At 36.9% G+C, this 72,089-nt stretch overlaps 2 protein-coding genes and 1 pseudogene across 4 annotated transcripts; 2 read left to right on the forward strand and 1 right to left on the reverse strand.

The window, feature by feature from the left end:
• Positions 1 to 297: 297 nt before the first annotated feature.
• On the reverse strand, positions 298 to 36,046 carry LYPLA1 (lysophospholipase 1). Of its 3 annotated transcripts, XM_077166759.1 has the most exons (10): positions 35,835 to 36,046; positions 35,171 to 35,202; positions 19,737 to 19,802; positions 11,490 to 11,537; positions 9,776 to 9,846; positions 6,246 to 6,319; positions 4,719 to 4,820; positions 3,591 to 3,767; positions 2,912 to 2,975; positions 298 to 2,028 (listed from the first exon to the last, which is right to left on the reverse strand). In XM_077166759.1, exons 1-9 carry the CDS (start codon positions 35,901 to 35,903, stop codon positions 2,958 to 2,960), a joined length of 657 nt encoding a protein of 218 aa, XP_077022874.1. In that variant the 5' UTR covers positions 35,904 to 36,046; the 3' UTR covers positions 298 to 2,028; positions 2,912 to 2,957. The 3 variants fall into 3 exon arrangements, with proteins under 3 accessions (XP_077022874.1, XP_077022873.1, XP_077022875.1); XM_077166758.1 differs by lacking the exon at positions 2,912 to 2,975; XM_077166760.1 differs by lacking the exons at positions 2,912 to 2,975; positions 35,835 to 36,046 and adding an exon at positions 35,483 to 35,643.
• A 21,766-nt stretch (positions 36,047 to 57,812) lies between these two features.
• On the forward strand, positions 57,813 to 68,489 carry MRPL15 (mitochondrial ribosomal protein L15). The gene is made up of 5 exons (XM_077166762.1): positions 57,813 to 57,960; positions 58,811 to 58,965; positions 59,585 to 59,750; positions 62,816 to 62,939; positions 66,511 to 68,489. The coding sequence occupies exons 1-5, from the start codon at positions 57,853 to 57,855 to the stop codon at positions 66,846 to 66,848; spliced, it is 891 nt and encodes a 296-aa protein (XP_077022877.1). The 5' UTR covers positions 57,813 to 57,852; the 3' UTR covers positions 66,849 to 68,489.
• LOC143685697 (phosphatidylinositol N-acetylglucosaminyltransferase subunit P pseudogene) lies at positions 61,073 to 62,808 on the forward strand (annotated as a pseudogene).
• Positions 68,490 to 72,089: the final 3,600 nt, after the last annotated feature.

The raw sequence follows: 72,089 nt of genomic DNA on the forward strand, positions 1-72,089 counted from the left end.
CCTGAGTATTTTCAGTGGGTAATATTCAGTGAATCCCTTTCCAAACAAAGAGAATTCTCATTCTTTTTTTAAAGCTGCATAACATTCCACTATGTGGACATATGATAATTTACTTAGCAAGTCCACTTTTATTTGACACTGGATTATTTCAAATATTTTGTGGTCAAAAACAGTGTTCTTCACTTAGACTTTTCATTTCTAGAACTTTAGATTGTTATTTTCCTACTTTTCATTGCAGGCATCCATGCCAAGGTAAACTCCAATGTTAAAATAATAAAACATTTGAAAAAGGCCACAGAAAGTCAGAATTAAACTTTATTTCACATTGATAGAAACCATGAAAAAGATTTACATTCCCACACTACAGTATAACTTTTCAATGGAATAAGATATCTTACCATAAATAAGATATTGATTTATATAACTGAATATAACTGTTTATATTCTCCAAAGTAGAAGACAATACATTTGTAAATGATTGTTTAAAAATTTTAAATCCAGACATAAACATATGGCTTAATTATTGACATTCTATACTGTACACTGCCAAATTATTTCCATTATCAATTAGCACCCATTTATACAGATGCAATTCCTTCATTGTTTTGATTAGTTGGAATATACCCCCAAAATTAACAATTCAAAAATACCAAGCATACACTTCAATTAAATATTAAACTGTGTAATTATACCACATGTATCAAGTTCTAACCTTTATTACCCAGATATTTGTTTTCAAATAATTTTTACCGATTGTAATCTGAAAATACTGACCATATAAAATCAAAAGATTGCTATTTTTATGATTGCACAAAAACTAATTTAAAAACCCATTTGACTAAAGTCAAAGTTTCAAAGTTCACTGGCAGATAAAAATAAAGCAAAATTTTCTGTAAGATTCTAATTTTCCTTGGTAGTTGGTTTCAAACACGTACAAAATAAGAAAACAAACACTATGCTACAAGAATCATCTTAGACCAAATCATCTTAGAAATTACAATTTTTAAGATCAAGTCTTAAATATTTCAGAACATACTAAAGTATGATCTAATCATTCTTCCAGTTGATTACAGAAAGTAAAAATCACAGAAATATTCCTGTTCCTTGAACTAAAGATTCTAATAATATAAGTATAAATTTGGACTAAGATACAGTTGAACAAATAAGCAGTGCAGAAAGTGACGCCTGCTTTCATTAAGTATAAATACATCATAAATACTATGTTTCTGTGGTTTGAATGTCAAATTACAGTATTTATTAACACCAAATGTCTATGGCAGGGAAGCAATATTTGGTCTCCTCTGAAGAATAATAAAAGAAGAACACGTTTTTTCTAGAGAGAAGAAAAGAATGTTAAATGGAAATGATAGGGAAAAAAGTCTGGTCCCCCAAATAAAAAGGGCCATTAATTGAGGAGAACAATAATATTACTTTCATTCACACTTCAAAGTATTATCCCTATTATTAGGAATAATATGCCATCTCATTATTTTGCATTATAATTATTACATATAATGAATACATATACAAAAATATGGCCATTGTACAGTGACTAGGTAATTCTGAAATAAATCCATAGGCTAAGTCACAGTGCACTTATATCATTTATATCTTAACTGCTCATTTATACCTAAATGAATTTTCATTAAGCATACTAATAATTTCCAAATGACATAATAAATATTCTGATTGCAGTATTTTATTATTTTTCTGAATTACATTTGGGAAAAAGCCAGCTACTTCACCTATTTTATTATTAGTATTACTCTGGGATCACATTATACAAATACATGTATAGAAACTTGAAGAATGTACACTTCCCATGAGGAGACATTATTTAGTCTGTATCATTGGTATGTATTTGCAAAACATTCTAACACTGCAAACAGAAGGTTTCAGGATTGGGCACATTTAAAAGTTTTTACTCTACTACAAGGATGCTGGTGTCCTTCTACCCAAGGCCTTTTAGTGATGTCAATCAACTGATGGTAGGACTTTATCAATGAATTGCTTGATATCCATCATTTCCTGTTTGGAATAAAGTGATTTAATAAGCAGTTATAGAAATCAGAAATTAAATCCCCACTAAAATGTTTCAACCACAACACCACTAACTATATCCGTGGTGAGCATAAGTAAGTTGAAATCACATTACTATTACAATCAAATAAAAAGTAACAGAGAAATGAGGCTCTAATAGAAATTTCAGGTCATCTCTTATGATTTTTATTGTACAATCAGAGTTCCCATCAATTATCTAGTTGCATGAAAATGGTATGCATTTTCTTATACTTTAGCAAAACAACATTATCAGTACCTGTACCCAGAAATCTTAATAAGTATACAATTATTAGTAACCTTTTACTAAAAGGTTTATATATGTTACACTTCTACTTCCTCTTTTCCCTATCCACTTCATGCAATGCATTGCAATTTGGCTCTATTCCTACAAAAATCTGAGGTATGAATGACCTATTCCACACTAATCATTTTCTGAATCATCTGAACCATTTCCTCCCATTCTGAACTTCCCTCCTCTCACACTCTCATCCAACAATTAACTCCTTTACTTCTTAGCCTAAACAATATCCAGGCACTGCCCCCCCCCACCTCCCAAAGTTCTCTCTCTCAGCTTCTGTTTTCATGATATTCTCCTATAACTCTTCACTGAGCAACAGCACTGGTAATAAATCCAAATCTCTTTCTAGGTCTGGGCAGGTATTGCCAGCATCTTATTTTGAAATCATGGGGGTACAATTTCAATAGTTGATTAAATTCAACATTATCTCCTTCCTGTAATATCTACTTTATAAACGATAGCCTCTTAGTGATTTTAGAAATCTAAGTCCTTTTTGACATTTCCTTTCCTACTCTATATAATCGTCAATAAATCTTACTGATTCTGTCTCACCTGTCTTCAGAATACAAATCAGATCACATCTCTCCTTAATCAAACTTCAATGGCTTACTGCTGCCTAGAGAAAAAATCTATCTTTAGCATAATAAAAATGATCTCTAAAATCAAGTATCTGCTCCCTATCTCTTCTATTCTATTCTTCTGCTTTTCATAGCAGACTTCAGCCAAACTGGCCTCGTTTTTCCTGCACTACAGACCTTTTGTTTGCAGACTTGCTATCCAACTCCTACCCATCTTCAACACAGTTCTTCCAACATAGTCTCAGTGTCTCCTATGGCAAAATTAGTCTCATTCCTCTTGGTTTTACAGGGCACTTTTTTTTTAAACTTCTTATATAATAAATAGCATGCTCTGCTTTCCGTACAGTTACCTGTATATGTTCTCTTTCCCAATTAAATTTTTAATTTTAATTAGTTTATTTAAAAAGGAGTGTTTGTTATTCATCTTTGAATTATGTACAGTGCTTGCATGTAATAGGCAATCAGTAAATAGTTGAACTAAACTGAAAAACAAAAACAACCAGCTCTAACCAAATGACCTGCTAACCTACAATTCAATGTACATTCATTAATTATGTCCTTTAAATGTGAAAATTGTCAAATGTTATTTATTTTTAAAATCACTAGAAGAAGTTGCAAATATGGCTCTAAAATCAACACTTCCAAATGTTTACCTGGTGACATGAACTGTGCATCAATCCCTCATAGGTTCTGAAGGTTACGCTGGCTGGATTTACCAACGTTTTTAGCTTTTCAGCAGTAGAAGAACCAAACATTAGGGGAACTAAAGGGTCGCAATCTCCATGGCATTGGAGGATAGACATATCTTTATTAGCACCACTGATAGGACCCTGGGAAAAAAAGAAAGCATAATCCATCAAGTAGTCATATTTAAATATACAAAGCATTATTCTAGACATTTGAAACTGTAGACAGATATACATATACATTATATTACTTATGTTACAGTTTTATTTGGCCAAAGAAATTAAATTTCTTCTATCCCTATACTCCCCAAATCTCTATTTAAATGCCCACAGAATATATGATTACCCTATCTTGTATTATAATATGTCTTCCCAAAGGATCAGTTCCTTGAAGCAGGTATCTTCAATTATCTATATATTTTCTGTGTCTTGTATATAGGAGGTAATCAATAACTTACTAGTATGTATTAGTTGCATCAAGTTCTTCTTAGCTCTTACTTGACTTAAATAAATATGAAGGTTAATAAAAAGTACCTACTATGTACAAGACACCGAGTTTAATACATAATGGCAAGAAAGAACTCTAGACTTAAAAATAAATTTGAAAGAAAATAAAGTCCCTGTACTATATATATCACTTCACAATATCGAACATTTAGAAATTATATTCTATGGCAAACATCTGTTATCAGACATAAAAGTATACTGAACATTCAACATATTATTTTCATGTGTTAAAAATAGCCCCAGTTTTTATATGTATCCTAAAATTTATCAATATCCTTGAGTGATAAGATTCATAAGAATAGAAATGATTTATTATTCCAGTCTGTATAACCCCAGTAAAGACTTTATAGCTTATAAAGCCAAATAATACATCATAAAAGTCAAGGAAAATTCTTTTTAAAAAGTGATGTCCACCTCAACAACATATTTGTTTATTCATTTATTTTTGCATGGGCAGGTGGCACCGGGAATTGAACCCAGCTCTCTGGCATGGCAGGCGAGAATTCTGCCTGCGAAGCCACTGTGGCCCACCCTATTTGCTTATCTTTTAGCTCAACAATCTACCACTGAAAACATAATTCAAGATACCTGTGGAAACGAAGCCCGAAGTGGAAGCCAGCAACTGAGTGCAACAACCCCTGCCAGTTTCTGTTGCGTAGTAAGAGCAGTATATAAAGACAAAGCTCCTCCCTGGAAAGGCAAGCAGGTAGAATCAAAGAAACACACACTGCATGTTATCACTTTAAAAGATTTTTTACTATTAATAATGTCCATAATACAGCACATTGGGTGGTTGGTGTCAAATTAAACCAGTCAAGATAATATAAACCTCTCCCTGTCCTAAAGGACACTGAGTCTCTACAGTGAAGAGCAGAGCAAGGACATACTGACTGCCCAAAGAGGCAAGATATGTTGATAGCAAAGCAACTGCACACTCGGCCAATATTCTCAGTTATTGTAATCATTTTCTCCTCAGAAAAGTCTAATGCATAAAATCAAATCTAGCCTTAAATTAGTTGTCCAAGTGTAGATGGAGAGATGGACGATGCAAATGGACAGAAAAAGATGAAAGATGGAGAGGGGCCCTAGAAGCTTTCCTATTCTTAGTTCCAGCTCCTTCCTGGAACTTCCTGGGCCTCAGCTTCCCAGATCCCCTAGATGCCCCTTCCTTGCTTAAGCTGTTATGAGTTGGTGTTTGTTAAATGTAACCAGTGAATCTCAACTATATAGATTTCTACCCTGTACTTTTTATTTTGCATCAAGCATTAATTTTGGTACATGTATTTATGTCACAATGCCTATTACAATATACATCATCTGTGAATTTCAACAAGTACCAGATCAATAACATTTCTTTTTACTGTACTGTAATGTCTTTGTTGGATGGTAGCCTCTAAGTTATTCTGTACTTCTGACATTTCCCTCATTTAGAGAGAATAAATACTAAGTTGCTGATTTAGAAGACTTGCAAATTTAGAAGCTAGAGCAATGTGGGAAAGGGTAACAGGGCAAGCAAGTGATGTGCTGAAGTAAAGATGTAAGTTATGTGAGATCAGTATGAGGCCACGGTATCTACAGGGCTTAGCAGATGGGAGAAAAGGGAAGAAAAAAGAGGCCAAAAACAAACAGCACATATGAATACCTAAAACTTATTTTACAATGCTTAAAATTGGAAGAGATTCTTATAGTCTCCCCTACTGTACCTCTACAAGCAGTCATCTCCTAGGACAAGGACTTAAGTTTGTTATGACTTGAGTTCTGTTTAAAGAGGCACATAGTATTACATCAGAATCCTAATTACTTGCATGCTATGATTATTCTGAGAAAATACCTTCTATCTTCCCATTAATTTGCTTTCATTTTTAAAGACAATCTATATGCTGAATGCTATGGCAGAACAGATAGAAAACTAGAAACATAAAAGAAGGTAAGAAATAGAAATCAATTTTTTCAGTTCATCCAAACTTAATTCAGCATTAAAGGTAAATAAATATACCAGTCAAGAGTCTAGAATCTTCCCCTATGAAGGACTTTACCCCAGCAAAAGGAGTGAAACTACAGACTTCTAGATAAATATACTGATGGTGCTGACATCCCACTTAAACTTTACCTTACCTGGGAAAATCCTCCCAAAATAATTCTGTTAGAAGGAATTCCATTCTTCACCTCTTGGTCTATCAAAGTTTTCACTAAAAACAACATGAAAGCTGATCAGCAATGCTTTCAAATTTAAGTTCATTGATAAAATTTTAAATAATGGGAAAAATTCACAGAAAAGCACAAAAGTATTAAGGTTGGAAGTACGGGAAAAACTTGAAGTGCTGCATTAAAATACAAAATTAAAATGTATTTTCATTATAAAGTGTCTCAGATTTTACAGTGCTGACTAAACTACACTGATTATTTTTTGTATATAATCTGCCACAATTCTTTTTCTCATCAAGACATAAATATTAACTATGGTTGATTCTGCTCATATACATTTTATATTTCTCTCTCTCTTCAATGAACCATAGGCATCTGTACCTAAAGGGTATCACTGTTTTTTTTGTTTGTTTTTTTTACATGGGCAGGCACCGGAAATCGAATCCGGGTCCTCTGGCATGGCAGGCGAGCATTCTTGCCTGTTGAGCCACCATGGCCTGCCCTAAAGGGTATCATTTTTAAATTGTAAGGAGTTACATAAATTATACCAATTGTGATTTATTTATAATCTTTAAACAGTACATTTTACAAAGCAAAAATATCAAAGTATGAATTTTTCTTATAGCCATTAAATTACAGGGAAAATAACTGAGTGAGTACTTCTGTTTTTGCAAATTGCTTTGATTCAGATACATAAATATAATACAGGATAATTCTTTTATAATCAGGCTTTTATTTTTGGAATAATTGTACCTTTCACAATTAAAAAATTTTTTTTAACTATTTATTTTGAAATACTTTCAAACTTCTTACAAGATAGTTAAAAACAAAAAACAACAAAAGAAAACCCATGCAGAAAACTCCAACATACCCCTACCCCCAGATAGCATTCCATCTACCTACCTACCTATCCATCTGTCTATCTAATAATCCATTTTCTGAATATTTGAGTGTAGGCTGTAAACATCATCCTCCTTGAACACTTAATACTGTCATGTACATTTCCTAAGAACAAGGATATTCACTTATGTAACCGTCCTAAGTGCAGTTATCAAGTTCAAGAAATTTAACACTGACATAAAGCTTACACTCTATATTCCAATTTTTCCAGATGGCCCAATGTCTAGCTGAACATTTTCTCCTCCCTTTCTAGATCCCATCCAAGATCATGTATTGCAATTAATTACCATTGTCTCCTCAGTTGCTCTTTTTTTTTTTTGTAAGTTAATAAAACATAAACTTTCCCTTCTTTACTCCCGACCATACCATTCAGTGGGGTCACATTCACTCTGCTGCCATACCCTCTCCACCGTGCATTACTAAAACTTCCCCATGAACCCAAATGGAAACTCACAACCATTATATATCAACTCCCCACCCCTCACACCCCTGTCCCTGGTAACTTATACTCTATACTTACCGCCTTCAATTTCCAGCATTATTTGCAGGTTTTTTTTTTCTTTTTTTAACAAAACTCACCAACTTCACATTTCCTTTTCTTTTATTAGAACACTTAACAAAAAAATACACACCCCAATTAAAAATTACTTTCTTTTTATCAAGTTTAATTCTTGGCTATAATTACTAGTGTCTAGGACAAAGGATTAGAGAACAGTGAAAGAAGCTAAGAAACGAAAGCACTTGTGGCGAACAGCGTGAGGGCTTTAGGGAGACCGGTGGCCCCAGCAGGAGACGAGAAGATGCAGGCACAGCAGCAATGGCCCACTGTGAGGAGGGTGGGGTGTGGACAGGCTGGTGAGTGGTAGTTCCCACCCAGACCATAAGCTGCGTCAACCGTTTCCTTCAGTCTCATGAAAACACCACAGACAGCAGTCAGTAGCGAGGGTGAGCTGTGTCCAGAGAGTGAGGACGCCACTGTGCTCGCTGAGGAAGCGAACCTGAAGGTTCTGGCTTTCTCCTCAGCAGCATCTCCTCACAGATGTCAGAGAGAGGCCTCTCTTTCCTAGCGCCACGTCTGGCCCCAATTATTTCCAATAGGTCATCGGTTCAGAGAAGAAAGAAATGAAAATATTTCACAGGCCAACTCAAGGGTTAGCACAGAACTCCTCGCTCAGCAGGACCCTCCTCTTCTCCACAGGGCCTGGCCCCTGCTTATCTTCCACAGGGTCCAACCACACTCACCCTACACCCAAGTATGCATTATTGTAAAACAGGATTCTTACACAAAACCCTAGCTTCAGGATTTGATCTATTTTTTGTTATAATAAAAAATATATATGTTAACATGAAAACTGCCATTTTAACTATTGTGAATTTGGCACAATTAACCACATTCACAAGGTTGTGCTACCATCACCACTACTTTAGTCTATTTCCTGATGATCCAAAATAAAATCAGGGTCCTTTGTTTGACCTTCCTAATGCACAATGTCTATTAAAAGCATCTCCCCTGTTTCAAAGTTCTTAAAAGTTTGCTCTTCTAAAAAAGAAGATTAAAAGGATCCTATTGGGTTTTTTTTTTTAAAACATCATTTTGGAAACGTCCAAACAAATATAAAAGCAGAAAGAGCAGAGTAAAGAATCCTCATGTGGGTGGACCACAGAGGCTCAGCAGGCAGAGTTCTTGCCTGCCATGCTGGAGGCCCAGGTTTGTTTCCCAGTGCCTGCTCATGTGAAAAAAAAGAATCCTCATGTACATATGACCTAGGTTGATGGCCAGGCTTGTTTCATCCATGCCTGCACATGGGCAGCACCTCCTAAGATTATTGTGAAGTAAATCCCAGCTATTGGATCATCTATTTGCAAATATTTCACTTCATATAAGTAAAAGGACTCTCCTACGCATTTTTAAAATCTGTATTACTCCACTCAATAATAGTATTCTTTATGCTTTCACCCATAAAACAAAGTAATTACATTTATGAAGGAGAAGAGAGTAAACAAAGACCAGGCTTTGGAGTTTGTGTAAAGAAAGCTAGTATTTCCTTCCCAGGGTTGTTAAATGAGGTAATTTATAAGAAACACCTAGCTTGGTAACTAGGTAAGTGCTCAAGCAGTGGCATCTCTCACCTCTAAAATTTACCATTAATATCATTTTCATTAGTTGCTATCATTATATCATTATTTTCATCATTATTTCAAATCTCCTTGAGGAAGAAACTGGCAATCATTATTAAACATTCTGCTCTTTTTCCACTTGTCTTACGTAAATTAAAGCAAAATATATATCAGGCAGAGCTGAAGACTAATAAATCCCATTCCTTCCCATGCACTCCACAGTCATCAACCATGAAGTGAGTCCATGTGGACACTATGGCAAACAAGTTAAGAAAGTAATCAGAAAGGGGTGGGCCACGGTGGCTCAGCAGGTAAGAATGCTTGCCTGCCATGCCCGAGGAACCAGGTTCGATTCCCGGTGCCTGCCCATGTTAAAAAAAAAAAAAAAAAAAAAAAAAAAGAAAGTAATCAGAAAGGAAGGAAGCCCATGAGGGATTAACACTCAGCTGGAGCTGGGCTGTCCCCGGTGTCTATGAACTTACCATTTTCTGCTGCCTGCTTGATTCCAGGTTCATCCTCCTGTGAATCAGGCGAAAGCCCAATAATATTAAACCTGGAAAAGAAGGCAGCATCTTAAAAGAATCATATGATTTTAAGAAAACCTATTCTCCATAAGTATGTTTTACTAAACTCAGAGATGCCTGGATAAAAAGGGCTAACCAGTGGTATTAGGCAGAACATGAAAATCAAATTAAAATGTTCTGCAGGGCCAGACAATTAACCTAAATGTGTTAATCTGACTTTCTGTGTGATGTTCCTTTCACCCCAACTATCGAATCTAACATGAAAAAATTCACAATGTCACATAATTTTAGGGTGAGAACAGCCTAAGAAATTACCTAGCCCAATCTTTTACCTAAGTATGAATCCCACCCTACATCCCTGAGATGCTGGTACTAAAATCTAGCTACTCAATTTCCTCCTTTATTAAGTCTGAAGTCAATCCAAGGAAAAAATATTTTTCTTCATCACATCACTCTTGCATGCTCTACTTCATACCCATTGGACATAGGTATTTACAATGATTTCCATCATCTACATTCTACAAAACTTTTTCAACATAAATTGCAGATACCTCAAAGCAGAAACCAAGAGAAGCATTCCCTTGACCCCTTAACTTGTCTACCAGGTTATACTCTCATTATGGTTTCCCACAATATTAGGTGGAAAATTTGTTTCTGGAATTGGGATTTTAAAAACAGGGAAGATGAAAGACTCCAAAAGCTAAGATGGGCAGGTACTTGTAAAAGTTGCCAAGGATTTTGAAGAGGATAGGAGAGAAAGGGCAGGTATGGGCTAGAGAAGGATGGGAAAGCAGAATGGGACAAGAATATGATAGAGTGGAAGCCCACATCAGGTGTAAGAACAAGGATGCTGAAATAAGGAAGCAAGGTCAAAGAATGAACAGTTACGTGTAACATAGTGAAGTCTCAAGTAAGTGACTTTCGAGATGGGGCAGTTCCAGCTGACAAGGCCTAAGGAAAGACTGTGGATGACTAAAGGAGAAGAAGGTCCATGGGGAAGAAATGAGGTCAAGAAAATGACAAGACTATAATGGTGGTTTGGGGCTGTATGCACCCTAGAAAAACATGTTCTTAAATTTAATCCATTCCTGTGGGTGTGAACCAATTTTATAAGGAGGACTTTTGGATAAGGTTACTTCAGTAAGGGTGTGTTCCACCTCAATCAGGATGGGTCCTAATCCTATTACTGGAGTCCTTTATAAGAGGATGAAATTTACACAGAGAGAGAAAGCCACAGGAAACAAGAAGCTGGGCATGATGGGAGAGGCCAGGAAATGCCACCATGGGCCTTGCCATGTGACACAGGAGCCAAGGATCACTAGCAACCTGCCCCAGAATGCCACAGTCTTTAGAAAGAAAGATGATGATGATGATGCCCGGACTTGGACTTTTTTTCCCAGTCTCAAACTGTGAGCAAATCAACTCCCATTTTTTCTTAAGCAGCGCAGGAAACTAGAAGACCTGTCAGGCAAGGCTTTAAACCGGTTCTTGAGGTTGGATCCTGTGGTCTTCTAGAAGGTAAAATGACGGCAGGAGGTGGAGTGTGACTCAGGTATCACACTTTGCAATTAAAAAACAGCTAATTGAAAACTGCTGCACACAGAACACTTCCAATAAAAGACAATATAAATGAAATAAAAAGTTCTCACCGAATAAATAAATTCTTACTTACCAAGAAGGCATACTCATATTCATGTTTAACGTAACAGGCATAACCGGCCTAAGTAGAAGAGAAAAAAAAAAAAAGGCAAAATAAGAATAATATAACAAAGTGGGAAATGTGAAAAACTATTTGAATTACAGATAACTATTTGAGGCTCATAAACTATCTGCTACCATTTTTCACACACAATTCCATGAGCAGTTTTATCACACTCAGACCTGTACAATTCTTTTTCCTATGACCTCTAAAGATGTCTTGAGCCCAGCGTAGGAAGGTCTATATTGGGCAAATGAAGAACATTTTCCATCCTTGACATCCTTATTTAAAAATTTAAACTAGACATGAAGGAAACGAGTAACTAAGACTACTAGAAATGTGCAAAATATGAGACTCTGGCTAAGGAATAGGGTATGAGCAATTTATAGCACATATGGCAGCATCAATTCTGAAATGCTCAGCTAACACTTTTGTTTACTTTCTAGTTATACCCATGTACCAGCTTAAAAAATCTCTAAATAAATAAGGGAAATATAAGATTTGCATGAGTGTTCATTAAATCCAATTTGAATCTGTGATAAAAAATTTCCAGGTCAATTTGAACATGGCTAGATGCAACAGGAAAGGAAAATATACTATAACTACTTTCCACCACCATCCTCCTGAGTCAAGAAACAAGTCCACCTTAGACGTTATGAAATGTTATTACAATTTCTTTGAAAACACAAATTCCCCTAAGTTGGGAAATAACCTTAAACCAAATTTAAAAAATGACATAGCTAGAAATTCTAACAAAATCAAGAAATCTTTCTCTTAAGTCAGAATATCAGACTTAAGATTCACCTGTAGCCTAGAAGTAAGAAACAATCTACTTTAATAAGAGAGGAGTTTATACAATTATGTGATGATATTGTGAGCCACTGATAGTACACCATGTATGAAATGTTTGTATGTTAAGAATGCATGTGCTGGGTGGGCCATGGTGGCTCAGCAGGCAGAGTTCTCACCTGCCCATGCAAAAAGAAAGAAAGAAAGAAAAAGAAAAAAAAAAGAATGCATGTGCATGTGTGATGTTCTATCAACAAAAATTAAAAAAAAAAAAAAGTGGAAGCATTTTGGAGAAAGCAACAGAGCCATGACAGAGCCATGAGAAACCAGAGTCCAGGCAGCCAGAGACCTCTGGAGATGAAGATGAAACAAGAAGCCTGGAGAGAGCTAGCAGATGTCACCATGTTTGCCATGTGCCTTTCCAGTTGAGAGAGAAACCCTGAACGTCGTTGGCCTTTCTTAAGTGAAGGTAATCTCTTGTTGGTGTCTTAATTTGGACATTTTTATAGACTCGCTTTAATTGAGATATTTTCATTTACAGTTCTTTATAGAACTGTAAATTTGCAACTTAATAAATTTCCTGTTTTAAAAGCTAAAAAAAAAAAAAATAGAAGAGTACTGGAAGTATGTTTTCTTAACTTTCTCAGGTATTGTTCTTCTTCCCATCCCTTTGCTCATGTTTATGCATCTATCCAAACTCAACTGCTACTATCCCAGCTGTGGATTAATTATAAACCTACCAGTATTTATTCCCAATCCCATTTCTCTTCTCCATGACTATTATTTCTTGGCAGCATTTTTGTTTTGGTGATAATGTATATACAACACATTTCCCATTTTCACCAACTTCAAGCATAAACTTCAGTGGTATTAATTACATTCACAATGTTGTGCTATCATCACCACCAACCATTACCAAAGCCTTTCCATCACCCCAAATAGACACTCTGCAACCACGGAGCATTAACTCCCCATCCCCAAACTTGGAAAATGGAGTTCTAATTTCTGACTATGAATATGCATATCCTATTTCATATTAAGTAAGATCATGCAGTATTTATCCTTCTGCGTCAAGCTTATTTGACTCAACCTGACATCTTCAAGAGTCATCCATATTGTACCCTATACAGAAACTTAATTCCTTTTTTACATCTTAATAACAACCCACTGCTTGAATAGACCACATTTTGCTTATCTATTATCTGCTAAGACATTTGTGTTGATTCCACCTTTTGGTTACTGTGAATAATGGTGTTAGAAACATCAGTGTGCAAATATCTGTTTGAGCCTCTGCTCTCAATTCTTTAGATAATATACTTAACAGTGGGAAGGCCGGGTCATATGGTAACTCTATACTTAACTTTCTGAGAAACTGCCAAATTGTCTTCCACAGCGAATGCTCCCTTTTCCATTGCCACCAACAATGTACGAGAGTTCATATTTCTCCACACCCACAACAACACTCATTATTTTACATTTCTTTAATAATAGCTATTCTAGTGGTTGTAAAATGGCTTTGATTTGCATTCTCCTAATGGCTACTGATAATGAACATCAAAACAATCTCATTTTATTTGAAATAATTCAACAGCATACACATGCTAAGTTCCTAAACCCTGTCACCAATCTTTATGTTGTTCTTTTTAGAAACTACTTATTTATACATTGTATGTCCAAAAGCAAATTATCATTTCTTTCTATGCACTTGTATTTTAGATTCTGTAGGAAGTATAAGGTTATGAACCAAAAATACAATAGTACTGGCATTTATATTTACCAATGCATTGCTTCTCTCAGGATTGTCTTTGGCATTCAAAAGTTTGATTATAGTGTGTCTGAGTGTAGATCTCTTTGAGTTTGTCCTATTTAGGATTAGCTAGGCTTTTGGGATGTGTATATTAATGTCTTTCATTAAATTTGGGAAATTTTGGCCATTATTTTTCAAATATTTCTTTCCTTCTCTCCTTCTCCGAGTTGCCCATGTGGAAATTAGTAGGCATGACAGTGTCCCACAGGTCCCTCAAGCTCTGTTCACTTTCTTTATTTTTTTTCCCTCTTCATACTGAATATTCAATTATCTTATTTTCAAGTTCACTGATTCCTCTGTCAGCACCAATGTGCTGTTGAATCTCTCCAGGCAATTTTTTAATTCAGTGGTCTCCAGTTCTGTTTGGGTCCTTTTTATGATTTCTATCACTTTACTGAATTTTCATTTCATTCATATATCATTTTCTTGATACCTTTTTTTTATTGTAGATTTTTTAATAAGAAAACAAATTTTTTTTTTTTAAAACATGGGCAGGCACTGGGAAGCGAACCCGGGTCCTCGGGCATGGCAGGCAAGCATTCTTACCTGCTGAGCCACTGTGGCCCGCCCATTAATGATGCTTCTTAAACACTGGCTTCACTGAGTGAGGCTGCCACTTTGATTTTTTAAAAATTTATTTATTAATTTAAAAAATTAACAAACCAAATAAAACATCAACATATATAATCAGTAATTCACAATATCATCACTTAGTTGCATATTCATCATTTCTTAGAACATTTGCATTAATTCAGAAAAAGAAATAAAAAGACAATAGAAAAATAAAACGAACACAGGAAAGAAAAAAAGATTATACCTACCATACCCCTTACCCCTTGCTTTCATTGATCACTAGCATTTCAAACTAAATTTATTTTAGCATTTGTTCCCCCTATTATTTATTTTTATTCCATATGTTCTACTCGTTTGTTGATACGATAGATAAAAGGAGCATCAGACACAAGGTTTTCACAACCACACAGTCACATTGTGACAGCTGTATCATTATTCAATCATCCTCAAGAAACATGGCTACTGGAACACAGCTCTACATTTTCAGGCAGTTCCTTCCAGCCTCTCCATTACATCTTGAATAACAAGATGATATTTACTTGATGCATAAGAATAACCTCCAGGATAACCTCTCGACTCTGTTTGGAATCTCTCAGCCATTGACACTTTGTCTCATTTCACTCTTTCCCCTTTTGGTGGAGAAGGTTTTCTCAATCCCTTGATGCTGAGTCTCAGCTCATTCTAGGGTTTTTCTCAATCCCTTGATGCTAAGTCTCAGCTCATTCTAGGGTCTTGATACCTTTTAGTTCCCTGTGTTTTCCTGTAGCTGTTTGTGCATATTTAAGATCATTTTCAATAAGACTTTGTCAGGGCCTTTCTAGCAGTGACGACCTCCCCAAGGCCTCTCTCAAAGCCTTCCCTCTCCCTTCCATCCCTCTTCAGAAGAGAAGAGGAAATACAAATTTTCAGTCTGTACAGATTGGCTGTTTGTTGGCTCCTTCAGATCTCAGATAGCCTAACAATGAACCTGAAGAACAGCCCAAGGCAAAAAGGTAGAATCTTCTTCAGTCTTTTCTGAGTGTGTGTTCTTGTCCTGGGCATGTGTTCATGTCCTTAGGACCCCCCCACCCCACCCCTCATTTACATGGATCAGAATGTGTCTCTTTTCCCTATGAAATAAGTCTAAGTTTTTCCTTAGGGAACACTGTTGTATGTTTTAAAGTTGGTAATCCTTTGACCCAAGTTATGGCAATTTGTTTCTTTAACTACCCCAGGAACAAATTCTATGCTCAGTTCTGGGACACTGAGCCAGAAAAGAGTACCCTTGTTCAGTCTCACAGGCTGCCATGAGAGAGCCTGATGCAGTCATACATGGACCCCACTTTGCACCTAGCATTACTCTGCTTGCTCCCAAACCAGAAGGGATGCCCATTGAGAGGGTCAGCTGCCTGTAACACTGAACTGTGGAGGGGCCAGAAGGGCCAGCAACAGTGCTATGAAGATTTCTTACAATTTTTAAGTTGTCTTTTTCTTGATTCAGTGCTCCTCTAATTACTATAACACTTTAACTGTTTTCTGGAGCTCTGAGAGAGACAGTTCTGCCAGTTTTATTTGATGTTTAAGGACTGATAACTAGAATATATTTCTCCGCCATCTTGGTGACATCACTCCTCTTTTTAACATTTTGACCTTCTGAGTATACTCCAAACTTACTACTGTCTTTTTGATATGCACAATTTCAATGTTTGTCAAATGTTTTTGCTACTTAATTTCTATCATATTCTAAATGTCAAAAGACTCATCTCTGAATAACTTTTTCCCCTCTAAATTACTTTTGCTAAGGACCTTTGTTCTTTAGCTCTTTACCCAAAGAAAATAAGTTTAAATGATGCCTATCTGTATGTGATTACAGAAATGTAATCCATTTCTGGATTACATGTATCCATTCTACAAATGGATAAACTTCAAAGAAGGGCATCAATATTCATCATAATGCAGCATTATTATGAAATGGTAAAAAGTAAAAAACAAAAGTGTTTTGCTTAAGAAAATGGTGGCAGTCTTAACAATGAATATATATTATTGAAAAAATGTCTAGATTGACAGTGAGGGTGTAATTTCGACTTTTATTGCAAAGTCGACAACTTTACAAAGTTAACTCTACAAATTAACAACTTCACAAAGCTAACAACTGTATAAAGTTAACAACTGTACAAAAGCTCTTTGAATGACCTCAAGGCTTCCCAACTCCATAAAAAAAGATACTGCTACCACTGAAGAATTAATTTGCTTCACAGTTGTATAAGTAGGATCTATGAATAGTCATCCATCTCAATATATCTACAAAAAGAGCAAGGAGCAAAGTAATATGTGAATAAAAAAAAAAAAAACCTAAAGCCTTAATGGCTTAAATTGTAAGCTTTTACAATGTGCTTTTAAAACTTTTTGAGCTATACAACAAACCAGAAATGAGACTATCTGGTAAGGTTTATTTAAATGTATTTCCTAGAAAAGAATATAGAGAACATGTATTTGTAATTAAAACATTCTTTACAACACATACCAGTAAAGAGATGTCATATAATGGTACAAATCTTAACAAAAATCATAAAAATGTCATTAACTTGGAACAAAAAAGCTCATCTGCATTTAAAACTTTTAAATATTAAGCATAAATTCAATTTTGGGTAAATGTTTAGAACTCTTAAATCTCCACAGTAATGCAAAGTCAGTATTGCCTTTTCATCACAAAAAATATTTGAAAAAACTTCAAAAGGTAAGCTGTATTAAATTAGCCCAATATTAATTCTTCATTATACTTGATGCATTCTAAATCAATACTTAAGCTTTGTTGGTATTTCACAACAGACTTCACCAAAATATCCAAAAGTCCTGAGTTTGCTATGTAGATGAAATCATAACAATTTCAACTACCATAATTCTCATGATATATAAATAATGCTTAAAATTTAAAATATAAGTTTAAAATATGAACAACACAAGCCACAATATTACCATTTACTGCATACCTACTAACTCCCAGGAACTATATTAGGTCCTTTAAGTACATGTTATGTTTAATCCTCAAAATAATGCTGGGAAGGAACCTTGGCTTTAAGCTGGAAAATAACTTGCTTTTTTAAAAAAACACAATCACTTTTTCTAAAAAAGTGGTTTTTATTGTGGTAATATTTATATAAAATTTGCATTTTTGACCTTTTAAAATGTTTTTATTGTGGTAATATAAAAAACACAAAATTTCTCATTTTAGATATTTTTCAAGCCATTATTCAGTGAAAAACTTCAGTGGCGCTAACTATATTTATGATGTTGTGATTTTACCACCATCTATTACCAAACCTTTTTCATTAGCCAAAACAGAAATCTGTACCCATTAAGCAGTAACTCTCCACCCACACTCTTCTTAATCCCTGGTAACCTCTAATCTATTTTCTGTGTCAATGAATCTGCTTATTCTAGATTATTTCATGTAAGTGGAATTATACAGGATTTGTCCTTTTGGGTCTTATTTCACTTACCATAATGCTTTAGATGTTTATCCATGTAATAACATGTATCAGAACCTGAATCCTTTTTTATGGCCGAATAGTATTCCACTGTACATATATGCATTTTGTTTATCCATTCATCTATTGACGCCACTTGGGTTGTTTCCAACTTTTGACTTTCATGTATAATGCTGGCACAAGCTCTGGTATACAAGTATCTACTGTGTTCCTGTTTTCAATTCTTTGGGGCAGATATCTAGGAGTGGAATTATCAGGTCTTATAGTAGTTATGTTCAACTTTTTTGAGGAATAACCAAATGTTTTCCACAGAAGCTGTGCCATTTTATACTCCCACCGGCAATGCATGAGAGTTCTATAATTTCTCTACATCCTGACCAATATGTGCTATTCCTGGGTTTGTTTGTTTGTTTAATAATAGCTGTATCTAGTTGGTGTGAAGTGGTATCTCAATGTGGTTTTGATTTACATTTCCTTAAAAACTAATAATGCTGCTGAGCATCTTTTCATATGCTCACTGGCCATTTCTATATTGTTAGAGAAATACCTATTCAAGTCCTTTGCCCATTTTTTTTCTTTTCAAAACTGAGATTTTATTGGTTGTTTTGAAGATCAGCACACAGATATTACGAACAACTTGTACACAAGTTGTAATGTTTGCACTTAAAATCTAAAGTCATGTAGTTGTAATCCTTTTCTAAAGCTATTTCAGTGACTTTCCAGCTTAAAATCTGAAGGCAAATTTTTCCGAAAAGGATCAATTTCCAATATCTTCAAATATTGATAAACTACTCCATCATAAGTCCACTAACTCACAATTTAGTATCACACACATTATATACTCAAATTTCTGATCTCTGACAGCATAAAACAAAGATCATAGGAAACCTGGGGATATTACAGAGTAGATAAAGTTCTGACAGGGAAAGCCAGGATTAGGGAGTATTTTAAGGAACAGATCTGAAAAAAAAAAAGAAACCATGGGAACAGAAGTTAACTTAGAATGTTTAAGATAAATTAAATGCATGACTATGACTCCAAACTGCCATTTTCTTAATTAGGTTTTTGCATTTTTGCTGCGGCTTGTAAGAGTTCTTTCTATGTACAATCACCTGATTTTAGTGGCAGACAGAACCAGGACTTGCAACCTAGTTTATTAGACTCCAAAGCTTATGTTCTTATACTATATCACACCGCCGCTAATAAAAAAAATTAGGACTGTTTTCAATATGCAAAGATTTGCAATAAAATCTGAAAGGTAAATTTCCTTCAGAGATACCTCATAGATATGCTTAGAACTTTACAAATATTTGTACATCTAAAAGGATTTTTCTGGCTATAATAGCAATTGACCTCTAAGAGAGAAATATTTAAATTTCTCAATTAAAAAAAAGTGAAAAGAAAAAAGAAAGAAATTAATTTAACCGAGACCATTTAATTTAAAAAAATATACTAACCTTTATTCTTGTTCTGAATATTTTAAAGATAAAAATTATATTCAAATGCTTTTCCTGAAAACTAAAACTATCACAATCATTCCTATCCAGATTCTAAATGAAAAGCCTGAAGATTAGAAATACTTACGCATGCGGGCATATATATTTGATATGTGAACTTCTGATACCTGCCAAGGCTTCTGCCCATCCATGCCTGATGGAGAAATCATTTGAAAAACGCTATTAGATGGTGTCCTCAATACCAGGAGATTAGTAACCGAAAGGTACTTACAGAAATAGTGAGGATAAATATTAACAACTTAAATTTTATTAAATTGCACAATATCAACGCTATTAAACCAACAATCACCTAGAAACAACACTTTTGTTATTCAAGCTTTATCTAACTTAAAGGTTTGTCTCTCATGACTGCTGAAAAGTGCTGCGTTGTCCTTCATATATATCCACAGAGCTTTACAATTTCCAAAACATGAATACATTTTTTATCTTTTAACCTCATAACAAAATGCCTACATGGCAGGTAACGTAACAGATAACATAATTCAAATTTTATACAAAGAAAGTCTCTGCATTAAAATAAGTCAGTTGTCTAAAATCTCTACCCTACTAAAAATAACTTTAACATTTTCCTTATATTGTACATGTTCAAAACTATTCTGAAAAATTGGAAAAAATTAAAATCACCCGTAATTCTTCTAGCCAGAAATAAACAGTTCAGCATTTGATGTATTTACTTTGAAATTTTTATGCGTATCAATGAATAGATGCATGTTTTGTTCAAGTGGGACCATACTATACACACCACACATTCAGTTTCCTGCTTGTTTTCACCTAGCATTGTACCTGATAACTTTTTACGTACTATCTCTGTTAACGGATAGAGCAGAAATAACTTAAGCTCCTCTCTTGCCTAAATTAGTCTGGAAATAAATGTTAAAATATTTTGCTGTTAACTATTTCCATGTCAAGGAAGATAGGACACATTAAAAATAATAATAGTATCTCTTTTAAAGGCTCCAGAATCTTAGAGCCGTTAGAAGGAAAAATCTAACATTATGGAATTGTAACCCATGCCAAACTCTGAAATATGTTCTACAACTAATTGTGGTTTTGTGCTTTGAAATTTATTGCTTTTTTGTATATGTTATTTTTCACAAAAAAGAAAAAAAGTTGTGATGATAAAAAAATATTTATGCCGTCTAGCCTCCTATAATCTGGAGAAGCTAGAAGGAAAAATCTGAGAGGATCGTATGGTAGCCCATGACAAACTCTGGGATCTGTCCTCTAACTACTTGTTGAAGAGTGCTTTGTAAACTATGACTTTTTCCTTTCTTTGCTTCATATGTATGTTATATTATACAACAAAAAAGTAAAAAAAAAAATAGTACTAATATTAACACCTATATGCATGTGTACATGCATGTATAAGTACATGCATAGATGTACAAACTCATTCAATCTTCCTGGCTACCTTAATTAGGCCCATTTTACAGATGAGAGACTGAGACACAGAGAAGCTTGGTGACCTGTTCAAGGTCACATACCTATAAACTCAACAAATTATAATCAAAATGTCAAATATCTAACAAAAACAATCTGTGCCAAAGAGTTTTTCAAAAAAGGAAAGGGCACTGAAGGCTGTTAAGAGGTTTCATAGAAAAGCTGGGATTTGAACTGGGGGTTAAAATAATAAAATAAAAGTATATGAAGAAGAAGATAAATGGGGTGGGCCACGGTGGCTCAGCAGGTAAGAATGCTTGCCTGCCATGCCCAAGGACCCAGGTTCGATTCCCGGTGCCTGCCCATGTTAAAAAAAAAAGAAGATAAATGAAGTAAGTTTTTTCTAGATTTTCCAAGAAAATATGACTCCTGTATTTCAAATGTGTTGGGCGGTGCAACGGTGGCTCAGTGGCAGAACTCTTGCCTGCCATGCCAGAGACTCGGGTTTAATTCCCGGTGCCAGCCCATGCAAAAAAATAAATAAATAAAAATATTTTCACATTACCATCTTACATTGAGGGTTTTAAAATATTTTTATTGAGAAATCTTCACACACATATAGCCCATACATAGAGTACGATCAATGGCTCACAATAGTATCACATAGTTGTGTATTCATCACCATGATCATTTTTAGAACATGTGCATCACTCCAGAAAGAGAAAAAACTCCTACATACCAAACACTTTACCCCTCCCTCTCATTGACCACCAGTATTTCAATCTACCCATTTTTTACCCTTTATCCCTCCTTTTATTTATTTATTGTCCTTATGTTTTTACTCATATGCCCATACTCTGGATAAAAGGAGTATCAGACACAAGGTCTTCACAATCACACAGTCAAGTTGTAATTATATAGATATACAATCATCTTCAAGAATCAAGGCTACTGGAACACAGTTCAGCAATTTGAAGGTAGCACTCCGATATACCATTAACTAAAAAGGGATATCTATATAATGAGTAAGAATAACCTCCAGGATAACTTCTCAACTGTCTGAAATCTCTCAGCCACTGAAACTTTATTTTGTCTCATTTCTTTCTTCCTTTTGGTCAATCCCATGATGCCAAATCCTAGCTCACCCCGTGAGTTCTGCCCCATGTTGTCCGGGAGATTCATACACCTGGGAGTCATGTTTCCCATAGGGAGGAGGGCAGTGAGCTCACCTGCCAAGTTGGTTTAAAGAGAGAGGTCACATCTGAGCTACAAAACAGGTTCACTGGGGGTGAATCTTAGGCATAATTACCAGTAGGTTTAGCTTCTCTTTTGCAGGAATAAGTCTCATAGGGGCAAACCCCAAGACTAAGACAAAATAAAGTTTCAGTGGCTGAGAGATTTTCAGAGACAAGAGGTTATCCTGGAGGTTATTATTTTTAATTTATGGTGTATTGGAGTGGCTAGAGAGCAGTACCTGAAACTGAGAGAGAGGGGTAAGGGGTATGGGATGTAGGAGATTTTTCTTTTTTCATTTCCTGGAGTGATGCAAATGTTCTAAAAATGATCATGGTGATGAATACAAAACGGTGTGATGATACTGTGAGCCAGTGATTATATACTATGGATGGACTAATTATGCGTGTGAAGATTTCTCAATAAAATTATTTTTTTAAATAATATTTTACAATAAGTTTGACATTAGTTTTGCAAATATCACACTTGCATTTTCCTGTGTACGATAAGCAGCACTATCCAGGAATGACAACTACCTGGCATGTGGGTACCACTCCCAGATCCAGGGCCCACAATGGATTACTGAACAGTCAAAGCCATGTGCCACAGGGCCATTCCTGGAGACCTTTGCAACACAGAGCTCCAAACAGCAATATAAAATACAAAATCTAGCTGCTGCAAAGACAGTATAGTCATGTTCCCTGGCCACCACCAATACCTGTTTTACGTATGCTGTTTTAGTTTCTATCTTTTTCAATTTCTTAATTTATCATTACTGTGTTTCTATTTCAGAATGTGTGTGCTAATGACCACAGGGATACCTAAATAAGCCTTAAACCTCATGGTATTATTTCAGCTAATTATAGCTTTGGGAATGCAGAGCCACCGAAAATCACACTTAGGAAACAATCTGCCACCTCTTTATTAGAGTCCAAAATAGAATGGGTCTAATTATGTACCTCAAAACATTACTACATATAAAGAAAAGTGTGACTTATCATGGGGGACTAACGTGATCATCAGCTTTACTCCCTATGCTTTCTTTATAAAGCAAAGCCAGTTTATAAAGCTCATTAAAAGGTAAAGACTTAAGACCGTGGTGACTAAAGAAACAGAATGAAACAGTATTTTAAATTTTGCATGTAAATTTTAGACTTGTTTGTAACATAGTAAAACCATGGCTCTTTTCTCCGTACAAAAAAAAGGGTGCTATACAGCTAGCTTTCTGTATTCTTCTGGGCTTTGAAGTGCTCATATATATACATTTGGCTAAGAAAAAAGCTGGAGGCCACTGTGGGTAAAGTACAAGAGCTTAAATACATAGGTTCTTTCCAGTTCAAAGCCTCTTGGTTTACTCTCTGGTTCTTGGACCTACTTTAGGTAAAGGGGATGTTGAAGAGTTGCCTGTCAGTCTATTTTTCATCCCAAGCATATAGACAGCACAGCAATATTTCACATTAAATCTTCACTCTTTATGGTTCTACCTACTACTGAACCCCAAACTGTAATTCTACATTACAATTCACAGTAATTACTCATTTCTGTTTACTGCTCTTTTTCCTAAGAAAAGCTGCCACGTTTAACTACTTTTGATGACCACTTTTATTTTAACTATCTACCTAATCACTTATTTATTTAGTTTAACCATGCTTATTTTAACCACACAAACCTCTGTTTCCCCACAATATACACAGTCTTCGGCCAAATGACCCTAGCCTAATGGAAGTCAAAGATAATGCCTTTTTTATAATAGAACACAAGTTAAAAAAAAACAAAAAAAACTAGAAAAAGAATTTAAAAGAATAATAACCATTCTAAATGTATTAAAAATAGTTTAAAAATTTTTTTTAATATATTGGATAGATGGAACTACTAGTGGTCAATGAAAGGGAAGGGTAAGGGGAATAGTATGTATGAGTTTTTTCGTTTTTCTTTTTCTTTCTTTTTCTGGAGTGAGGCAAATGTTCTAAGAAATGATCATGGTGAAAAATATACAACTATGTGATGATATTGTGAGCCACTGATTGTACACCAAGTATGGAATGCCCATATGTTAGGAATGTTTGTGTTTGTATGTTGTTCTGTCAATAAAAATATTTTTTTAAAAAATGGAAAAAAATAAATAAAAAATAAAAACAGTAAGATGAAGATAGTGATGACATCCTCAGGGAACCTACAATTGAAAAGGAAAACAACAGACATTGTACAAATAACCAAATCACTGTGAGGAATGTTAGAACACAGAAGAGATTAATTTCAGCTATGGGGATCAAAACAGGAGTTACAGAGGAAGAGCCATCACATACAGGCCTTTTCACCCCCCCATGAAACACACACATACAAATGATAGTGGGTTTTATTCTGTATTACAATTAGGAAAAAAAAAAAAAAAGACAACCAAAAAGAAAATTAAAACACCTTTAGCACCACATTTACAAAACAACCACCAAAAAGAAATCCTTAACATTTTGGTGAATGTGGTTCTATTTTTACGGAATTATACTGTAGCTACAGCTATAGAATATACTTTTTCCATCTAAATTGCTGGAATTTAAAGTACTGAAATATTCTACTCAGGACATTTCAAATATGTCACATATAGTATTATAAACGAGTGTTTGGAGATTATTTTTTCCCTTTAGAATAAATTCCTTAAAATGGAAATAATGGGGGTGGGCTCTGGTGGCTCAGCAGGCAAAGTTCGCCTGCCATGCCAGAGGCCCAGGTTTGCTTCCTGGTGCCTATGCATGTTAAAAAAGAAAAAGGAAATGATGGGTTACAAAGACTTAAAAAAAAAAAAAAGATTTAGGCCTTTGAATATAAATTGCTAAATTAAGCTAAAATTTTTTATTTCTCTATCAAAAATTGAGAGAAGTTGGAGACATCTCAGATAAAAAGAAATGCAGGGTACATTTTGGGAAGAATGAGCAATAACAAATACACATAATTGGACTCTGGGATCTGTAAAAGTGAGGACCATATGGAGGAGACTTGACTGCCATACTCCACATTAGAATTTTATCATGTAGCTAGTAGGAAACCACTGAAAATCTAATGATACATATCATCCTTTTAGGAAAACTGTCACAAAGGCAGACAGCTCTGACTCTCATGTAAGCTAAAAACTATAAAGAAAAGGCAATTTTTCATAGTATCAACGTAAATTTAAAAATATCCTACCCCAGGGTCAACAAACTTTTTCTATAAAAGGCCAGACAGTTCTTGTTCAGGCTAACTGAGCCATACAGCTTCTTTTACTACTCAACCCAAAGACTCTAATGTGAAAGAAGCCATAGTCAGTACATAAACATCATGATTGTGTGCCCACAGAACTTTATTTACGACACTGAAATTTGTATTTCATACTTTTCACATTACAGATATTAATCTTCTTTAAATTTTCTTAACCATAAAAAAATGTAAAAACAGGTGGAAGCCAAAATTTACGGGTGTTGGTAAAAAGCAATGCTTAGAAGGAAATGTATAGCTGTAACTGCCTATATTAAAAAAGAGCCCAGGGGGTACACGGCGGCTCAGTAGTAGAATACTCGCCCACTGTAGGATCAAGGGTTAAAATAAGACCTGCGGAATTTGTTGAGAACAGCTGGTTTCTGAGTGGTGGCAGTAGTAATCTGTGGAGACTGTTATCTGCTTAACGCAAAAAACGTCCGGGAGAGAGAGAATGTTTGTTTTGTCTTAGCCCCAGGTTCTTTGTGGTCATATTAAGAAAGCACTCTGTATTCTCACCAGGTGCATGTGTACTCTTTGTCACATGAAACCTGCAGTATATAAGCAGGAACTAGTTAAGAATAAAGTTGTCTGTGTCACTGAGCTTCAGACCCCCTGATCCCGTCTGTCTCGCTCATCATTCCTTAATATCCTTCGCGCTCCACTCCCCAATGTGGAAGCAACAACCTTCCATGTGGGAGTCCCGCGTTTGATTCCCAAATCATGTATCCAACCCCCCCCAAAAAAGAACCCAGGGAGCCATTTTCTCTTTCCTTTCATTGGCTTCCTGGGTGGGAGCCATTTTCAAGTTCCCACCTACTTTCTCTCTTTTGCTCTCCTACCTACCTCTTCCTTGCTCCCTCACCCCAATAAACCTGTTAAGCTTTGTCTTGCTGTCCTGCGTGGACTCCTTAACAACTGTGTGCCTAACATCTGGTGCCGAAACCCGGGGTGGACGTGCACTGAGGTTTGGGTCGCCAGCCCCTCAGGGCAACAGCCTTTCAGACAACTCCATCTCCAGACCTGCAAGGTTGTTCAGGTTTCCATGAGATTGATGGCTTGAGTCCACCAGCTCAGACCATCTCAACGTGACGCTGGCTTACATCCACAGTCCTCAAACATCTACAACTAATTTGGCTCTAGATAAGTGACGTCTTTCTACCCAGATCCTCCCCTTGAGAGTTTTGTGTACCATGGATGGCCGCCCCATGGTATTTGGGCCCACTTTAACACAGTGTCCCAGCCAGCCCCCCAAGCATTTTTTATTGGCCTGAAAAATCTGAGGTCTTAAGTCAAAACTCTCCAGCTCCAAGAGTGTTTTTCCATGCAGCAAAGTAAATCAGGGGAATCCTTGAACGAAAGACTGCACGCAGTTCCTGGTAGCGAAGACAAACTGGAGATACCTGCTTTCTCATCGCGAAGGATCGTGGGTCTGGGTAAGTTAGTCTCACTTAAAGCTATGCCTGTCCATAAGCTACCAACGGAGCTGGTAACCATTAGCCTCAAAGGGAGCACTTAAACGTAAGTCTCCATGAGCAGACTTCTGTAAGCCTCCTGCAAGCAAAATTCCTGTACGTAGCAAACCACCCCCTCCATTTTAACTGAAATTTAAACTCAGCAATACAATTTGGCCACAATATCCTTTAGAACAACAACAAAAAAAAAAACGGCCACAAGATGGCACTCTCAAGTAGCACAAGGCCTGATGCTCCCTACTCCCTACTCTCAAACTTAACAAATTTATTAAAATCTCAGTCTTCCTCTGTGTCGTTCTATCCTCTATCACTTTACCTCCTTCATGAAAAACCTTCTAAGCTTTCTGCCCCTCCTCCTACAGAGGCATCCTTCAGTCACTTCTTCTTTGATCCTACTAACCATCCTCCATCAAAGCCTAAAAAAGTAATGGTTAATTATTAAGTTAGTGTAATAGGTATTTTCTATCTGTTTGATTGTTAGTTAACGTATTCAGTACGTGTTCTATATAGGATTTAAAGCCCTGGCCTAAATTTATCTGTTAACTATACTCTATAAGCAATCCTATAATTAATTAATATTTAATGAAGTTAAATAAGCTGTTTAAATGTTAGTGATGTGTTTACCTGGTTATAGTAGGAGTTAATGTCTGTTTTAAAAGATTAATTCCTGTTTATTAACTAGTATGCTCAGTCTAGTTATTAATTAATGTGTTCCTGCATTTATATTAATCAAATGTTCATAATGGTTACTAATTTACAAAAATTCTTTTGAAAGAAGAAACTTTACGTTGTATTAAAAAATTAAAAAGAATTTGGTTATAAGTGTATAAAAAGTTTTATTCATAACACAATCTGGCCTATTATTTAAAATAAAAATATAAATGGATTTTTTATAACTTCGATTACCTGAATTTCAAAAAATCTAGCTTTTAGTTACTTGACCATTGGTTACCTCAGTATGTGAAAGAATCTAAATTTATAGTGAATTTGTTAATATCAATCAGAATATTTCTATTAGTAAATGCTATCATAAATAAAGAAAACCTACTTCTTGGCTTTAAAAAGTTTATATTCTAGATAAAATATACTTGTACCAAAGCATAGCGTAAAACTAAGTATAAAATATAGCGATGCCTGGCTACGTCCTAAACCCAAGCATAAATTTCTTCCCTTCCTTATTTTATAATATCTGTCTCGTCTTCCTTTCATAAATACTATTATGAAAAATATACAAGTTCAAAAGCTTTGTAAATTTATTATCAAATTTATTTCTGATTATGTGCAGTCTTAATGAAAAAAACTATAGGTGGAATGAATACAGAAAGTAATAGAGTTTAAAGACATGGATTTTGTTTGTTATGGTCACTGTGAACCATATGCCCTAAATGGATAAAGAAAGTAATACAAAGTTAGAGGAGCTGAATTTTGTTTGTTATAATAAGTTTTGAATGATTTAGAGAGTTATAAAGAAGGACTTTATGAAAATGAGTTGTCATAATCAGTGCTAACCAAAATTTAATAAGTCTGTTTATCATATATTTCAAAAAAAGGAAAGCTTTTGTGTTAAGCTAGTATTTGTACAAAACTAAAGTTTTCTCTGTGTTCTATTAACATGGATTTTTAGTCTGCTTTTAATGTAAAATATTTTAAAAAACAACTTTTCTTAATCATCCAAGTACTGTGTATAGAAGATATTACATCAAAATAATATCCTTACTAATGTTTCTGTTGGCATTATCCTTTATGTCAGAAGACAAGACTTCTCACTATTAGTAATAAGCTGTTACAAATAATTTGTTCTTTCACTATACATAAGTAAGGTGCTAAAATAACTTAACCTATTGCATAAAAAATGTTTGGGAAGTATTACAATAGTTAAAAAGATTTTCTATCTTATTACTAATTAAATTTAAACAAGTAAAATATTCATATGTTTGGATATTTTATAAATTCCCAAAAACTTAACAATATTCTTACTGTCAATATTATATCATGATACTAATCTGTATAATATTAAGCAATGGTATGGTGTTAATCACAGTTTCAGTCATTCTTTAAAAAGCTACAGATCAGAGAAACAACCAAATTATCAGTTGTACTGCTCTGCTCTAATACATCTAGTGGAGCAGAGCGAGGCCTCTGCTATGATTTGTTAACATGAAACAGCTGTCTGGTGATTTGTTTCTAAGGATAGCTTCGTTAAAAAATACTTATAAAGGTTAGAGCTCATATTGTAAACTTTATTATCTGTAAATTCTGAGGTGCTTTACTCTTTATATAGTCCAGTAATTCCCTGGAACTCTAAATGTCTGTGTAACACCTAAGACTCACTTTTAGTCCACCAACTCTAAATATGAGCATAAGTCCACTGAAGGACATCAAACTCCAATTAAAAATATGATGAAACTAATCTGTTTAAAACCAAAGTAAATCAATATACAACATAAGAAATAATATTGCTTGTATGTTAAAGCTTTAACTTCTGTGTGAGATAAAAGAAAAATAGTGAATTAACCTAATGCAGCTTTATTTAATGTGTTACCTAAAATAAGAAACAAAATCTTAATGTTATATACAGTATGTTTTATACCCTGAATTTCAGAGCTTTTAGGGCAGAAGATGAAAAAATGTCTGCAAGGTCCCTTGAGGAACTGGGAGAAATAAAACACATTAGGAATTTCCCAAATAAGCAAGCTTAACATTGTTCTTAAGAAAAAGGGGTTACCCAACTTAATAAGCCAAGATTTCAATTTTAAGGCTTGCCCTTATGAAACTTATTTTTTGTTGCTGTTTTTCTAATTTTTAATTTTTATTTATTTTTTTGTGAAACTTGTTTTTGTAATAGTAAACTAAACCTACTTAAAATTAGTGCCTAAGAGTCATCTCCAGAAAATCTCTGCTGTTGCTCAAATGTGGTTGCTCTCTAAGCCAAACTCTGAAATTCCTCCCAACATGGGACATAATTTCCAGGAGAAAAAGCCTGGCACTTGCAGTGTAAAACATAGTGGGCCCTGGCATCATGGAACGTAACTGACCCTGGCACTGTGAAACATAAGCTCCAAGGATGAGACTGGCCCTGAGATCATGGATGAACTGACCAAAAGGTGGAAAAGAAATAGTTTCAAATGGCTAGGAGATTTCAAATCAAGTTGAGCGGTTATTCTGGAGGTTACTCTTATGCAAGTATAACAGCAAATGCAAATTCATCTTGGCTAGAAAACTTTCAGATTTTCTTTCACTCTTCCCCACCCCTTTATAACTTATGAGTTCTCCACCCCTTTGTGAGCTATTCGGCTCCCCTTCACTGAGCCCTTAATTATCCTCCTATTACTTTTTCTCCCAACTCCCTGTCTCTTACAATGTCTAACTAAGTTTGTTCACAGGTCAACAGCAGCTGTGACCAACAAAACTCTGAGAACATACATCTGCCACAACAAAAATTTAAAAACCTACATCTGCCACAGCAGAAACATCACTACCAGCCTGTTCCAACTGAAGATGGCCAGAAACCCAATTAATTATGCTTCTGCTTGACTCAAAGCAATTTATCCCTCGCCTCCAACTAGGCCCTTTTGTCTGCAGGAAGCAGTTAAAGAAAGACAACAATGTCCTTGCTCCCTCCAAACATTCCTTCAAGCTGGGCTAGAGCATCCCCCCAAACCTAACCTCAGCTACAGTCAATTCTATTAAAATAAAAAGGCAGGAATGTCAGGTCTCAGCAAAGGAATTTTACATATAAAATGGACTCCGTAACCTAGAGGCCTCTCAGTTTCCTCTCAGCTTCTTTTGCAGCGCCTGATGGTGGAGACAGAGCAGTGTGTCAGAACCTCAGTAACCAGTCAAATCATAAGTTAACAAGCCCCCATTCAATGAAGGGACAACACATCACCTAGCGGGCATCATCGCCTCCTGACGTCACTGTACATTTAAACACAGCTCCCAGAACAAAGAACCACAGACATTTTCTCTTTCCTTTTGCTGGCTTCCTGGGTGGGAGAAGCTCTCTTTTTAGGCTCTCTTTCACTCTCTCATCTACCTTTTCCCTGCTCACTCACCCAATAAACCGTTAAGCTTTGGAAAAAAAAAAAAAAGAACCCATACCAAACCCTGAAATCTGTTCTACAACTAATTGTCATGATGTACTTTGAAATTTATTGCTTTTATGTATATATGTTATTTAAAGAGAAGGAGGAGTGTAACAGAGAAGATAGGATTTAATAAATGAGTTTGACTGATGAATCACTATATTGATATTTCTGTTGGTCTCCAGTGTCTTGGAGAAGCTAGAAGAAAAAACGAAAAATCATGGAATTGTAACCCATACCAAACTTTAAAATCTGTTCTATACTACTTGTTAAAATGTACTTGGAAATGTACTGCTTTTTTGGTATATATGTTATATTTCACAATTTAAAAAAATGTTAAACAATAAATTTAGTTTGAAATGCTAGTGATCAATGAAAGGAAGGGGTAAGGGGCATGGTATGTATAATCTTTTTTTTTCCCGTTTTCGTTTGATTTCTTTTTCTGTTGTCTTTTTATTTGTTTTTCTGAATAGATGCAAATGTTCTAAGAAAGGATCATGATGATGAATATGCAACTATGTGATGATATTGTAAATTACTGATTATATATGTAAAACGGAATGATCATGTTAAGAATGTTTTTGTTTGTTGTTAAGTTTTTTAATTAATAAAAAAAGTTAAAAAGTTAAACAAAAAAGATCTCAAATCAATAATCTAAACTCCTCCCTTAATAAACTAAGAAAAAACACAAACTAAACCCAAAGCAAGCAGAAGGAAGGAAATAATGAAAAATCAGATCAGTTATAATGAAACAGAGAACAGAAAAACAGAAAAATCAACTAATCTAAAAGTTGATTTTTTAAAAGATCAACAAAAATGGCAAACCTTTAGCTAGTCTGACCACAGAAAAAAGAAAGGAGAGGCATATTACTAAAATCACTTCTGGATATTGAAGTGATTGTTGGAGGCTGTAGCCAGGGAACTTAGGCAAGAGAAAGAAGTAAGGCCTCCACTTTGGAAATGAAGATGTAAAACTCAGATGACATGATTTTATACAGAGCAAATCCTAAGGAATCTTCTAAAAAACTATTAGAGCTAACAGATCAATATACAAAGATCAGTTATATTTCCATACACAAACAATGAAAACTGAAAATAAAATTAAGATGTCTATGTGTGTGTGTGTGTGTATATATATATATATATATATATATATATATATATATATATATATATATTCCTAGCTCTGCTGAGTGGGCCTAGAAGCAATCACTGTAGCTATGAGCACACACAGCGCCTAGATCTTGATTTCCAATTTCCACTACCGGGAACCAGGGCTAGTGCAGAAAAAATACTAGGTGGTTCTGGAATATTCTTAGTGTGCCAGGATGTACTCAAGGAATGATGAAGATGTGCCCAAAAGATGGAAGAGCCACCTGAAGGGGCTTCCTGAGCATCAAATAATTACAGCTTTCAACAACAGATAGTGACTCTCAAAGTAAAGCAGGAACTAACAAGTACCACTTACTTATTATGTCACTGTGGTAGACACCATCTTAAACCAAGGGATAAAACTTACCACCACCAGTAATGGGGCAGAAAATATGTGCCTCTTGATATGATGCACTGACATGAGCACAGCACCAGTTGTGGTGTTCCGGTCAAAAATGAACAAATCAGGAGGAAATACCAGATAAACCCAAATTGAAGGACATTCTACAAAGTAACTTGCCTGCACTAATGATAAAATGTTAAGGTTATAAAAGATAAGGATAGACTGAAGCCTTAAAAGATATGATATTCTAAAGCCAGGATTGGACCCTGGACCAATGAGACATCACTGAGTAAAAGCAGGAAAAAGTGAATGGGGATGGTGGATGAGACAGTAGTACTGATCGGTATTCACTTCTTGATTGATGGTTATCCTGTGGTTATGAGGAAGTGTCCTCGTACTCATCAAATACACACTGAGGTAGTAAGGTGTAATGAGACCATGTGTCTGCAACTTATTCTCAAATAGTTAAAAAATGTCAATAATTGAGTAATCTGAGTGAAGGGCATTTGGGTACTCTAAATAGAGTTTCTCCAATTTTTCTTATCTTGAAATAAAATAAGAACCTGAGTTCATATTAAACAAATAAATGGGAAAGATAAAACACGCATAAAAGAAACACCGAAATTAGAACATATAGTAATAACTGATTCAAGGAAGAATCAATCATCAATGGGATACTAAAACTATTGGGTAAAAGTCTGATGAGGAATAGGATATTTGCATAGCATCAAGGCATCTCCCACAAATTACTTACTTTATTTGCTCATTTATTTTTAAAATGGACCTGGTACCCTTGTCAAGAATCAGCTGGTCATAGATACGTAGGTTTAATTCTGGACTCTTAATTCTATTCCATTAGTCTATCTCCCACAAATTACTTTTTAATTACAAAGGGAAAATAACTGCAGGAAAGGGCTTGGGAAGATGCCACCTAATTCCAGTGATTTAAGGTAACATCACCAATTCTGGGACCAAAGCCTTCTGATGTGATGCAACAAACGACACATCATACACATATCATTTTTACCAAAAACACAGAAATTGAATCTAATCATGAGGAAATATCAAACAAACCTAAATTGAGGAACTAAACTAATTTGTTCTTTTCAAAAGTATGTCCTGAAAGACAAAGAAATGCTGAGACAAAGAGATGTGACAATGAAATGCAATGTGTGAAATGGGGAAGATTAGGGGACAAGTGATTGCTAAAGAGAACGTTATTGAGACAACTGGAAAAATTTGATTTGGAGTATATTAGATAATAATAAATCAGTGTTAAATTTCCTGCATATTGACATCTGCTCTGTGGTTATATGAGATCCTCCTTGTTCTTAGGAGATAAATGGGAAATTATCTGGAAGTAAAAAATCATAGTGTCTGCAACTTATTCTCAAATGCTTCAGCAAAAATAACACAGATTCTATAGGTAGAGAGAAAATAGTATATCTGGGTAGAAAGTATTAAGGAATTGTATTATTTTTTGCAAGTCTTCGTTAATTTGAAATTATTAGTCAAGATGCCATAGATGCTCCTCCTGTTTTTGTTCTGATCTTGTTCATTTTCTTTATCATTTTCACTTTTGCCTGAACTCTTCAGTCCATGGACTCTAGCCAAACTGAAGCCCAGAGAAACTTTCTTCATTGAAGCTATTTCCATTTAGACTAATTCTTTCAGCCTGGAATCTTTCCTTATGGGAAAACTACAGGGTGACAAGATTCCCTCTGGCTTCCAACATCAAGAAGAGTCTGGTATAAAATAAGTTTTGCTATTCTAGCTCCACTCAGCAAAATAAGCCTGTTATTTTCACAGGGCTGCCAGCAAGTCCTGCAACCTATTTTTTAACTCCATACAAGAAAAGCTACAGATTAATCTACCTTTACTCAGCACATGAGAACTCTGAGAATCACTTCTAAGAATTAATCTAGCCCATGCTTCATTTTAAAGAAGATTTAGCAGTGTTTTGGCTATTTTATCAAACTTTTATTTACCTTTAATTTTCTTTGAATTCTGTAACATTTGTATTTTACCTAAGTTTCATATAAACAACTACTGATTTAAATAGAAAGTCTCAACACAGAGAAGATAAATGGCATACCTAAAGTTAGTATAACATAAATTATTTGATAAGCTGCCAAATAAATCTTTGATTTGACTTCCCTGCCCTTCAACTGATTTTCTCTTTTAAGAGAATATCAAAGCTCTCATTTGGAACACTCCATGTCTCATGTCGCTACAATTTCTCTCATCAAAATCAACTAGTTCTCCTCCTCCTCAACCTGCCCTGAAATTTTAACTCCCTTGGCAAACTCTCAATTGCACTCTGTCACAAATATTCCACCCGTCTCTGGTATCCAATACCCAAAGGCAACTCAAGGAGGAGAGTTCAATTTTAATGTCACAGAAACAGAAGGTGAAAAATGACAAATTCAAGATGATGAGGGAAAAATGCTGAGGGTTTAAAAAAAACTACCTTGTTAATAGAATGTAAAAAATATTACTAGCAAATCTTTTTATATACAATCCTAGAGCCACTGAATATTACACGACTGACCACACATTAGTCTGCATGCCCCATTTCATTAATATTACTAAGAACGGCACCTACCCTGTGTCTCCCAATCCGTGAAGAAAAATAACCTAGAAGAGGAAAGGAAAAATTAAGAAATAGGAACGTTTTTTAAAAATCCATATTCCACCTTGCAGCTTCGATTAAAATCTCCCCCAGAATTACAGGAGACTATCTTTTAATCAGCCTCCACAAACCACTTTTAAATGACAAAAACACTCCCCAGCAACTCTCCCTGTAGTTCCCAAGATTAATCAATTCGACGTTTTAGCATTTAAAGAGGTCCCAGTTACACGTCCTTAAGTGCAAGATATGAAATTCTAAGAAAACAATGTCTTTCCCAAGTTAAACCTTGTAGCGAGTCTTATACTGTCGAATTTTTTCATCTCAAAAAGGAGCTTCCAGGAGTAAAAATAAGTTTGAGATTTGCATTCACGAGTATGGTAAAAAGCAGCCCCTCCGATAACACAAAACCTCAAACTTCCTTAATTCAGGACAGGAGGATCAGGAAGCGCTGGGCGCGCCTTTCCCGCGGGCTGAGAACGCCCCCACCCCGCACACGCCCGACGCTCAGCCTCGGAAGCCCCCGGAGCGGAGACTCCCACAGGCCGGGGCGGGGTCTCCGGACGTCCCGTCGCGCAGTGAACTAGGGGATTAGTCCTCCGCTCCCGGGCCCCCCACACCAGCCGCCGCCTCCACTTACAGCCGCTGTGGCCTTGCGGGCGGCGGGCACGACGGCGGGCAGCGGGGCTGACATGTTGTTACCGCACATGCACGGCTTGGCTGCCGCGGTCTGAAGCGGAAGGGAGAAGGGGCCGGCGCCGATCGCGGCCGGGGATCTGCGATCTTGGAGCGGAGTCCCGGCCCGCCCCTTCCCGGGCGCGCGCTCGGGCGCGAGCCCGCCTTCCCCGCCGGCCGCGCGCCCAGGCCCGCCCCGCAGCCCCTCTGCGCGTCACAATGTCCCGGCGGCGCCCTTGGTTTGGATTGGCTGCCGGAGTGGCCTCAACTGACTTTCCACCCGATCTCCTGACCTTCGACCCGGCCCGCGCATGCTCGGTCGGGAGATGGCTGTGCTCCACGTCTGGTCCATGCTTGCGGCCTCTTTTCCGCAGGGGTACGCGGCTCCTTGTTTCCCAGGACAACGGTTTGCTGACCCTCAAGTTCATCACCCCTATCCCCACACGGTCTTTCTTTCCTACCCCAGAGTCTGCTCTGACCTAAAAGCTTGCCTGGAGAGAGGCCGGCGGATATTTCCTAGATGGTTTTCCATTTGGGGTCCACTTCTCTCCTGTAAACTCAATGGAAAGGGAAACGTTTATCAGAAGAACGCAGCGTCCCTAAATTATGGACCCCACTTCAATAAATAGTAATTTATTCTGGTCTCCCTTAACCGCAGGATGAGAACCTTTTCTGTGTGGGTTGCTCAGCAAGCTGAAATGAACCATATCCAACAAGTTTATTGCTCATCTATAGGGAGAAGACAGAAGCACTTAAAGCCAAATTCCCTGGACTTCAGAGTTTGCAATTGAATGAAGAAACATAAAGGATATATACAGTCGTTAGGGAATGCTGTAACCAGAGAAGTTAGGACTTAAGGGATAATTATGATTATTGAATTATATAGATATTCCTTTTTACTTTCTGGTATATTAAAGTAAGAATACCTGAAATTTCTGAACATAATCTAGCTGCCTTGATTTCTGATAATGATAATGACCTCTGATAAGATAAGGGTACCCTTACAATTGCAAAAACCTTATGACTAATCCTCGCTTGTACCCATTTTATCCGGTTTTTCAACTTTATTGTCTTAGGAGCACTAAAGATTTAATGTTTGTTAATGGAGGGACTTGGGTCAGCCCAGAGCTAACCCACCCCAATTCCAGAGTTAGAGTAACTGAAACTAGATCTAACCAAATGGCTCCACGTGATACTACAGGAGCTCAGACTTTATCAGTCACTTATATCTCATTATAATACTAAAAATCATCATCATCATATTGAGGCTGTCATTACATATGTTCTTTGATTAACATGTAATCAATATGTTCATGCTCAATAATTAAATTGCCTCTAATCACATCATGTCCAGCTATTGCATTCATTATCCTAAAACCTGCCCTTTTTAATTGTATAATATAATACAAAGCAAAAAAAGAAAAAAGCAGTGGTTTTCAAAGCACTCTTCAACAAGTAGTTACAGGACAGATCCTTGAGTTTGTCATGGGCTACCAAACCATTGTCTGAGATTTTTCCTTGTAGCTGCTCCAGAATATACTGCCCATCTTTTAATGCTATAAGACTATCAGAATTACTGCAGTTCTAGGATACGGATTTTTGGGCGTGTGGGCAGTCTCATCTCCTGCTTCACACTTAGCAATAACTTTTTCTCTCTTTGAGACCCTGGTGTCTCAGGAAGTGGTCATTGAGCACAGAGAGAAAAGTTTTTGTCCAGTAACAGTGCTGTGCAAGAAGCTCATGACAAAAGGCTTAAAAAAATATCACATTAATTTACATAATAACCAGATTGCTTAGTGACTGCTTTTTATTCTGGATTTGAGTGGTGAGAATTTTTGTGAACTGTCAAAGTGTTATTGGTGCTGATTTATGGAAAATGATAATGTAATTCATGTTTCACGTTTTAGTGTACATACTTGTCAGGTTTTTAAGACACTTTGGTTGTGATGTTGATAGAGAAAAAATAAGCTTTCTATGAACATAGCCTGTTCAATTCACTATTATGAGAATTTTTCTATGATGTAATACATGCTGAGAACTACCCATAGGTTCTATAACCTAATAAGTTATATTAGATTCCTAATATATATGTAAAATAAAGCCTGATAGGTTGTAAACCCAATGGGTTTTATCAGGGAGTAGGACAGATGTTGACCCATCTCAGTCACTCCCCTCCTATTCCCAATCCAAATTCTGCGATTCCTTCAAGGTTCCCACAATCCCTAGGGAGCCTTTCCATGCTATGCTAATTAATTGATCTCTCTCTTTCCCAGACGATGGAATGAAATAAATATAATAATTGACAAAAGGCAAAATTATTATTTCTAGATGTAATGATTGTATAAAGGAAGCACCTAAGCAAAGCCATGTCAAAAAAAGAAAAAAAATTCAAGAGATATCGGCAATATAAAAAAAAAAGAAGAAAAAATAGATAGCAGCATTATAGCCAATTACTAAATCAGTATTACAAAAATCACTTGTTTTTCTAGATACTGATTAGGATATCTATTAGAAGGAAAAAATGTTGGTAATAGAAATTTTAAAATATATACCTAGGCAAAACGTAACAAGAATGTACCAACCTACATGAGTAAAACTCTGAAGGTATAGAAAGGACAAATAAATGAATAGGAAGACTCAATATTATAAAGTTGTTCTAGTTTGCTAGATGCCAGAATGCAATATACCAGAAACACAATGGCTTTTAAAAAGGGGAATTTAATAAGTTGCTAGTTTACAGTTCTAAGGCTGAGAAAATGTCCCAATTAACACAAGTCTATAGAAATGTCCAATCTAAGGTATCCAGAAAAAAATACCTTGGTTCAAGAAGGCCGATGAAGTTCAGGGTTTTTCTTTCAAGTGAGAAGGCAGATGGTAAACATTGTCAGGGTTTCTCTCTCCGCTGGAAGGGCAGGTGGCCAATTGGGTGTCATCAGCTAGCTTTCTCTCCTTGTTTCCTGTTTCATGAGGCTCCCTGGGAGGCATTTTCCTTCTTCAGCTCCAAAGGTCACGGGCTGGTAGACTCTCTGCTTCTCATGTCTACGTTGTTCTGCTCTCTCAGAATCTCCTGCTTTCTCCAAAATGTTTCCACTTTTATAGGATTCCAGTAAACTAATCAAGACCTACCTGGAATGGGTAGAGACACATCTCACCTAATCCAGTTTAACAACCACTCTTGATTGAGTCACATCTCCAAGGAGATAATCTAATTAAAGTTTCAAAGATACAGTACTGAATAGGGATTAGAAGAAACGGCTGCCTTTACAAAATGGGGTTAGGATTAAAATATGGCTTTTCGCCCCTTCTGCTCCGGCGGTGCTCCATCCGCCATCTTATCCTTCCCTTTCTCCTCCTACTCCAGCGGCTCTCCAACCACCACCGTGCACTCTTCCACCTTCACCGGCTCCTCCACCACCGTCCTCGACAGCCTTGCCATCCTAACCTTTCCTCCTCCAGAACAGCTACTAGGGGAGTAGAAACGATACAGAACAGCTCCCGGAGCCACGACAGAGATCAAAACGACAGCGTACCCCATCCTGGAATGGCTGACTGGCTGGGAGAACTCGCTCCAGTGAGATCGTCGAGGGGCGCGGGCTTTCCCGGGCTGGCGGCAAGCAGCCGGAGTCCCTCCCCTCCTCCTTCCTGGGCCAGCTGGCAGAATTGGGCAGGCGGACCCCTCAAGCCGCGGCAGCTGGCACCCCCACCACGCGCGGCCTCCTGGACCAAATGAGAGAATTGGATCGGAAATACCCAGGCCACGGAGAACGGTGACCAGGGGGGTCCCTTCCAAACACGTGACGCCCCGGTCCGGCTGGGAACGGTGCACTCTCCCGGGCTGCGGCAGCTGGTGCCCTCCCGCCACGCTTGGTGCCCCGGGCCGACTAGGAAATTCGGACAGGTGCTCTCCCGGGCTGCGGCGGCCGGCTACCCTCCCCGCGTTTGGACCGCCGGGCCGGCTGGCACTCTTCCAAGCCGCTTTGGCTGGCGAACCTCCCCCACGGCAAGAGTTTTCCAAAGTTAAAGGACCCACAGCACCTTTTACTGGTGGGACCCGCAGACAAACGTGTGCCATGAGCGCCACCTACTGGGCAGGATAAGGAAAACAGAACCCAGAGATTTCACAGAAAAATCTTTCAACCTGTTGGGTCCAACACCCAGGGAAATCTGACTAAATGCCCAGACGCCAGGAGAAGATAACGGATCACGCTCAGAAAATTGAAAATATGGCCCAGTCAAAGGAAAAAACCAATAGTTCAAATGAGATACAGGAGCTGAGACAACTAATGCTGAATATACGAACAGAAATGGAAAACCTCTTCAAAAACGAAATCGATAAATTGAGGGAGGACATGAAGAAGACATGGGCTGAACAAAAAGAAGAAATAGAAAAACTGAAAAAACAAATCACAGAACTTATGGAAGTGAAGGATAAAGTAGAAAAGATGGAAAAAACAATGGATACCTACAAAGATAGATTTAAAGAGAAGAAGATAGAATTAGTGATTTGGAGGATGGAACATCTGAATTCCAAAAAGAAACAGAAACTATCGGGAAAAGAATGGAAAAATTTGAACAGGGTATCAGGGAACTCAAGGACAATATGAAGCGCACAAATATACGTGTTGTGTGTGTCCCAGAAGGAGAAGAGAAGGGAAAAGGAGGAGAAAAACTAATGGAAGAAATTGTCACTAAAAATTTCCCAACTCTTATGAAAGACCTAAAATTACAGATCCAAGAAGTGCAGCGCACCCCAAAGAGATTAGACCCAAATAGGCGTTCTCCAAGACACTTACTAGTTAGAATGTCAGAGGTCAAAGAGAAAGAGAGGATCTTGAAAGCAGCAAGAGAAAAACAATCCATCACATACAAGGGAATCCCAATAAGACTATGTGTAGATTTCTCAGCAGAAACCATGCAAGCTAGAAGACAGTGGGATGATATATTTAAATTACTAAAAGAGAAAAACTGCCAACCAAGACTCCTATATCCAGCAAAATTATCCTTCAAAAATGAGGGAGAAATTAAAACATTCTCAGACAAAAAGTCACTGAGAGAATTTGTGACCAAGAGACCAGCTCTGGAAGAAATACTAAAGGGAGCACTAGAGTCAGATATAAAAAGACAGAAGAGAGAGGTATGGAGAAGAGTGTAGAAAGAAGGAAAGTCAGATATGATATATATAATACAAAAGGCAAAATGGTAGAGGAAAATATTATCCAAAGAGTAATAACACTAAATGTTAATGGGCTGAATTCCCCAATCAAAAGATATAGATTGGCAGAATGGATTAAAAAACAGGATCCTTCTATATGCTGTCTACAGGAAACACATCTTAGACCCAAAGATAAACATAGGTTGAAAGTGAAAGGTTGGGAAAAGATATTTCATGCAAATAACAACCAGAAAAGAGCAGGAGTGGCTATACTAATATCCAACAAATTAGACTTCAAATGTAAAACAGTTAAAAGAGACAAAGAAGGACACTATATACTAATAAAAGGAACAATTAAACAAGAAGACATAACAATCATAAATATTTACGCACCGAACCAGAATGCCCCAAAATACGTGAGGAATACACTGCAAACACTGAAAAGATACATATACCATAATAGTTGGAAACTTCAATTCACCACTCTCATCAATGGACAGAACATCTAGATGGAGGATCAATAAAGAAATAGAGAATATGAATATTACTATAAATGAGCTAGACTTAACAGACATTTATAGGACATTACATCCCACAACAGCAGGATACACCTTTTTCTCAAGTGCTCATGGATCATTCTCAAAGATAGACCATATGCTGGGTCACAAAGCAAGTCTTAACAAATTTAAAAAGATTGAAATCATACACAACACTTTCTCGGATCATAAAGGAATGAAGTTGGAAATCAATAATAGGCAGAGTGCCAGAAAATTCACAAATACGTGGAGGCTCAACAACACACTCTTAAACAACAAGTGGGTCAAAGAAGAAATTGCAAGAGAAATTAGCAAATACCTCGAGGCGAATGAAAATGAAAACACAACATATCAAAACTTATGGGACGCAGCAAAGGCAGTGCTAAGAGGGAAATTTATTGCCCTAAATGCCTTTATCAGAAAAGAAGAAAAGGCAAAAATGCAGGAATTAACTGTCCACTTGGAAGAACTGGAGAAAGAACAGCAAATTAATCCCAAAGCAAGTGAAAGGAAAGAAATAACAAAGATTAGAGCAGAAATAAATGAAATTGAAAACATGAAAACAATAGAGAAAATCAACAAGACCATAAGTTGGTTCTATGAGAAAATCAATAAGATTGATGGGCCCTTAGCAAGATTGACAAAAAGAAGAAGAGAGAGGATGCAAATAAATAAGATCAGAAATGGAAGAGGAGACATAACTACTGACCTCACAGAAATAAAGGAGGTAATAACAGGATACTATGAACAACTTTACGCTAATAAATACAACAATTTAGAGGAAATGGACAGGTTCCTGGAAAGACATGAACAACCAACTTTGACTCAAGAAGAAATAGATGACCTCAACAAACCAATCACAAGTAAAGAAATTGAATTAGTCATTCAAAAGCTTCCTAAAAAGAGGTGTCCAGGACCAGACGACTTCACATCTGAATTCTATCAAACATTCCAGAAAGAATTAGTACCAACTCTCCTCAAACTCTTCAAAAAAATTGAAGTGGAGGGGAAACTACCTAATTCATTCTTTGAAGCCAACATCACCCTCATACCAAAACCAGGCAAAGATATTACAAAAAAAGAAAACTACAGACCAATCTCTCTAATGAATATAGATGCAAAAATCCTCAATAAAATTCTAGCAAATCGTATCCAACAACACATTAAAAGAATTATACATCATGACCAAGTAGGATTCATCCCAGGTATGCAAGGATGGTTCAACATAAGAAAATCAATTAATGTAATACACCATATCAACAAATCAAAGCAGAAAAATCACATGATCATCTCAATTGATGCAGAGAAGGCATTTGACAAGATTCAACATCCTTTCCTGTTGAAAACACTTCAAAAGATAGGAATACAAGGGAACTTCCTTAAAATGATAGAGGGAATATATGAAAAACCCACAGCTAATATCATCCTCAATGGGGAAAAATTGAAAACTTTCCCCCTAAGATCAGGAACAAAACAAGGATGTCCACTATCACCACTATTATTCAACATTGTGTTGGAGGTTCTAGCCAGAGCAATTAGACAAGAAAAAGAAATACAAGGCATCAAAATAGGAAAGGAAGAAGTAAAACAATCACTGTTTGCAGACGATATGATACTATACGTCGAAAACCCGGAAAAATCCACAACAAAACTAATAGAGCTAATAAACGAGTACAGCAAAGTAGCAGGTTACAAGATCAACATTCAAAAATCTGTAGCATTTCTATACACTAGTAATGAACAAGCTGAGGGGGAAATCAAGAAACGAATCCCATTTACAATTGCAACTAAAAGAATGAAATACCTAGGAATAAATTTAACTAAAGAGACAAAAAACTTATATAAAGAAAACTACAAAAAACTGCTAAAAGAAATCACAGAAGACCTAAATAGATGGAAGGGCATACCGTGTTCATGGATTGGAAGACTAAATATAGTTAAGATGTCAATCCTACCTAAATTGATTTACAGATTCAATGCAATACCAATCAAAATCCCAACAACTTATTTTTCAGAAATAGAAAAACCAATAAGCAAATATATCTGGAAGGGCAGGGTGCCCCGAATTGCAAAAAACATCTTGAGGGAAAAAAACGAAGCTGGAGGTCTCGCGCTGCCGGACTTTAAGGCATATTATGAAGCCACAGTGGTCAAAACAGCATGGTATTGGCATAAAGACAGATATATCGACAAATGGAATCGAATAGAGTGCTCAGATATAGACCCTCTCATCTACGGACATTTGATCTTTGATAAGGCAGTCAAGACAACTCACCTGGGACAGAACAGTCTCTTCAATAAATGGTGCCTAGAGAACTGGATATCCATATGCAAAAGAATGAAAGAAGACCCATATCTCACACCCTATACAAAAGTTAATTCAAAATGGATCAAAGATCTAAACATTAGGTCTAAGACCATAAAACAGTTAGAGGAAAATGTAGGGAGATATCTTATGAATCTTACAATTGGAGGCGGTTTTATGGACCTTAAACCTAAAGCAAGAGCACTGAAGAAGGAAATAAATAAATGGGAGCTCCTGAAAATTAAACACTTTTGTGCATCAAAGAACTTCATCAAGAAAGTAGAAAGACAGCCTACACGATGGGAGATAATATTTGGAAATGACATATCAGATAAAGGTCTAGTGTCCAGAATTTATAAAGAGATTGTTCAACTCAACAACAAAAAGACAGCCAACCCAATTACAAAATGGGAAAAAGACTTGAACAGACACCTCTCAGAAGAGGAAATACAAATGGCCAAAAGGCACATGAAGAGATCCTCAATGTCCCTGACCATTAGAGAAATGCAAATCAAAACCACAATGAGATATCATCTCACACCCACCAGAATGGCCATTATCAGCAAAACAGAAAATGACAAGTGCTGGAGAGGATGCGGAGAAAGAGGCACACTTATCCACTGTTGGTGGGAATGTCAAATGGTGCAACCACTATGGAAGGCAGTTTGGTGGTTCCTCAAAAAGCTGAATATAGAATTGCCATATGACCCAGCAATACCATTGCTGGGTATCTACTCAAAGAACTTAAGGGCAAAGACACAAACGGACATTCGCACACCAATGTTTATAGCAGCATTATTTACAATTGCAAAGAGATGGAAACAGCCAAAATGTCCATCAACAGAAGAGTGGCTAAACAAACTGTGGTATATACATACGATGGCATATTATGCAGCTTTAAGACAGGATAAACTTATGAAGCATGTAATAACATGGATGGACCTCGAGAACATCATGCTGAGTGAGTCTAGCCAAAAACTAAAGGACAAATACTGTATGGTCCAACTGATGTGAACGGACATTCGAGAATAAACTTGGAATATGTCATTGGTAACAGAGTCCAGCAGGAGTTAGAAACAGGGTAAGATAATGGGTAATTGGAGCTGAAGGGATACAGACTGTGCAACAGGACTAGATACAAAAACTCAAAAATGGACAGCACAATAATACCTAATTGTAAAGTAATCATGTTAAAACACTGAATGAAGCTGCATCTGAGCTATAGGCTTTTTTTTTTTTTTTACTATTATTATTACTTTTATTTTTTTTTCTCTATATTAACAGTCTATATCTTTTTCTATTGTGTTGCTAGTTCTTCTAAACCGATGCAAATGTACTAAGAAACGATGATCATGTATCTATGTGATGATGTTAAGAATTACTGATTGCATATGTAGAATGGTATGATTTCTAAATGTTGGGTTAATTTCTTTTTTTCTGTTAATTAATAAAAAAAATATGGCTTTTCTATGGTACATACATCCTTTCAAACTGGCACAAAAGTTAACAATTTTCTCAGAATTACCAATACAGTGCAATCTCAATTAAAACCCGAATAAATTACACTATATTATAAAATATATTTTTAAATACCCCATTATGCTTAAAGGGTAAAGAGTTTCTTTTATGGGAGAAGAAAAATTTCAGCAATAAAGGGTGGTGACTGTAACAAAATATTTTAAAAGTAATTAATGCCATTTAATTTTATACTTAAAAATGGTTGAAATGATCAATTTTATGTTATATTAATATATATATGTTACCACAATAAAATATTTAAAATATAAACAAACAAAAATATCCCAATAAGATTTTTTTAATTTGTAAAATGTATATACATCAAAGAATAAACATGCAGGGGTAGTCAAGAATGTTAAAAAAGAAATAAAAGAATGAAGAGGTACCAGGTATACCAAAAATGTAACACCATCTTAAACTACAACTGTTGAAATGGAAAGTTAATGACACAGAACAAGTGAATCAGATCATTTACTGAATAATATTAGGGACTTGAGGTTTATATCTAGAACAGAATAGAAACTCCAGAAAAAAGAAAAAACCATGTGGGAGAAATCAGTACTTAGTAAGAATGGCATTCCAAATTGTAACTGAGAAGTTGGGATTTAAGGGATGATTGTGATTACTGAATCTTACATAGATATTCCCTTTTTACTTTCTGATGTGTTAGAGTACACAGAGAGAATAACTGAAATCTCTGAATATAATCCAGCTGCTCTGATTTCTGATAATGATTGTACAGCCTTTATCTTGTGCCCTTTATTTTAGCCTTGAGAGAGCCCAGAAAGAATCCATCCAAATTCCAAAGCTATCTTGATAAAGGAAGGTGAAGCTAATCAAAATGGGTCCAGTAGCTTAAACTTCAATTTATAAGGTACCTATACCTCATTATAATACTAGAAATCTTGCCCATCATCCTATGAAGGACTCCATTTTCTTACGTATGTGCTGTGACTAAGCATGTAATCAGTCTGCACGTGCTCAATAATTAGATCATCTCTAGTTACAGCATCTATCCTTTTATCCTAAAACCTGCCCATCTTTTGATGTTGTAAAACTATCAGAATTACTGCAGTTACTGCAGTTACCAGAGATAGATTTTTAGGCTATCTGATATCCTGCTTTGCGCCTAGCAATAAACTCTTTGATACCCAGTGTCATGGATTGGCTGTTATGCACATTTAGCAGAGAAACCGTAGCTTTTGATTGGTATCAAAATCAGCAGAGAAAAGAGAGCTTTCTCATCAAATCGTATAGGAATAACTAGCTACATTTGGGAGCAAATAGAACTGGTACCTCCTTTATTCCTCACACCAAAACTGGGGTACATAACTCCAACCCCCCACAGATGCTATGCTTACTTAAGTTCTTGTAGCTTTTTGGTTTTATTTTTAGATTCCTTAGGATTTTCTTAGATAATCATGTTCTTGTGAATAAAGACAGTTTTACTTTTTTTCCCCATCTGCATGTCTTTTTTTTTCCTTTTGTTTTATTGACCAGGGCCTCCAATAGATGTGGAGACATCATTGCCTCCTACAGATGTTGGGGGGAAAGCAGTCTTTTGCCATTGAGTATAATGTTAACTCTATACTAACATTTTTAAAATACTCTTTACCATAAAAAAAATGCTCTTTATCAGGTTGAGTTCCCTCCATTGATACATTTATCTGTTGATGGACATTTGGGTTGCTTCCACAATTTATCTATTCTGAATAATGCTGCTCTAAACATTGGGTACAGATATTTGTTCAAGTATCTGCTTTCAATTCTTTTGTGTATATCCCAAAAAGTGGGATTTGTGGATCATATGGGAATTCTGTGATCAGCATTCTGAGGAACTGTTGCTGGATTTTGGCTTCTAGGTTCTTGGCTATGTTGCAAGAAAAGAATTCAAGAGCAGATACAAGAAGTAGGTAGAAAATTTATTGGGTACACACGCAGGAGAGGATGTGGGCATTCACGCAAGAGGACAGAGGCAAGATGGCAACATTGGGACCATCTGCTTTTATTGGTTAGCTTCACTTCCTTCCTTCCCACTGCTTTGTTTGAGGTCCTTCTTCCTACCCTCCTTTTTCTCCAGGGCAGTGCCTGTTGGTAGACAGTGCATTTTGGTGGGTTGGTTGGTTACACCGTCTTCCTTCTTTGCAGATGATTCACTCAGGTTGGGGGACCTTTGGCTCCAGATGGGTCAGCTACCATCCAAGTAGCCCCCGGGTGAAAGGCAAACTCACCAAAGATGAGCAAAGAAGTTCAGGCAAAGTTTTATCTCAGGAAGAAACAGAATTGCATGAGCAGTGGTCAGAGGGAGCAACCGTCCCAGGCAGTGGGGGGATAGGGTTTTGTGGCTTGGGTATGGGAAGTTGGCACGAAAAATTTGGTAGGGATGAGGAAAGTTTCTGTTCTGCTTGGTGAGTTGAGGAGGGGTGGACTTCTGCCGCATCTGTCAGGAGGTGGGGGAGGTTGTCTTTCTCAGGGCCCGCTGAATGATTGTGGCAGCAGCTATACCCTTGTTCTAAGCTCCCTTTAAGCAGCCATCACCCTCCAGCAGTTTCCATCCTGTATGACTGCAGGCTTAACACCCGGCAGGGTAGGGCAGGGTAGGGCAGGGTCTCTGCACCAGACACTGGCCCTCCTGACCTTGATTAATTGTCCTTGTTAAACTGTTCCTTCACAGTTTTTCTCTCTCCCCTCTCTCCCTGTTCTAGCCTACCTCAGAACCACCAAACTGATTCTACATTGCTGCACCATTGCCACCACAACGTAGAAGGGTTCCAATTTCTCTGCATCCTAACCAACACTTGTTATTTTCTGTGCGTTTTTTTTTAAATAATAGACATCTTCATGGATGCGAAATGGTATCTTATTGAGGTTTTCATTTGTATTTCCTTGATGCCCAAAGATGTTGAGCATCTTTTCTTTGATGTGTTTACTGCTCATTTGTATATCTTCTTTGGAGAAATATCTATTCATGTCCTCTGTCCACTTATAAATTGGGTTGTCTTTTTGTTGTTGAGTTTTATTAGTTCCTTCTAACATTCTGAATATTCAACCCTTATCAAATATATGCTTTCCTCCTATATTTTCATGTGATAATACTGGCCTTTGCATTTACTTATGTAGTTATCTCTTCCAAGAGCTTTTTTATACTCATACATGAAAAATGTCTAGTGTCCTTTCCTTTCAACCTGAGGAACTCATTTAGCAATACTTGTAGCAGGTCAAGTGATGACAAACTTATATATATAAGGGTGGGTAGGAAGAAGGACCGCAAGCAAAGCAAGGGAAGGAAGGAAGTGAAGCTAAACAATAAAAACAGATGGTCCCAATGTTGCCATCTTGCCTCTACCCTCTTGTGTGAATGCCCACATCCTCTCCTGTATGTGTACCCAATAAATTTTCTCAGCTTTTGTTTATCTGGAAGTATCCAAAATTCTCCCTTATTTTTAAGGAAAGTTATTGCCAGATATAGTATTCTTGGCTGGCAATTTTTTTCCTTCAGTACTTTAAATATGTTGGTCGCGCTGCTTTCTGGCCTCCATGGCTTCTGATGTGAAACTGGCACTAAATCTTATTGAGGATTCCTTGTATATGATGAGTAATTTCTCTCTTGGTGCTTTTTGGATCTTCCCCTTGTATGTGAACTTTGACAGTTTAATTGCACTGTGCATTGTTGTGTATCTTCTTTAGTTTATCCTACTTGGAGTTCATTTGGCTTCATAGGTGTTTATATTCCTGTCTTTGTCAAACTGGGGAAGTTTTCAGCCATTATTTCTTAAAATATTCTTTCTGCCCCTTCCTCTTTCTCTTCTTCTTCTGGGATCCCCACTGCTAAATATATATCTCAAAGAATTGAAAGCAGAAACTCAAACAGATGTTTGAACACCAATGCTCCTAGCAGCATTATTTGCAGTACAGAAAAGGTAGAAATAACCCAAGTGTCTTAGCAGAAAATGGATAAACAAAATATGGTCTATTTGTGCAATAGGGTGCTATTAAGCTGTAAAAAGGAATTAAGTTTGTCTATATGCTACAACATGGATGAACCTTGAAGATATCATGTTGAGTGATATAAGTCAGACACAAAAGAACAAATATTATATGATCTTACTGATCCCTCCTTATGGAGGTCAGTTGATTAATAGAGTTTTCGCTCAGGTCTGTTTCAAACCGATTCTGTAGTTATTTTCCCAGTTCTGGAAAACACAATTGGAATAGACATAATATGGGGAAAACTGGTAGAATCCCCATATTGGTGCCCTGACTCATGGAATGAGGGAACATATGGTAGGAAAGACCATGAGGAATCCATTAGAACTGTCCCTACCTAGCAAACTAGTAAATCAAAAGCAGTATCACATTCCTGGAGAGACTGCAGCAATTAGTGTCATCAAAAGGGTTTGGAGAATACAGGGGTGGTGGTTCCCCCCACATCCTTATTCAACACTCCCATATATGGCCTGTGCAGAAAACAGATGGTTCTTGGAGGATGACAGTGGATTATCATCAACTTAGCCAGGTGGTGACTCCAATTGCAGTGGCTGTATTAGATGTGGTTCCATTACTTGAACAAAAATGACACCTCTCCAGATATGTGGGATGCTGCTACTGACCTGGCAAATGCTTTTTAAAAACAACAGAACAACATTTTAATGGTTTTTAATGTACTCAGATATATGCAACCCTCAACATAGTCAATTTTAGAATAGTTTTATCATCTAAGGAACTATAACCTTTACTATCACCACCCTCTTTCCCCTTCTCCATCCCTAAGCAACCACTAATCTACTTTCTGGTTCTATGAATTCCCCTACTCTGGGCTTTTATATGAATGGAATCATACACTATGTTTTCTTTTGTGACTGGCTTCTTTCACTTAGTATAATGATTTAAGGTTCATTCATGTTGTAGCATGTATCAGTTTTCTTCTAAACGTTTTATAATTTTGCACTTATATTTAGGTCTTTGAAACATTCTGAGTTATTTAATTTTTTTGCCTATGATACGAGCTAAGAGCCCAACTTCATTTTCTTGCATGTGGCTATCTAGTTTTCCCAGCATCATTTGTTGAAGACTTTCTTTCTCATTGAATCGTCTTGGTATCATTGTTGAAATCAACAAGAGATAGATATATGAACTTATTTCTAGACCCTTAATTTGATCCCATTGTTCTATATTGTTCTAGTTTGCTAGCTGCTGGAATGCAATATACCAGAAACGGAATGGCTTTTAAAAGGGGAATTTAATGAGTTGCTAGATTACAGTTCCAAGTCTGAGAAAATGTCCCAGTTAAAACAAGTCTAAAGAAATGTCCAATCTAAGGCATCCAGGGAAAGATACCTTGGTTCAAGAAGGCCGATGAAGTTCAGGGACTCTCTCTCAAATGAGAAGGCACATGGTGAACACAGTCAGGGTTCCTCTCTCATCTGGAAGGGCACATGGCGAACACGGCATCATCTGCTAGCATCTTCTCCTGGCTTCCTGTTTCATGAAGCTCCCCAGGAGACATTTTCCTTCTTCATCTCCAAAGGTTGCTAGCTGGTGGACTCTCTGCTTCGTAGTGTTGCTCTCGCTGAATCTCTCTGAATCTCCCTGAATCTCTCTCTCCAAAATGTTTCCTCTTTAATAGGACTTCAGAAACTAATCAAGACCCACTTAAATGGGTGGAGACATGTCGTCACCTAATCCAGCTTAACAACCACTCTTGACTAAATCACATCAACCAGGGAGATGATCTCATTACAGTTTCAAACATACAGTATTGAATAGGGATTATTCTACCTTTAAGAAATGGGATTTATATCAAAACATGGCTTTTCTTAAGGGGCATGCTTCCTTTCAAACCAGCACATATATACTAATGCTTGAGCCAGGATCACACTGTCTTGATTACTGCTGTTTTACAGTAAGTTTGAAATTGGGAAGTGTGAGTTCTCTTACTTTGTTACTCTTTTTCAAGATTATTTTGGCTATTCTGGATCCCTTGCAATTTTATGTGAATTTTATAGTCACCTCATCAATGGCTACAAAGAAGTCAGTTGAGATTTTCATTGGGAGTGCACTGAATCTCTAAATCAATTTGAGGAGTATGCTATCTTAACAATGTTTAGTCTTCCAATCTATGAACCTGTATTTAAACTTTTAGTTTTTTTTGACAACAATATTTTTAGTTTTCTATTTTTTCAAATTTATACATAAATATTTTATTTTTTATGATGCTTATTTTAATGCAATTGTTTTCTTAATTTCATTTTTGTAATTTGTGCACCACAAGTGGATACGAATAAAATTGATTTTGTATATTGATCTTGTATCCTGAAAACTTTGCTCATTTTATTTATTCTAATAATATTTTAGTGGCTTTTTTAGGATTTTCTATATACAAAATCATGTCATTTATGAATGAATTTTACTTCTTCTTTTCTAATCTATATGCTTTTTTTTTCTTGCTTAATTTCCCTGGATAGAACCCCGAGTACAACAATGAAAAGAACTGTTATGAACAGACATCCTTGTCTAGTTTTAGGGGAAACCATCCAGTTTTTCTCTATCAAGTGTGATGTCAGCTGGGGGTTTTCCATAAATGTTCTTTATCCGTGTCTTAGTTTCCTTTGGCTGCCATAACAAAGTTCTACAAATTGGGTGGCTTAAAGAATCAGAAATTTATTGTCTCACAGTTCCAGAGACTAGCATCCCAAAATGAAGGTGTTAGGGCCATGCTTTCTGTGCAGTCCATAGGGAAGAATTTACTCATGCTTCTTCTAGCTTCTGGTGGTGGCTTGCCAGCAATCCATGGCATTCTCTGACTCAGTTGTCACATGTGTTCTCTCTGACTGTGTCCAAACTTCTTGTTGTTGTTGCTTTTTGGGGAATGGGTGTCTTATAATGATTATGTCATAGCTGTGGCTATTTCCCATGAGAAGCTGCCATTTTGATCTCCCATTCCACTGGGATATTCATTATTATGTGGCTTCCATCATGATTTTTTTCAACTCTTCAAATTTCCTCTTCTTATGACACCAGTCTTATTTGATGTTCTAGTTTGCTAGCTGCCAGAATGCAATATACCAGAAACAGAATGGCTTTTAAAAAGGGGAATTTAATAAGTTGCTAGTTAACAGTTCTAAGGCTGAGAAAATGTCCCAATTAAAGCAAGTCTATAGAAATGTCCAATCAAAGGCATCCAGGGAAAGATACCTTGGTTCAAGAAGGCTGATGAAGTTCAGGGTTTCTCTCTCAAGTGAGAAGGCACATGGTGAACACAATCACAGTTTCTCTCTCAGCTGGAAGGGCACATGGTGAGCATGGTGTCATCTCCTAGCTATCTCTCCTGGCTTGCTGTTTCAAGAAGCTCCCCAGAAGGTGTTTTCCTTCTTCATCTCCAAAGCACTGGCTAGCGGATTCTCTGCTTTGTGGTGTTGCAATATTTTCTCCTTTCTCTGAATTGCTCATTCTCCAAAATGTTCCCTCCTTATAGGACTCCAGTAAACCAATCAAATGGGTGGAGACATATCTCCCCTAATCTAGCTTAACAACCACTCTTGATTGGGATACATCTCCAGGGAGATGATCTAATTACAGATTTAAACATACAGTATTGAATAGGGATTATTCTGCCATTACAAAATGGAATTTTGATTAAAACATGGCTTTTCTAGGGTCCATACATCCTTTCAAACCAGCACATTAGATTAAGGGCTTATCCTAAAATGAGTATGACCTCATTAGAGCTTGCCTAATTCCATCTGTAAGTATCTTATTTCCACCTATCATTTTAGGGACACAATTCAATCCATACTAATCAGTTTAAGGAATGTTCCTTTTATTCCTGGTTTGTTAAGTGTTCTTATTCCAAGGTATTATTTAAAGTGTTATATTTGGAATATTTGGGGTTTCTTTTATGTGTGTATGTTTTGTTATTGTTTTGTAGTCTCTGACCCTGACTGATACTGATCAGTCTTTATAGTATATTGTTATCATGGTTTATGCAAATTACTTTTTGTGACTTATACCTTTTTATTTCACTCCACACTTCCCTTTTCTGCTTGCCCTGATAATTTTGTCAATAATCACCTCAAAGGAATAAGACTTTACTGACCAGACTGTATGGCAATGGGATAGGAAAAGCGAGATTGTTTGGAACTGTGTGAGAAAGAGGACTTTTAAAGACCCCTCAAATTGTACCATCTTTACAGGGTTCTTTTTTTAAAAAATATAACAACAAACTAACGCAAACATTCTTAAATTATGATCATTTCCGTTCTATACAAATAATCAGTAATTCACAATATCATCACATAGTTGCATATTCATCATCATAATTTCTTAGAACATTTGCATCAATTCAGAAAAAGAAATAAAAAGAGAATAGAAAAAAATTCATAATACCATACCCCTTACCCCTCCCTTTCATTGATCACTAGCATTTCAAATTAAATTTATTTTAACATTTGTTCCCCCATTATTTGTTTTTATTCCATATGTTTTACCTATCTGTTGATAAGGTAAATAAAAGGAGCATCAGACACAAGGTTTCCAAATTCACACAGTCACACTGTGAAAGCTATATCATTACACAATCATCTTCAAGAAACATGGCTACTAGAACACAGCTCTATATTTTCAGGCAGTTCCCTCCAGCCTCTGCATTACATCTGGACTAATAAGCTGTTATCTATTTAATGCATAATATAACTCCAGGATAACCTCTCCACTCTGTTTGGAATCTTTCAGCCATCACACTTTATTTTGTCTCATTTCCCTTTTGGTTGAGAAAGTTTTCTCAATCCCTTGATGCTGAGTCCCAGCTTGTTCTAGCATTTCTGTCCCACGTTGCCAGGAAGGTCCACACCCCTGGGAGTCATGTCCCACGTAAATGGGGGAGGGCAGTGTGTTCGCTTGTTGTGTTGTCTGTAGAGAGAGGCCACATCTGAGCAACAGAAGAGATTCTCTTGGGGGTGACTCTTAGGCCTAATTTTAAGTAGGCTTGACCTATCCTTTGTGGGGTTAAGTTTCGTATGAACAAAACCCAAGATTGGGGACTCAGCCTATTGCTTTGTTTGTCCCCATTGCTTGTGAGAATATCAAGAATTCTTCCCTTGGGGAAGTTGAATTTTCCCCCTTTCTTACCATTCCCACAAGGGGACTTTGCAAATACTTTTTTATTCGCTTTACAGGGTTCTTTTAATTCTTTTTCTGTAATAATCCAGTAGTAACTGTTAACTGGGATTGGAACCAGGATGGACCTTAAATATTTGCTGAAATTAATGTCTTCTTATTATGAATAGGTCTCCCTAATTTGATTTAAATAGGGTTTAGTGTAATATCACAGGTGTATGGGTGCTTAATAAATATTGTGCAATGATGATGATGATCTAAATCTTCTACAGACTTAAGGTAAGGATTGCTCCCTTATTCACCTTACACCCTTCATTTACATTCTTACAACACAGATGAAACTCATCAAATTATTTTGAAGTTTTATATGTTTAATCAACATGTTGGATATGGGATAAACAAACATGTAGCCTGTAATTAACTATAAACAATTATTATTTCCACTATTATTAACATATGCAGCAATAGTTTATAACTTGCACAACAAGTTATATAATTCTACTTCCAATTAAGTGCAGGACATTACTTTATATTTCCTGCTTAATATTATGCAATAAAATTCTTTCCCATGACAAAAATATTGCTATTAACACTCATGCAAATAATTATTTTGTAGGTAAAGATCAAAAAAGTTGTGTATCTTTGTGCAGATTAGGGCACATTTCCCAATTATTTTTTTCAACTTTCCCTCCAAGGGTATGAAGTTTTCAAAAAAGTAATGAAATTTATTGAAGTGAAAATCCTTAAGGGTAGAAATCAGCTTCTATTTTTCTTTCCATGTTCTACTTCTTTTGTACTTGTAAAGACTCTGGTCCTTAGCTCCATATCATCTTATAGAATTCATATCTTATATATAAGACACATATTCATATGTGTCTATAAGAAGTCTACATTTTTTTTTTTTACTTTAAAAAAATACTCAATTTTGGAAACTCTTCCCTACAAGATTTCAAAAATCTCAGTGTTTTAGTTTGTAAGTTGCCAGAATGCAATATACCAGAACTGGAATGACTTTTTTTTTTTTTTTTTTTTTACATGGGCAGGCACCAGGAATCGAACCCGGGTCCTCTGACATGGCAGGCAAGCATTCTTGCCTGCTGAGTCACCATGGCCCACCCTGGAATGGCTTTTTAAAAAGGTAACTTAATACGTTACAAGTTTACAGTTCTAAGGAAGTGAAAGTGTCCAAATTAAGGCACCAACAAGAGGCTACCTTCACTCAAGAAAGGCCAATGGATCAGAAACACCTTTGACTACTGGGTAGTCATGGAACTGGCATCTGCCGGTCCCTTATGCCTGGGCTCTGCAGCTTTCAGCCTCTGTTCCTGTGGGGGTTCCTCACTTTACTTCTTCTATGGCTGGCTTTCATCTCTTGGGTTCCTTTGGCTCTCTCCAGGTTCTGCTTGCTTAACATCTCATGGCAATGTATGCTGCCTCCAAGCATCTCCAAACATCCTCGTCACTGTTCTCCACATGTTGCATCTGTGTCAGCTCTGCTGTGAAGTTTCTGTCCGCTCTGAGGCTACTGTTGTTTCTCTGTGCTCTGTTGTTTCTACCATTTCTGGCTCTCTCCAAAATGTTTCCTCTTTTAAAGGATACCAATAAACTAATCAAGATCTACCCTGGAATGCGTGGAGTCACATCTCCATCTAATCAAAAGTTAATACCCACATGTAGCTGGGTTGAAGTGAATAAACAATGGTTTTGCTGTTAAAATTTTAAAAAGTTAATACCCACAATTGGGCATGTCATATTTCCTCTCTAATCAAAAGATTCCAACAGACAATACTGAATCAAGATCCAAAATACAGCTGCCTCCGCAAGATTAGGGTCAAGATTAAAACATGGCTTTTCTAGGGTACATAATGCTTTCAAACTGGAATACTAAGGAACAAGACTCTGTTTGATTCCTCTGCGTGTATTTCTCAGTTCAGTTCCTTGCTCGTAAATATTGTTAAATAAAAGAATGAGTGCAACTTTCTCTTTCTGTAGTATTTTACCTTGGCTTTAAAATAACTATGAAAATGTTTGATTATACATAAACAGTTGCCTCCAATAATTAAAAATTACCTCCACTATTTTTGATCACTAATTAGAATCAGCAGGAACAACTCTCTAGCAAGAAATACCAAAAGAACAATAAAGGAAAAAAGAGCACTTTTTATTTCTGCATTGAACTCACTTAAGACAAAACTAAGGAAGCTGATATTTTTATAGAGGAAATAATGTATGTTCTGTATTTTGTGATGCAGATATTCAATTTATCTAATTAAAACAATAGTTTTATAATAGAAGAAAGTGTAGGTTTAATTAAGGAAGTTACAGGTTTACAGAAAAATCATTCAGAAAACACAGAATTCCCATATATTCCCCTCCATTATTAATACCTTGTGTTAGTGTGATTTGTTACAATTGATGAAAAGAATATTATTCATAATTGTACTAACTACTCCATGGTCTACACTAGGGTTCTCTATTTGTGTTGTACAGTAATAAGTGTTTTGATTTTCACAAATTTTTATTCTAGTAACATATATAAAACCTAAAATTTCCCCTCTTACCCGTATTTAAGTATATTATCAGTACTGTTAATTAGAATGTTGTGCTAGTAACTCCAACATTCATTACCAGGAAAATTTCCATCACCTCAAATAGCAACTCTGTACAAATTTAAGCCAGAATTACCCTTTCTTACTTCCATCCAGGCCCCTGGTCAACTATATTCTAGTTTCTGACCCTTAATTTACTTATTCTAAGTATTTGTATCAGTGAGATCACGCAATTTTGTCCTTTTGTGTCTCGCTTACTTTACTCCCAGAACGTTTTCAAGATTCATACATATTGACACATGCTTTCACTTTTTAAGAAATATTCTATTGTATGTATAGAGACAGAAAGTAAGTTCCAGGTTCCCAGGGGCTGCGGGAAAAGTGAATGAGGAGATACTGTTTAATGTGCACAACATTTCTATTTTTGGTTATGAAACAGTCTTAGTGATGGTAGCGCAACACTTCAAATGAGATAAACTCCAGGGAACACGTCACTTAAAAACCGTTAAAATGGCTAAGATTTATGTTACCACAATAAAAGAAATTAAGAAATATTCAGGGCAAACTATTGACCACAAAATGACTCTCCGCGAACCTTCCTTGTGTTGGAAGACAAAGAACTCAACACGACCCAAAAGCAAAGTTGTGACCTCAGAAAGCGCCATCCCATCCAAGTGTACTAAAGTCACTGCCGGAGTCCAAAAGCAAGATGCCTCGCGTCGCAGTGCGACAGAGGCGGGGTGACAGCCGTAAAGCAGCAGGGCCGAGACCACGTGGCTTCCGTGGACTCAGTTTGTCCTTTGAATGTCATGGCCGGTCCGATCCGAGGCGGTGCGGGTGGCGCTCTGGATCTGCTCCGGGCCCTGCCGCGGGTCAGCCTCATCAACCTCAAGCCGAACCCAGGCTCCAGGAAACCGGTAAAGTGCTGGTGCTGCTCTGGGGGCCGGACCGAGCGGAGCAGCCCCTGACTGTCCTCGCGTCCTCGACCTCTCCCTCTCTGCAAGGGGTTGGGGATGCACTTAGGGTTGCGGAACCCCTTTTCTCCTTGATTGTCCGGTGGAACGTGTTTCCAGGTGGTCCCAGTTCTTACTAAGACTTACATGTTAGAGCTCAAATGCATTAACTAGGGCGGAGGAGCGAATTGGTCGAAACTACAAAATGGTTGTCAATGGCAATACTAAATTTTAAATGAACTACTTTTTCAGTATATCTTTTCTTTTGTTAGAAACATCTGAATTGATTTATCGCCTTATATGTCTCTCCTGCGACTCACTGAACACAGCTTGAAAAGCTCTTTGGTGATGTACTGTCATTTTAACCCAAACAATGCGAAGTGACAGGAAGTAAACTAAGAAAAACATTCTTTTTATAAATTAGTATTAATATAAAATAATACGTATGGATAAAATTTACGTTTTTAGAATTCCAAAATGAAGAACTAAAACTTCTTGACTATCACATAAGCTTTGGTGTGACTATTTTATTCCAGTTCTTAAAGGCCTTATCCTCATCTCCTTTTTGGAACTTTGCCTTTGAAACCCAGCTTGGACATGGGTTGCAAAAATTAGCTACATCTTCAGCGGGAAAGCTCATTTAGAGGGTGTGAATATGTGAGCATCTAGAACAGTCTTAGCACATAGCAAGCACCTTAGTATTGGTTGGTTGGACGAGTGAATGGCATAACAATATATATAGCAAAGAGGCAAAACACAGTTTTTTTAAAAAAAATTCAACTGTTGTTTATGAAATTCTGTTCTTCCCTTGTAGGAGAGAAGACCAAGGGGTCGGAGAAGAGGTAGGAAATGTGGCAGAGGACATAAAGGAGAAAGACAGAGGGGTACCCGACCCCGACTGGGCTTTGAGGGAGGCCAGACTCCCTTTTACCTTCGGATCCCAAAATATGGGTTTAATGAAGGACATAGGTAAGGTTGCATTGCTTTGCTTTTTAAAATAGAAATTCTTTGTTTTCACTGGGAATCACCCTAAAAAATAGCTTGGGAGAAATTTTAAATTAACTTTGAGGCAAATTTTTGCTGCAGTTCTTCTGAACCACTTTTGGTAATGAAAAAGCCTGAATTAGTAGAAAAAAGTCCAGACTTTGTGCTCAGATCTGCAAAATGAAAATGAAAATACCTGTTCTTATGGTTGATTAGAGGATTAGCAATTATAAACATCTGGCCCATTGTAGCCACCCAATAAATGGTAACCACCATCATTATTTTGAGCTCCATTAATGCATAATTTGATAGTTTATTTGTGTGAGTGAAATATATGCTTAGAGAGGCAAATTGCTTTTAGTGAAATGAAATACTGGTTTCATTTCATTACCAAAACTAATTAACTGATATGTGTTTTGAGTTGTATTGGAAGGATTTATTTTGTTAAACCATCTAAATTAATGGAGGAGAATGCAGGTCAGAGCTTTTAGTTGATTTGGAGAAGTTATGGTAAAGTTAGGGTGACTGAATTTCTAACTACTACTTTCTTTTTTTTTTCCATAATCACACGGTCACATTTAACCGCTACTTTCTTGTGTTGTAGCTTCAGACGTCAGTATCAGCCATTGAGTCTCAATAGGCTTCAATATCTTATTGATTTGGGTAGAGTTGATCCTACACAACCTATTGATTTAACCCAGCTTGTCAATAGCAGAGGTGTGACGGTCCAGCCACTTAAAAGGGATTATGGTGTCCAGCTTGTAGAGGAGGTGAGTCTGAATTTCATCTTTTAGGATTGCATAGAAGGATATTTTTGGTTTTGTTTAATCACCACCCTACAACTTTATTTCTCTCCCTTTTGGGTTGTCATCACCATTATACACAGTGATAGATTGTATTATGCCTAACTATGGTTTTGAAAAGCCGGTCCTGCCTCCTCTCTCCCCTGACTGTTCCCTCTACCTGGAATGTTCTCCTCTATATCCACATCACCTGTTCTCTCACTTTCTTTGGGTCTCTGCTCAAATATCATCATGTGAGGAAGGATTTTTATAATATCCTTTTATAAAGCACTCCACCCCTGTTGGCCCAGGCATACTCTGACTTACCCTGCTGAAGGTGTTTTCTTTTAATGTATATAAACACATTTATTGTCAAGTTACTTATTTTTCATTGTCTCCCTCACTAGAATATAAGCTTTGTTAGAGGAGGTACTTTGTTTCCCTGGTTTCTATATTTTCAATATTGGAAATAAAGGTATGACAGTCACTTAAAAAATGTTTGTGGAGGAAAGGAGTGAATGAAATCCACCTCAAAATGTAGTAAAAAAAGGTTTGCTATTTGTAGGAATTGCCAAAGAGTTTTATAAGCACATATTTTTTTTGTGCATTATTAATTATCTACTCCTGTTTCTTGAATATAAATAGTATAGCTATATAAACTTAGTTTCCACTGAAAGGAAGCATCTGTTTACAGAAAAATCCTTTAAATTCCTTTGAAAAAATAAACTTACAAATAAAAAACTGTCCACATAAGACAATTTAGAAAGAAAACATCAAATTCATTAGTACAACCCAGTGTTGTAAACTGGGTGGTTAGAGGAAATATTTCATATAAGGAAATACACAAATAGTATAATATATGGAAAAATCCATGGCTTCATAACATTATCCATAACATTAACTTCAGTTAAATTGCACATTCAAAAGCCTTCTTGAGTGTATACCTATATTCATTCTTTAAACTCTAAACCAGGGCAGTGTTTGAATAAGTAAAATTGGACATCATTAATAGTTCTAAAATTGATTTACTCTTTCTGTATTTCAGGTTTTAAGTAGTAAATAATCACACTGTTCTGATCTTTCTGAACAGAATAATCAATTTGGGAATATGTGTTCTCAAGGAAAAACAAAAGTAAAAGACACCTAACTGATACAGTGATATTCCTAAAAATGCTACTTCTCATACTGAAAGTTCTGGAATGCCCAAAATTAGGGAGACATTTCAGCAGTCTATGGAATAGTAATTAAAAATGACAAATAATGTGCTAATACCCTAGTTTATTGACTCAAATGTGCCATTGTTTATAAAAATGCACACTCATATCATAGATATGGAAATGTGAGAAAATAGAATTGTTGGGGTATTTTTTTTTTCTAGTTTCTTTCATGGGCAGGCATCGGAATTCGAACCTGGGTCTCTGGCTTTGCAGGTGAGAACTCTGCCTGCTGAGCCACCGTGGCCTGCCTGATGGGATATTTTTGAAATGCATGAAATAGAGGAACTGCATTTGGAACCAGTTTGTTTCAACCATAGCAAAACTGTGAAAAGTTTATCACCATCTCTTTATCCCCTGCCTTTTGCCCTGGAGGGCACTGACCCCTTCCAAGCTCAGCTTCCTATGCCTTTTCCAGCCCCATTTGTGCAGCTCTTTAATCTACTGGTTAAGTCAGTTGCTTAGCAAAAAGTAAGAATAGTTTTTATCTCTGTTGTGTAGCCTAGTGTTATGGTTAAGAAGAACACAGACCCATGAGTTTTTTCATTCCTGGCAAGGGTCACTGTCCCCTCCATTCCCTTGCCCACACCACCCCACCTCCACACACATACCCCCTCCACCCCCGCAGCTCCCTGGTTAACTCTTGAGCTGAGGACTCAACCCTGAGTTTGTCTAAAGCCACACGGAAAAGGGTAGAAAATTCACAGCTTTATTCTTTTCTTAAGCTTTCTCTTTGGTTTCATACTAAGGCTTATGTTGGCTTTTGTTCCTGAATCTTGGTTAAACTCCTTAGGCTTAACATATTGGTCTTAAAAATATTAGGCAGTTGCATTCCCTGTCTACCTCCTTGTTACTGTAGTAATTGGTTATGTATTCTTATTTAGAATCAAATGCTGACTATCTCTTCACTTAACTCTATTCGTACAATGACAGATAACTATGCTAAAAATCAGCAGTAGAAGAAATACCAAGAAGAAGCTGACCTAGCATCAGAGATATTCCTGTTAATGAAGTAAAGCAAATGCTTTTTCTTGTAGCCAAAGAACTTTACATCAAAAATTGAATTCAATAGACGTATTAATAGCAAACATTTCTTTATAAGTTTTTGACATAATAATTTACCATATTTATTTTGACTGTCTCATTAATAACTGGTATTGAGATGTTAAAAATATATAAGTTGAATGCTTAACATTAAATCCCATTAAAGCAAATGCCCAGTGATAGAATAAATAAAATTCTGCATTACCATATCCCAGACTTTTTTTTTTAGTTCATGCAAGAACATATTTATATTTGCAGTGTTAATCAGTGGGACATATAGGTCTATACAACCCCTTTCAATCATATACCATATATCAGACTTAAAGAAAATTATTGATGTCCATATAAACAAGGTAAAAAAAAAAAAAAAGAATACAGACCCATGACTAGACTCCCTGCATTGGAGTCCTAGCTTTGTGGTCTTGGGTAAATCACTCAGCCTCTCTGAGCTTTCATGTCCCTATCTATGAAGTTGGTACACCAATAAAGCCCATCATAGGATTGTTATGAGGATGAAACAATTTACTGTTTATGACATGCTTATAGAAATGTCCACTTAATAAACATAAAGAATACAGTTATCCCTACTTACAGGGAAAGGAAATTGGTAAAACGGGGTGCCTTAAATAAAGTGTAAACCATTTTCTAGGATCTGAAAACAGAGGTATGTAAAGTAGAAATGACTTAGATTGTAGGCAGTTTGAAGAAGAAAACAGTTCCAAGAAGGAGGCTTGCTGGCATCAATTTACTGTTAGCCATGTTGTCTGCTAAAAGCTTTGTTTTGATCTTTTATAGGGGGCTGACACCTTTAAGGCTAAAGTTAATATTGAAGTACAGTTGGCTTCAGAATTAGCCATTGCTGCAATTGAAAAAAATGGTGGTGTTGTTACGACAGCCTTCTATGACCCAAGGAGTCTGGGTAAGCTTGTTGGGAAGTCATTTTCTTCTTTCATACTATAACAAATTCTGTAAACTCTGTCTTCAAAATATGTCCAGATCTAGCTGACCACTGCCAACTGCTACCAGTCTATTCTAGGCCACAATTCTCCCTTACTGGATTCCTGGGGACCTCCTAGCTTTTGCACTTGCCTCATTGCAGTGTGAGGATACAGCATGTACTATCATTCCTCTGCACAAAACCTCCAGTGATGTGGTCCCACTCCTAGAGACCACGTATAATCTGCGTCCCTACCTCCCCTGCTCTTGCTCACCCCGCGTGCTCACTTCGTTGCAGCCACCTTCCCTGGCCTTCTTCCCCAATGCTGAGCCCTTTTCACCTTAGGCCCAAGGTCTTCCACCTTGGGCTTTTCTGCCTGCAGGGAGGACTCTTCCACCTGGAATCTTCCTGACTGGAGGTCTCATCTTCCAGGCCTCTGCCTAAACATTCCCTGATTATTGAGATCTTTCCTGCTTGTCTTAAGTGAAAGAGCATGTGCACACACGCATGTACATGAACTCCACACGTATGCACATTCCCAAATACCATATATAGCTACAACATAAAAACACCATGCATATGCATGCACACGTGTGAATACCACACATGAGCATGCAAATGCCATGCGTACACATCAAATATGCATACCATATAATACTCATGAACACACCAGTGCCACTGTGCACACGTAGACACGCATGAACACCACACATATAGACAATTATATAACAAACATGATAGGAGCACATATCGATACCATGCATGCATGCAAAATACACAAACATCATGTGTTGTGTGCACACACGCATACACAAATACATGAGCATCATGTACACATGTACATGCAATTGCTTCCTGTTCCCTTGCCCAGTGTTACGTCTGCCCTTGGCCACTGGCACTCGCTGACAAAGTAAAGTTTTGTCTATCACTTTTTTTCTCCCATCTTTATGATGATGGAACTTTTTGGTTCACTGTTTTGTCTCCAGCAGCTAGAGCAGGGCTGATGTCTATTAGCAGCTCACTTAAAATTTGTTACATGAATGGACTGTATTTTTATAGTTTCACAGATTAAAACCAAGTGTAGTTTGTTTAAACGCTTTCACAAATGACCCTTAATTGCTTTTGCATTCAAATGGGAGTTAAAGAGTTCTTGATGAAACTGCTCAATTAGAAGAATTCTTTTAAAATAAATATCTAAAAAGGGAATATAGGAAGTCTTTTATCCTGGGTAAGTAATGAGTTTGAAACAACTGACTACCATTTCATTTTCTTCATAACTGAAAGCTTTATAAAAACATTTACCAATCTAATTCTCATTTCCCTCTTGATGTGATAGATGAGCTTCTATTCTTGTTTTGGTTCATCCCTCGTGTGTTAGAGTGATCCACCTCAAGTACGAAAACAAGCATTTTTCTTAAAAATACAATCACACACCATTTGAAAGGTCTTTTAGCATCCATAGGATATTTTTCAGTCATTGTTACCCCATAGTATGGCACCAGTGGATAGCAGCCAGGTGCCATCTGCTGTCACTAGCAGCAGTCCTGGGAGCCAGCAGCAGTGCATTCTTCCCGGCCGCCTTTGAATGAATCAGCGATTCAGCAAACCGAACCATGGTTTTAGCATTCGATAGTCATTTTGTCTCTGAATAGTTTACTTAATTAATCTTTAGTTTCCCCAGTTATAAAAGAGAATTTAATGCACAGTTCCCTTCCCTTTCTGCTAGTGCTATTGTGAGAGTAAGAAGAAGTTATCTCTCTTTCGTGAGCCCTGTGAAAAGAAAGTCTTTTCAGTCATATTTCTTAAAGTTTAAGATAAAGTGTATTTTCTTTTGAAGAAGGGTTACTACATATTCTATTTAATGAGGAGACCCTCATCGTGGCAAGTAATGGCTTATTTATTCTGCATTCTCATATGATTAGGTGGCCATACATAAGCTTTTGCACTTTATTGGAACTTTGAATGGCTATAGCCAGTGTATTTTAGACCTTAAAATAATTGAGTGGGGACAAGGGAACATCTAGTTCATTTGATGGCTCTAGACTAATGCAAAGCCACGTAGTTCTTTTAGAGTGGAACCAAGATTCTCTCCATATGAGGCTCTTTCACTATCTGCCTCCTTTGTACATTGCTTAATTTCCTTAAACATTTTTTTTTTCTTTTTGGTGAAAGGGAGATCTCATCCAAAATGTTTTACAAACTTTTTATTATATTTGTTGAAGGTAATTTCTTGATGAGTCAAGAGCATCAATTCCCCTTGACTCCAGTTTACAGCTTCCAGTTCTCAGGTCTATCTGTGGCCAGCCCAGAGCACCCTCCCCTTTCTAACTGCATTTCTCTTTTGCCCTCTGTTGGATGCTACTAGATAAACAGACAGTAACAGCTGTCAGTTTCTTGCATTCAGCAAATATGCATTCACTGGCTAATGTTTGCTAGACCTGTTGTAGGTGATGGAGAGACAATAGTACAAAAAAATCAGAAACCCCTGTCCTGTCATGGAGCTGCTTTTTGGTGGGTGAAGTTAACAGGTGTCAACCTTGCTGTGTTCCAGGCTCTGGTGATAGGGTGGGGAGTGTACACGGAGTACATCAGGCGAATTTCCTAATTGCTCTGTGGGGTTGATGCTACTATATTGAAGTTTCAGGAAGTGCTTTAATACTCTTTTGACTTATAAGACTTCTTCTTTTGTTTCCAGCTAAGCTAAGGTTGTGTTCCCAAAGCATGAGAAGTAGGGTGGTGTTGTGGTTGTACAGTGATTTGCATATTTGTATGAGTGTTTTCTAAAATATGTGATACTTTATGAATGGACTTCTTCACCCAATCTTACCTTCCCTGTACCTCAAAACACATTTCAGGTCCTTTTCAAAGTTTAAAAAACAAAACAAAACTGAAATTATGAAGGTTTCTTTTCAGGATAGTGTGAGTTTAGTTGTCCTTTGGTTTCATGTAAAGTTTATTTGCCTACTGTTATGAGAATTCATTTGGTAATCCAGAAATCCTAATATGTCTTCCTGACATTCTAAACAATTGAGACCCTTCCTAGAATTTTAAGTCTTCATGGCATTTTGGAAAGCTTGGTTTTCTGCTTTAGGAATTTCCATTAGTGGGTGGCCTCTGGAGCTCCGTGGAGTCCCAGCCTGTTCTAAATATTTCTTTGTCTAGATCCATAAAAATGCTTTGATTTTGGGAATATGGAGTGTAAATACAATGTTACCTTTTTAAAACATTCACTAACCCAGGAGTAATTAACTTTTTTTTTTTTTTTGCACGAGCAGGGCACCGGGAATTGAATCTGGGTCTCCGGCATGGCAGGCTAGAACTCTGCCACCATGCCACCATTACCCGCCCAGTAACTAACTTTTTAAGATGCAAATTATTGAAAATAAAACTTTCTTACGACAAGCTTATTTAATAATAAGACAGTTCTTGTAATTAAGTTCTCAACCTGGTAGTATTTAAAAATTAATAAATAAATGAAAATCTGTAGCATAGTCATTAGGTACTTAGTCAATTATTGTCTTTCTTTTTAAAATTATTTTTCTTATTATTTTAGAAATTCTGTGCAAGCCTGTTCCGTTCTTTTTGCGTGGACAACCCATTCCAAAACGTATGCTTCCACCTGAGTCCCTCGTACTGTACTATACCGATGCAAAGAACCGTGGTTATCTGGCAGATCCTGGCAAATTTCCTGAAGCAAGACTTGAGCTTGCCAGGAAGTACGGTTATATCTTACCTGATATCACCAAAGATGAGCTCTTCAGGATGCTAAGCACTAGAAAGGACCCACGGCAGATTTTCTTCGGTCTTGCTCCAGGATGGATAGTGAATATGGCTGATAAGAAAATCTTAAAACCCACAGATGAGAATCTCCTCAAGTATTATAGCTCATGAATTCCCTTCCAAGAACAGAGTTGTTACAGAACACTGGACAAGGGCATGAAATATGGGTATTCTCATTGTATCTTCCATTGGGTAATTCTCCAGATGTAGATGTTACTTTTCAGTGTAATTATATCTCTTTTTCATTTTTATCTGAAATCAAAATAAAAATACTTTAAGAAAGGACTACCTAGAGAAATGGAACCTTTATGGGTTCTATGTTAATTAATTAACATTCAAACTCCCTGGTAGTCTGCCAAAGGGTAAAGTATTTCCAGTCAGGTCTTTTCATCCTGTCCTATCTTGTTACTACTACAAATTGAAACAAGTATGTGGATTCCTCCCAGATTGATGTGTCAGCCTGCCCAGCCAAGGCTCAGGCGCCTCCGGGAAGCTCCCAGGGCAACTTGGAAGTACAGGATCAAAAATGTGAGTTTAAGCCATTAGGGCTGGTGAGTAGCTTCGGAGTAGTTCGAAATTTGCCAGTAAAATTGAAGGTTAGAGAAACAAAAATTCCTAGAGAATTCATTTTCCCAATTTTGTGATGAGTGGATAAGAATGGTGAAGTAATTAGCAATTTTTCTTGAAGAAGTTGTGTTCTAATTTTAATTGATGTAATTTTACTTATTTCATGGATTTTGGAGAACTTTATCTTTCAATCATTTCAAATGATTTTGAAAAACTGCATAAAACCAATTGGTTACATGAAAATTAAACTCAGTTAATGTAAATGATTCAGCAGTAAGTGAATTTATTTAGCTTTTCAAAGATGTGTTGTACCAAACCATGTGCAAACTTAATTTACTTGGATGGAATTCAGGTATTGATCTCTCTAATAACTCATGGTAATTCTATAGTAGAAATAAAATGATTTCTGGCTGTTTATTCTCTTAAAATTTTAAAAACTTAAGAAAAATATAATATTTTGCCAATGTATCTATCTCATATTATTAATCTGAGGTCCAATTTAAAAAGTGGTTTATGTACTGAGAGCATGTTTTAATTTTTATCCAGGAATATATAGTTTGGCTTGTTATTAAATCACTCCCTAGGGCCCAGAACTTATAAGGACCATCTTCTGTGATAGCCATCTATCATAGGAGAAGTTCAGTCTTGACCAAACTTCAACTCTGAGATTCACTGACTTAGCTTGGACAAATATCAGAAAAAGTGCAGAATTCCTTAATTCTTTTTTTAATAGCAATACCCACTGTTTGGAATGCTGGGTTTATTAAGTTTTAACAGTCAATAAGTTGGTTAATCTTGGTAAGCAAAATATTTTTTAAGAGAAATGATACCTAAGCACTGGAAACCATCTGTAAAGAGTCATTTACTTTTTTTTTCCTAAATATTTTGACAGTAAAGCCAGTTTATACTTTCTGTGTTAGAAATTTACAAAGTTATACTTTAGTATATGCAGGAAGGGAGAGGATAGGTTGCAAAGAAGTTTGCAAAGAAAAGTGTCACAGTACAAAGGAAATTGTTTTGATTAATGTGAGCCCTTGGGTGAGTCGAGAGTAGAATATTTTCTTTTTTTTAAAATCACTGCTGGGAAAAAAAAACCAAAAAAACTTCCTGTCATTGTGAAAGTTGTTCATGCTTGTTTTAAAAATTATGTAAGATTGAAGTGTAAAAAGTAAAAAGTCAAGTTCATATTTTCTTACTGTCGCCTGTCCCTGGCTGTCTTCCCAGATGCACCCACAGCACAATTAGTTTAGAATACATTATGTACACTGTTCGGAACCTGCTTTTTAAATCTAATATATTTCAAAAAAAACTTCTTCTGCATACTTTCTACTAGGTTGCGTAGACTATGCCCTTATTCTAAAGCCATTTGAATTGGGATTCATGAGGACGTCACTTCAGCTTTCTTACACCTTTCAGGATATGGTGACATTTAATCTTTGTAAAGGGGAAGGGTTTTGTAAATGACTTTAATACCATGAATGTAAAGACACTGCCTTGAGCAGTAGAAATGAATTTCTGTGAAGGTAGGCCCATCCGATGTTGTATCCTGGGATGGGGTGTTAGAAGCAAACCCAAGAGGTCCTACTTTGTCTATCAGAGAAAGCTGGCCTTCTGGGTAAGTCATCATCCTGCCTGATTTGTGCCGCAGAAGGTGTTTTATGATTCATTTCACAATTTAACTTTTGGAGTGGCCAGGATGGCTTCAACAGGAAAAGGTCTTAATTGGAGAGGAGGGAGGAAGCTAGTCACACGGAGGGAGACTATATGGCCAGGAATGCATGTCCCTTCCACCCTCAGGAAGTACTTTTGGGGCCCCCAGGCCCCCTCCTCCCTTCTCTACCTAGGATGACTAAGCTACCCTGAGCAACAGTAATAGAGGGAAAAAAGTCAGACAAACACAAGACTGATAGATGGACTTGCTTGTCTGAGGAGGCCTAGAGGTGATAGGAAGCCAGGATAGAATGGCAAATGGAAGAATGAAAACAGGAAGCAGATGTTGGGTGACGTATGCTCCGATAGGGCTTAATTCAGTGAGCGGTGGCTTAGTCACAAACAGCTGTATCCTGGTCTTAATATTATAATCGTGCAGATAATTCTCAGCTCAAACAGGCACACTCCACAAAATCCGGCCATTCTGTTTCACAAAGGTAATCCTCAAATCGCTGTATAGCAGGGAGTCTCAAGTTTACTTTAACTATGCAACAACTGGACTCTAAGGTGCTGTGAAACAGTCTTGTTGCCCCTGCCCTCTAAGAGGATGATGGGAGAGAGCACAGTGTCAGATGGTGGCCTTGTCTTAACCGAGAATTCACATGGAGTAAAAAAAGGCAGAAGGAATTAAGTCTGGATCTTAGTCCTTTCCTGGTATATCTTCAGCCTAATCTCAGATAAATGCCCTGTTTATGTCCAAGAGCAGAAAAACCTATTAATATGCAATGCAAAAAATTTTTTAATTCCTTAGAGAAATAATTGCTATGGATTTCCTTTTTATTCTAAAGTGTTGGGATTTGTTTCCTTTTTTAAAAAAATGCTAATCTCTATTCTATGGAAAATGGAGTCACTGTAGTAATAGGAAAAATGTCAGACAACTGCAGTATAACCCAACTTAATTTGTATCAGAGAATCAAGTGTGGTTCCTCATGGTGCCGGTTTGAAAATATTTTGTACCCTAGAAAAGCTATGTTTTAAACTTAGTCCAGTCTTGTGGAGGCAGCCATGTCTTAATCCTGATTCAGGGCCGTAGGCTAAAAACTTTTTTATTAGATTATCTCCATGGAGATGTGGCACCCCAGTGGTGGGAGTGAGCTTTTGATTAGTTGGAGATGTGAGTCCACCCATTCCAGGTCAGTTTTGATTAGTTTACTAGAGTCTTTAAAAGGAGAAACATCTTGGAGAAACTTCAGAGCAAAGTTGGCACAGATTCCGACACTTGGAAACAGAGACGTGTTTGGAGATGCTTGGAGCCCAGCAGATGTCACCATGAAATGTTAAGCAAGCCAGAAACGAGAGAGCCAAGGGAAGCCAAGAGATGAAAGCCAGCCCTGGAGAAGCAAAGTGAGGAACCCTCACAGGAACAGAGGCTGAAAGCAATGGAGCCCAGGAGCAAGGGACCAGCAGATGCCAGCCATGTGCTTTCCCAGCTGACAGAGGTTTCTGACCCATAGGCTTTTCTCAAATTAAGGTATCTTTCCCTGTATGCCTTGGTTTGGACATTTTCTTAGTCTTAGAACTGTAAACTTGTAGTTTAATTAAATTCCCTTTATAAAAGCTGTTCCAATTCTAGCGTATTACATTCCAGCAGCTAACAAACTAAAACACTCATGTTGGTTGTTTAAAAGCCCAGACATGCCGTGTCTCTGGATAATTTTCTGAGGGACACAGTCTTGTGGAAATAGCTGAGCCTTCCGTGTCACCAGGCCTGAATTTGAATCCAGGTTCTGAGAGTACCTGTATGACCTTGCGTAATTGTTTAACCACTGTGCCCTCAGTGGTCTCATATGCGAAGTGGGGATACACTACTTTTCCTGTTCACCTGTAGGGAGGTCCCAAGCCCAAAGAGCCAGGCGGAGCAGGGAACTGGGACTCAAACCCCAGTACTAGCTGTACAACCTTGGCAATTCTTTAACCTCTCCATGCCTCAGTTTCCTCATCTGAAAAATGGGTGATGATAATAGACCCTAAAGCATAGGGTTATGAGGCTCTAAAGAAGTGTTCTAGTTTGCTAGCTGGCGGAATGCAATATACCAGAAACGGAATGGCTTTTCTGGGGTCCACCACAGATTCAAACCAGCACAAGAAGTCATCGTTTTTAAGCACTTAGTACAGCTCCTGGTACATAACCAGTGCTTTCATAAGTGTTTATGAATTATGCATCTTTTATATGGTAGTTGTTATAGAAATGTTATTGCCTTTTCTCCTTAAGATGTTCTTACAGTCTGTGGTCAACCTTTTTTAGATTGTACTAGGGTCTCATTAATGAAAAGAAATGTATGCTAAACCTTATTTCTACCAGCACTGTGGGTTAAGTACACCTGCAAGAGACAGCATAGGAGGCCAGTAGACCAAGAACCAGGAGGATTAAGTTAAATTCCTAACATTGTCCTGGGTTTGCTTCACAAAACCATTAGGCCCCACTAATTTATGAAAGGAGCTCACATAGAATATATATTATATATCAATAAAATCCTGTTAAGGGGGTGCAAGAGTAGTTTAGTGGTAGAATTCTTGCCTGCCATGAGGGAGACCAGGGTTCGAGTCCCAGTTCATGCACTTCCCCAAAACAAACATAAGCAAAACAAACAAACAGAGAAACAAAAATTCAACAAATGGTGCTGCAATAACAGGATACTCACATGAAAATACAATGAAATGTTGCCCCCACCATACAGCATACAAAAAAATAAATAAATTTGCATTAAAATTTTTTTAAAAAGAAATCCACAAGAATTTTTTATATTTTCACAAGCAGTGGGGACAACCAAAGCAATAGGCTGAGCCCCCAATCTTGGGGTTTGCTCATATGAAACTTAACCCCACAAAGGATAGGCTAAGCCTACTTAAAATTAGGCCTAAGAGTCACCCCCAAGAGAACCTCTTGTTGCTCAGATGTGGTCTCTCTCTCTCAGTCAACACGACAAGCAGACTCATTGCCCTTCCCCTCTCTACATGGGACACAACTCCCAGGGGTGTGGACCTTCCTGGCAACATGGGCAGGAAATCCTAGAGCAAGCCTGGACTCAGCACCAAGGGATTAAGAAAACCTCGACTGAAAGGGGGAAGAGAGAA

This window comes from Tamandua tetradactyla, chromosome 6, assembly GCF_023851605.1.
Source record: "Tamandua tetradactyla isolate mTamTet1 chromosome 6, mTamTet1.pri, whole genome shotgun sequence".
NCBI lineage: Eukaryota > Metazoa > Chordata > Mammalia > Pilosa > Myrmecophagidae > Tamandua > Tamandua tetradactyla.

Excerpts from the sequence above, each read along its gene's own strand:
- MRPL15 (XM_077166762.1), top strand. The coding sequence starts at position 57,853 with ATGGCCGGTCCGATCCGAGGCGGTGCGGGTGGCGCTCTGGATCTGCTC. Across the intron at positions 57,961-58,810 it reads ACCCAGGCTCCAGGAAACCG|GAGAGAAGACCAAGGGGTCG; the intron begins GTAAAGTGCTGG and ends CTTCCCTTGTAG. Across the intron at positions 62,940-66,510 it reads CTATGACCCAAGGAGTCTGG|AAATTCTGTGCAAGCCTGTT; the intron begins GTAAGCTTGTTG and ends TTATTATTTTAG.
- LYPLA1 (XM_077166758.1), bottom strand. The coding sequence starts at position 35,903 with ATGTGCGGTAACAACATGTCAGCCCCGCTGCCCGCCGTCGTGCCCGCC. Across the intron at positions 19,803-35,170 it reads CACGGATTGGGAGACACAGG|GCATGGATGGGCAGAAGCCT; the intron begins GTAGGTGCCGTT and ends TTTCTCCATCAG. Across the intron at positions 11,538-19,736 it reads AAATATATATGCCCGCATGC|GCCGGTTATGCCTGTTACGT; the intron begins GTAAGTATTTCT and ends TCTTCTACTTAG.